Source organism: Hevea brasiliensis, chromosome 9, assembly GCF_030052815.1.
Source record: "Hevea brasiliensis isolate MT/VB/25A 57/8 chromosome 9, ASM3005281v1, whole genome shotgun sequence".
NCBI classification, from domain to species: Eukaryota; Viridiplantae; Streptophyta; class Magnoliopsida; order Malpighiales; family Euphorbiaceae; genus Hevea; species Hevea brasiliensis.
Window position 1 is genome coordinate 58128998 of NC_079501.1, and position 72089 is coordinate 58201086.

Below are 72089 nucleotides of genomic sequence, written 5' to 3' on the forward strand. Positions count from 1 at the left end.
AAACCCTTAATTCTTGTTATTTACTTTAGGTACCACCAAATTAATTTTTCATTTTATTTTCTAAGTGTAATATTATTTATTTTTAATGGACATTTAGGTCAAAAGACAATTCGGGATGTCAAATGACCATAATGCCCCCGTTCGGGTTACATTCTCGATTTTTCGATAACACCGGGTTTTGTCTGTTTTTCGATTTCTCACTTTTCTTTGTATTAATTATTTAATTTTTCTTTGATCTTTCTAATGAGATTTATTCTTCAATAAGGGTCTACTTAAGTCCTAAAAATGTTTTCCAGGGTTCCCCATGATCCAAGGCTAGTCAACGGTCAACGTGACTTCCGATCTGATCCCCATCGCTAGGGTTCTCGGCTCGCTTAACTTGGTTACATTTCTTTGCTATTATTTTTCCTTTGTTTTTCTTGTATTTTCTTTTCTTCCATTTCATTATTTTATGTCTTCTTACTCATATCGAAGTGTAGTTCTAGGCATCCTAGCTGTCCGGACAACACTGGTCACTGGGCAGCAAAACGCACTACCGAACTTATGGGTGTTACATGAACTTCCTCAAGAACATGATCTCGCTCGGCCAGAACATGAGCTCGCTCGGCCAGCTTGTCCTCGTAGAACTTCATCCACCCCTCAATTTTAGATATGTAGTTCTGAGCGAATGAGAGTTGGGATCGGAGGGAAGCCACTTCATGACCCATCTTCTCGACCTCCTTACCCAGGCGATGAGCCTTCTCCTGGACAATGTGCTGATTCACCAAGCACTCCACATTCAAGCTCATGGATCGGGTCAGGATGTCATCAAGATTGTCCGAGGACAGCCTGTCCCGATCCTTTCGAAGGCAGATAAAAGCCCCCAGAACCTTAGCCAAACCCGGATTCTCCCGAATAGTTCGGTTCTTCTCCAAGGAATGGATCAGCACCTGAGCACCGCGGGAGAGGGTCCTTGAGGTAGGTTGGGAAGGACCCCCTTCCGCACTCAAAGCGACTGGAGGAGGTGGAGGCGGCTCTTCTTGGCGAGGAGGAGATCGGATCACTTCTACCTTGGGGATCGGCTGCCTCGATGGTTGAGGTGAGCCCCCTTGCATTTCCTCAGCTTCATGCCTAGGTGTCTGGAGCAGCTCGGATCGCTTCATCTCCTGCACTTTCTGGGAGACCTCTCTCTTTCGCTTTCGTCTCTCCTTGGAAGCTTTGCGCGCTTGCCATACCTACATAAAGAAGAGGTCAGTGAGATCGCTAAGGTCCAAAGATCTGAGATATAGAAAAATACCGATGCCGAGGTCAGAGAGCTGAAGCCCGCGATCTTCGCCAGTGATCAACTCCATTGTCCAGTGATGCAGTTTGACAGTTACTGCATCCAAACAAGAGAACTTCTCTCTAGCCGCCTGATCTTTTAACTCCATCACCTTCAGGCCTTCTTCCCTATTTAGGGTGAGGTGCTTCGGAAGTGAGGGGCCCTGGTGCAGCCAACTGCGAGGGAAACCTTCAAAGCCGTTCGGAATTTTGCCCCTAAGGATAAAGAAGCAGTTCTTCCAATTCTTCAGGGAGGAAGGCAGATCGGTAAAAAGCCCACACTGTGGCTTCGCCTGGAAGAACCAATACTCGTCGTCCTTTCGACGAGTTAATCTACGTAGTTCGGCGAATACTTTAGCTGTAGGACGGAGTCCCTTAGCTCGGTAGAGGCCTCGGAAGGCTACTAGGATCCGCCACGAGTTAGGGTGAACTTGGGCGATGCACACTTGGTGAAATTTTAGGACTTCCTTGAAGAAGTCATCGAGAGGGAACAGCAGTCCGGCTTTTAATTGCTCCTTGTATACCATGATCATGTCATTCTCTTCGAAGAAGTGATTGTCTCGAAGATCGCCGTGACACTTAATGAGTTCGAATGAATCAGGATGAATGTTGTATTCTTGGCTGAACAATTGTAGGTTGGTTTCTTAAAGAATTAATGCCAGCTCATCCATGGGAAGATTTTCTCTCCCTGAAGAAGGTACATGCCTTGATGTGCTGCTTGCCCCTGAGCTGGAACGGAGACCCTAGGAGGTTCAGGTCGCATGCTTGGTCCGACCACCTCTACTTCATCAGACGACCAGGAGATCTGAGTGCAAGGGGGGCTCGCCGCTCTCTGACCCTCGGCGCCGCTCATTTTCAAAGGAAATAGAAAATTTAAACTAAAAGAAGGATCAAAACCCTTACCGGAGCTTGATCGGTGTCAAAAAAACTTGAAAATTTGAGAGGATTTTAGAACCGCTCGCGGGACTGAAAATGACATAAGAGAGCAACTAGCTGACCCGTCCCCTATTTATACCCGTCTGAGCATTTAATGCTCACAGTGTTCCAAGCGGTGCATCGGTTAGCGGGATACGCCAGCTTTTCTGACACGTATCACGAATATTCTAGAAATTCCATCGGCTAGTTATAGATCGGTGAATTAAGGCGGATCGGTTAAGGGTTGTTCAGTTAGGGACTGGATCGGAAAAACACATCAGAGATCGGAAAATGGTCAATGCAACAATTATAAAAATGATAGTTGTCAAAATAAGATTTTATTTTCGAAAAGCTCGGATTACATCATTTGGGCGATCTCTAGGGATCAGATTACATTAAAGGTCGGATTACATCATTTGGGCGATCTCTACAGATCGGATTACATTGAAAGTCAAATTACATTATTTGGGCGATCTCTAGAGATCGGCAGTACATCCTATCTACTAAAGACCTATGTCAAAGCCTAGTCTCGTGGCTGAATCAAAAGATTTGTTTGATCAAGAGATCAGCCATTGACATCGGATAGATGTACAGCTCGGAGGAGGTGATTATGACTCATGAGGATGAAGAGTCATCTCCACTGTCATCGACCAGAACTGAGCTATAGTCGGGACGCCCAATGTGGTGAGGAGCCAAATGAACTTCAAGGGGCAATCACCGATGTTAAGGGAAATATTAGCAATCTTCTCGCCTGAAATCGGTTCGCCGATTATATCGGTCGAACGACTCGAGATCGATATGATTGAGGTCCTCGATCCAGATTGGTTAATTAGTCCGGTTCTCTCACTGTCATCAGATAGGGTCATCATGATTCTTCTGTTAGTAGTATGCCCTAGAGCATATCATTTAGTATGTATCTTGTACATATTTTTATTAATAAAAGGCATTTCCACTTTTCCGTTTACATAATATATTTATGTGTAATAGAAAAGGTCCATTGATATTTTGTTAGAAATATTATTCTTAAGTTGTTAAGAATATGAGTGACAATATTTCTAGCACAAAGTATCATAAATTGGTTCACAATCGAGGATACTTCACAATAAGGATATGACTTATCCAGAAAGATTGTATTCATGTTTGTTCCCAAGTTATTTATATGAGATATAAATAAGATGGAATGGTGAGTCTCATGCCATATAACAAACATGATAGGCACTTATAAATGATAAGTAGGCCGAACCAGTGACACTTATGACAAGCACATGGAGTTTACTCTTGTCAATATTTTGTCATAAATCATATCAGTGCATATAATCTTTAGACCTGAGATAGCACAGTTATCTTGTATATAGGTAGTTTGAGTTTGATACTGCTTTTATACTTGTACTGTGTATGGGTATATGGGCATCTGTTGGCTCCTACTAGTTATATATGGAGGTAGGTGTTGATCAAGATGGAATCTGTTCCTCTAAGTAAATAGAGATAAAATCCTATGTTCATTTAATTGTTCTTGATGTTTCAAGTTCCTGGCCAGGACAGATAGCTTTATAGAAAGAGTTTCTGATGAGAAAATCTTTTTAATCAAGAATTGGAATTAAAAGAGAACATAATATTCATAGCAAATGGAGTTTGACATAAACCATGACTCTAGCTTGAGTTGGGATTTTGTAACAGAGAGATTCTAGTGCATGGTAACATATGATTATAGGTTCATTTAAGGTAAACCTTATTACTAATTGGGTGGCCATGGCATGCTATGCTAGGTGTTAACCATGGTCTATGAGGTTCATAAAATGATTTAGAGAAATCATTTATGGTAAGAAAGAGTTCTGATGATATTAAGAGTTGATATCATGTCTCATTGCCAATTAGTGATGAGCCTAGTAAGTCACACACATACACAAGTTATCACCTATTTAAATATGATTTAATTAATTAATTAAAGAGTTTAATTGATTAATTAAATTGGTTTGGTTTGCAATTAAATTGCAAAGTCCCTAGCATGACTTGAAACCAAATCAAGATTATTGGATGTGTAGTATAAATTAAATTTATATTTAAAGTGTTTAAATATGAATTTAATTAATGAGAAATTAATTAATAGAGATTAATTAATTAATTTATATTTGATATAAATTAATTAGAAGAAGAAAATAATTATTTTGGGTTAAGAACTCAAAATTAAGACACAGGGCCATTTTGGTCATTTTGCAGTGTGACACGTGGCACCATGAGATTGTGACACATGGCATAACACATAAGCTTGCCAAATGTTTTTTAATCATGTAAGATGATTAAAATCAAGATTAAATATAGGTTTGACACTTGGCACAATGTGATTGGGTCACTTAAACCTAGAGCTAATCAAAGGGTGACATGTGGCAAGGGTTTAATGTGTTAACCTAGCTATTTAAGTATTGTTATGAGAAAAAAAATACAACCAGCAGCCACACTCCTTTTTCACGCCATTTTGCAGCCCTCCCTCTATTCTTCTTCATCTCTTTTCAATTCAAAGAGATTAGCCATCAATCTCTTGAATTAAGAACACTAGAAATTGTTTCTAGTGTCCTGTTTACATCTTTAATCTCTTAAAAGGTAGAACTTGATTTTCTAATTAATAGAAAAAGCTTTAGAAGCTATTCAAGGGCTGCCATAGGTGTTCTTGGTGTGGACAAGCTAGAGGGACAACATCTGGTGTCCGAAGACAATTTCAAAGCGCGACACGCTGCGAAGGCATCAAGAGGTTAGTGTAATCGTTCTTGATTTAATCTAGGGTTCTAAAATTAATCTGATTAATTTTAAAATCTTAAATGGCAAATACAAATCCAAAAACATATTAAAAGAGTTTTAATATGTTGTTTATCATTGAAATCAAATAGATAAAAATAAATCTTGCATGATGCATGTGACCCTAGGTGAAAATTTTTGAATTCAATGGTATAAACTTGTGTTTTTCACGCTTCCGTTCCTTCAATAGGTGTTCTTGGTGTGGACAAGCTAGAGGGACAACATCTGGTGTCCTGAAGATGAATCTCAAAGGCGCAGACACGCTGCAGTGCATCAAGAGGTTAGTGTAATCGTTCTTGATTTAATATAGGGTTCTAAAATTAATCTGATTAATTTTAAAATCTTAAATGGCAAATACAGATCCAAAAACATATTAAAAGAGTTTTAATATGTTTTTTATCATTGAAATAAAATAGATAAAAATAAATCTTGCATGATGCATGTGACCCTAGGTGAAAATTTTTGAATTAAATGGTATAAAAATGTTTTATTCACGCCTGCCTTCAATTGGTATCAGAGCCACTATATTTGCCATTTAGATTGTTGATTATATGATTTAATTGTGTGTTTGATCATGAGATCAAAAGTTCATTGTTGGTTGCAAAGCAAGTTAGCGGCATACTTGAAAAAATACCATCAATGGTGCGCATGGTTTGGCTTCCATGGGTGGTTTAAGGTTTGGCTTTTAATTCTGCAATTGTTGTATGATCTAAGGCCTATTCTTTGACTAATTAAAGTGTTTAATTAGTAGTTTTTATCACACAATTAAATTATGATTCAAATCAGAATTTTAAAAATTGTTTGAATGTGATTCAAATCTGAATTTTAAAAGTTGTTTGAATGTGATTCAAATCTGAATTTTTAAAGTTGTTTGAATCATATTTAAATCTGATTTTTTAAAATTGATTGAATAAAATTCAGATCTGATTTTTTAAAAAATGTTTGAATGTGATTCAAATCTGATTTCTTAAAAAATGTTTGAATGTGATTCAAATCTGAATTTTTGAAGTTGTTTGAATGTGATTCAAATCTGAATTTTTAAATTTGTTTGAATGAGATTCAAATCTGAATTTTTAAATTTATTTGAATCATATTCAAATCTGGATTTTTAAGTTGAATATGAGATATTCAATTTAATTTAAGTATGTATGTTTTATTTAATTGTTAAATAGTGATATGCATGATGGATGATCATGGACTATAAAAGACCAATGTGATTGGATTTATTTCTTTTATGTTTCTTTGGGATTGTAAATTAATTAATTTTTTTTTTGGGCATGTATTATTAAGTTTGTAATAATTTTTGGGTTGTAATTTCATTTATTTAAGTTCTTGTAAATTCGCCTTGGTATGCCAAGGATTACTATGTAATATTGGATTGCAAGAAGTTCAAGGAGGTCATGAGCATTGGTGGGACCAGTGGGAGGAATTCAAGATCAAGTGTTGATTATGTACTCCTTCAGCAACTCTTGTAAAATGAATGAATGAAATGCACCTAGGAATGCCCTGATTCAATTCTTGGTGGCTCAGAATTGAATCCCTTAGAAAGTCCATGACCATACCATATTTACTGCTTATCCATGAATGCATGAGATGTATGGGAATGTATGCAATTATATGATATATGCATGCTAAATGGATAATGTGCAAAGTGAGACCTTAATAGTAAATAGAATGACCATAAAATCTTCCAAACAAATGATTAAGTTGGAAATGCTATAATTAAAGTAATTATAACATAGGCCCTCCATTGGGGCAATTATTTTAAGAAATTTTAAATAGTTGCATAAGATGCAATTTATTTAAGAGATTTTCTTAAGAATAATTGTTAAGCATGAGATGTTGTAAATATGTAAATGGTTTAGTGGCCAATATTGGATGTACCTGAGGACATTAAAATTATTTGCATAATTACTGGCTCAATGTGATCAACTTAACTAATGCAAGATAAGTCAATAATGGATGTACCTGAGATTTTGAGCATTAGGGGCTAGGTAAAGGATTGAACCTCACATGAGATGTGATGGGCAAAGAGTTGCTCACTTATAGTTTATTGTAATTCCAATAATGGATGTACCTGAGGATGATCAATAGAATTATAAGAATTCAATCACCCATTAGAAATCCATCCAAATAGGATTTCTGTTTTCTACTTTGGAAGTGTAGGATTCGCTAAGTTAGTGGGAGGACCAATTTGATTAAAAGACCATAATCATTTTGGTTAATTACATGATACATTTACTAATTAATCTGGTTATTTTCTGCAGTTAATTTTCTGATAAAAATGAGCACAAAACAACCACCACCATCCAATATCCTTGCAAGCATACTTGATCACAATAGGTTGACAGGACCTAATCTGTCTGATTGGCTAAGAAATTTAAAACTTGTCCTGAACCTTGAACATATAGGATATGTTCTAGATTCAAATGTTCCTGGTCCCTTACCTCCAAAGGCCACACAAGAGGAACATGAAACTTTGGACAAGTGGAAGGAGCATGATATGAGAGCTAAGTGTTACATGCTTGCTTCCATGAGTAATGAGTTCTGAAGCAACATGAGAACATGCAGAGTGCAGTGAGATCCTCCTTCACCTACAAGAGTTGTATGGTGAGCACAGCAAGAATGCTAGGTATGAGATATCTAGGCAGCTGTTCCGCATGAGGATGTCTGAGGGACAGAATGTTGGGGATCATGTCCACAAGATGATTCGGCTGATTGAGCAGTTGGAATATCTTGACTTCAACATGGATTTCCAACTACAGACGGATTTGATCCTTCAGTCCCTTCCTGAGTCTTTTGGGAATTTTGTGACAAATTTCCATATGACTAAACAGGAATGCACCTTAGCTGGTTTACTTAACATGCTGGTTATTGCCCAAAAGAATATGCCAGGCAATAAAGGAAAAGAGGTAGCTTTGGTTGCATCTTCTTCTACTGGAAAGTCCAACAAGAAGAAGGGCAATAGGAAAAGAAACCTCAGATTCCTGGTCCTTCCAAGAAAATAGCTAAACAGAAAAGGAAGACTAAAGCTGATGAAGGCAAAGGAAAGTGTTTCCACTGCCAACAGGAAAGTGTTTCCATTGCCAATAAGAAAGTGTTTCCATTGCCAATAAGAAAGTGTTTCCATTACCAGTAAGAAAGTGTTTCCACTGGCCAGAGTATAGCAATCTAAATGAAAGCAATGCCGTGGTGAAAAACAACTCAAGTTCAAAATATATTTGGCTCTTAAGGTTATGTCATGTTGCAGAAGATAGGATTACAAAATTGGAGAAAATGGGGATTCTATCCTTATTGGACTTTGAGCCTACTCCAACTTGTGAATCTTGCCTTCAGGGCAAAATGACTAGATCACCCTTTGTTGGACAGGGGCTAAGAGCTGAAAATATTTTGGAGCTAATACAAAGTGATGTATGTGGTCCATTTAAAGAAATGGCTAGAGGGGGCTTTCATTATTTTATTACCTTTACTGATGATAAATCAAGGTTTGGGTATTTGTATTTGATGAAATACAAACATGAATCTTTTGAAAAGTTCAAAGAATTTAAATCTGAAGTAGAAAATCAAACAGGAAAGAATATTAAAGCTCTTCGATCGGATCGTGGAGATGAATATTTGAGTCTTGAATTTGATGAATACTTGAGAGAGCATGGCATTGTTTCTCGGTGACTCCTCCAGAACGCCATACGGTGAATGGTGTATCTGAAAGGAGAAATCGTACCCTATTGGATATGGTACGTAGTATGATGAGCTATACTGATATGCCAATCTCCTTTTGGGGATTTGCATTAGAATCAGCTTTGTATATTCTGAATAGGATTCCATCAAAATCAGTTTCTTCCACACCTTATGAGATATGGCATGGAAGAAAACCAAGTCTTAAGCATGTTAAGATTTGGGGTTGTCCACTTATTTCAAAAAGTGAACACCGATAAATTGGAGACCGGATCGTAAAAGGTCGATTTGTTGGATATCCAAAAGATAGTTTTGGATATTATTTTATTTGCCTACTTCACAAAAGTTGTGATAAGTAGAGATGCCACATTTCTTGAACAACAATTTATCCAAGAAGGAGGCAAAGGAAGGCAAATAGAGTTAGAATTGGAGAATTATGACCAACCAACAGATCAGATGGATATAGATCCATCTAGTCAACCTATACCCGTTGATGAAACATCTACAGCTGTTCCTCGTAGAACAACCAGGGTATCTCACCCACCAGTGAGATATGGTTTTCTTCATGAAGAAGAACAAGAGTTGTCTACTCATGAAGAAGTAGATCATGGAGATGATCCACTTACCTATGAAGAAGCTATATCAGATATAGACTCTTCAAAATGGATTGATGCTATGAAATCCGAGATTGATTCCATGTATAAGAATCAAGTTTGGGATCTTATTGACCCACCTGAAGGTATTGTACCTATAGGGAACAAATGGGTTTTCAAGAAGAAAATTGGTTCTGATGGAAAGGTAGAGACCTATAAAGCAAGGCTAGTAGCGAAAGGGTTTCGCCAAAGGCAAGGAATCAACTATGAGGAGACTTTCTTGCCTGTTGCCATGCTTAAATCAATTAGGATTTTATTAGCAATAGCTGCGTACTATGATTATGAGATTTGGCAGATGGATGTCAAAACAGCTTTTCTTAATGGATACATTGAAGAAAAAATTTTCATGGAACAACCTAAGGGTTTTGAATCCCAAAATGGTTCCAAGGTATGCAAGCTAAAGCGATCCATTTATGGGTTGAAACAAGCTTCGAGGAGTTGGAACATCTGTTTTGATGAAGCCATTAAATCCTTTGGTTTTATCAAAAATGAGGATGAGCCATGTGTATATAAGAAGGTTAGTAACAGTGCTATCACTTTCCTTGTCTTATATGTGGATGACATACTGTTGATGGGTAATGACACAGGTATGTTGACGACTATAAAGGTATGGTTGTCAAATACATTCTCCATGAAAGACTTAGGGGAGGCAACCTATATTCTTGGGATTCACATATATAGAGATAGAGCGAAGAGAATAATTGGTTTATCCCAAAGTCTATACTTGGAAAAGGTGTTAAAGAGGTTTAACATGCTTGATTCCAAGAGAGGATTTTTACCAGTGAGACATGGTATCCATCTTCCTAAAGAGATGTCTCCAAAGACACCTGAAGAAAGAGATAAGATGGCCAGGATTCCATATGCTTCGGCTATTGGAAGTTTAATGTATACAATGTTGTGTACTAGGCCGGATATTGCATATCTTTGTTAGTTTGACTAGCGGTATCAATCCAATCAGTTTGGAACATCGATAGTCACAAGAATATCCTTAAGTACTTAAGAAGAACTAAGGATTTATTCTTGATTTATGGAGGTGGAGACTTGCAATTGGATAGTTATATTGATTCTGATTTCCAATCAGATATCGATGATAGAAAGTCTACCTCTGGATATGTGTTCATTTGTAATGGAGGTGCAGTCAGTTGGAAGAGTTCCAAACAGAGCACGACTGCAGATTCCACTACGAGGTCGAGTATATTCTTTGCATCGAATCGCAAAGGAAGATGTTTGGATAAAGAAGTTCGTGACAAAACTTACAGTAGTTCCTTCCATTGAGTCAGCAGTTCCACTACACTGTGACAACAATGGAGCAGTCATACAGGCTAAGGAACTAAGGTCTCACCCAAAATCCAAACACATAGAAAGGCACTACCACATTATCAGAGATATAGTTGGGCAAGGCGATATAGCCATGCAGAAAAAATAACATCAGCTAAAAAAATCCAGCTGATCCATTCACTAAGCCTATGTCACAGACTCAGTTAGACTGACATCTTGAGAAGATAGGTCTAAGAGATTGTAATGAATGGCTCCAGTGCTAGTGGGAGATTGTTAGTAGTATGCCCTAGAGCATATCATTTAGTATGTATCTTATACATATTTTCATTAATAAAAGGCATTTCCACTTTTCCGTTTAAATAATATATTTATGTGTAATAGAAAAGGTCCATTGATATTTTGTTAGAAATATTATTCTTAAGTTGTTAAGAATATGAGTGACAATATTTCTAGCACAAAGTATCATAAATAGGTTCACAATCGAGGATACTTCATAATAAGGACATGACTTATCCAGAAAGATTGTATTCACGTTTGTTCCCAAGTTATTTATATGAGATATAAATAAGATGGAATGGTGAGTCTCATGCCATATAACAAATATGATAGGCACTTATAAATGATAAGTAGGCCGAACCAGTGACACTTATGACAAGCATATGGAGTTTACTCTTGTCAATATTTTGTCATAAATCATATCAGTGCATATAATCTTTAGACCTGAGATAGCACAGTTATCTTGTATATATGTAGTTTGAGTTTGATACTGCTTTCATACTTGTATTGTGTATGGGTATATGGGCATCTGTTGTCTCCTACTAGTTATATATGGAGGTAGGTGTTGATCAAGATGGAATCTGTTCCTCTAAGTAAATAGAGATAAAATCCTATGTTCATTTAATTGTTCTTGATGAGCCTAGTAAGTCACACACATACACAAGTTATCACCTATTTAAATATGATTTAATTAATTAATTAAAGAGTTTAATTGATTAATTAAATAGATTTGGTTTGCAATTAAATTGCAAAGTCCCTAGCATGACTTGAAACCAAATCTAGATTATTGGATGTGTAGTATAAATTAAATTTATATTTAAAGTGTTTAAATATGAATTTAATTGATGAGAAATTAATTAATAGAGATTAATTAATTAATTTATATTTGATATAAATTAATTAGAAGAAGAAAATAATTATTTTGGGTTAAGAACTCAAAATTAAGACACAGGGGCATTTTGGTCATTTCACAGTGTGACACGTGGCACCATGAGATGGTGACACATGGCTTAACACATAAGCTTGCCAAATATTTTTTAATCATGTAAGATGATTAAAATCAAGATTAAATATAGGTTTGACACTTGGCACAATGTGATTGGGTCACTTAAACCTAGAGCTAATCAAAAGGTGACATGTGGCTAGGGTTTAATGTGTTAACCTAGCTATTTAAGTGTGGTTATGAATGGAAAACATAACCAGCAGCCTCTCCTCTCAATTGTCACGCCACTTTGAGCCTCTCCAGCCATTCTTCTTCATCTCTCATCAATTCAAAGAGATTAGCCATCAATCTCTTGAATTAAGAACACTATAAATTGTTTCTAGTGTCCTGTTTACATCTTTAATCTCTTAAAAGGCAGAACTTGATTTTCTAATTAATAGAAAAAGCTTTAGAAGCTATTCAAGGGCTGCCATAGGTGTTCTTGGTGTGGACAAGCTAGAGGGACAACATCTGGTGTCCTGAAGACGAATTTCAAAGGCGCAGACACTGCGAGACATCAAGAGGTTAGTGTAATCGTTCTTGATTTAATCTAAGGTTCTAAAATTAATCTGATTAATTTTAAAATCTTAAATGGCAAATACAGATCCAAAAACATATTAAAAGAGTTTTAATATGTTGTTTATTATTGAAATCAAATAGATAAAAATAAATCTTGCATGGTGCATGTGACCCTAGGTGAAAATTTTTGAATTCAATGGTATAATCTTGTGTTTTTCACGCTTCCGTTCCTTCAATTGGTATCAGAGCAACTATATTTGCCATTTAGATTGTTGATTATATAATTTAATTGTGTGTTTGATCATGAGATCAAGAGATTCATTGCTGGTTGGATCATGAGATGTGGCGTCACACATGGAGAAGCCACCATTGGTGGCGGCAACAATGGTTCCATGGGTGATTCAAGGTTTGGCTTTTAATTCTGCAATTGTTGTATGATCTAAGGCCTATTCCTTGACTAATTAAAGTGTTTAATTAGTTGTTTTAATCACACAATTAAATTATGATTCAAATCAGAATTTTAAAAAATGTTTGAATGTGATTCAAATCTGAATTTTAAAAGTTGTTTGAATGAGATTCAAATCTGAATTTTTAAAGTTGTTTGAATCATATTTAAATCTGATTTTTTAAAATTGATTCAATAAAATTCAGATCTGATTTTTTAAAAAATATTTGAATGTGATTCAAATCTGATTTTTTAAAAAATGTTTGAATGTGATTCAAATCTGAATTTTTGAAGTTGTTTGAATGTGATTCAAATCTGAATTTTTAAATTTGTTTGAATGAGATTCAAATCTGAATTTTTAAATTTATTTGAATCATATTCAAATCTGGATTTTTAAGTTGAATATGAGATATTCAATTTAATTTAAGAATATATGTTTTATTTAATTGTTAATTAGTGATATGCATGATGGATGATCATGGACTATAAAAGACCAATGTGATTGGATTTATTTCTTTTATGTTTCTTTGGGATTGTAAATTAATTAATTTATTTTAATTTATTTTGGGCATGTATTATTAAGTTTGTAATATTTTTGGGTTGTAATTTCATTTATTTAAGTTCTTGTAAATTCGCCTTGGTATGCCAAAGATTACTATGTAATATTGGATTGCAAGAAGTTCAAGGAGGTCAAGAGCATTGGTGGGACCAGTGGGAGGAATTCAATATCAAGTGTTGATTATGTACTCCTTCAGCAACTCTTGTAAAATGAATGAATGAAATGCACCTAGGAATGCCCTGATTCAATTCTTGGTGGCTCAGAATTGAATCCCTTAGAAAGTCCATGATCATACCATATTTACTGCTTATCCATGAATGCATGAGATGTATGGGAATGTATGCAATTATATGATATATGCATGCTAAATGGATAATGTGCAAAGTGAGACCTTAATAGTAATTAGGATGGCTATAAAATCTTCCAAACAAATGATTAAGTTGGAAATGCTATAATTAAAGTAATTATAACATAAGCCCTCCATTGGGGCAATTATTTTAAGAAATTTTAAATAGTTGCATGAGATGTAATTAATTTAAGAGATTTTCTTAAGAATAATTGTTAAGCATGAGATGTTGTAAATATGTAAATGGTTTGGTGGCCAATATTGGATGTACCTGAGGACATTAAAATTATTTGCATAATTACTGGTTCAATGGGATCAACTTAACTAATGCAAGATAAGTCAATATTGGATGTACGAGATTTTGAGCATTAGGGGCTAGCAAAAGGTTGAACCTCACATGAGATGTGATGGGCAAGGAGTTGCTCACTTATAGTTTATTGTAATTCCAATAATGGATGTACGAGGATGATCAATAGAATTATAAGAATTCAATCACCCACTAGAAATCCATCCAACTAGGATTTCCGTTTTCTACTTTGGAAGTGTAGGATTCGCTAAGTTAGTGGGAGGACCAATTTGATTAAAAGACCATAATCATATTTGGTTAATTACATGATACATTTACTAATTAATCTGGTTATTTCGCAATTAATTTTACGATAATAATGAGCACGTAACAACCACCACCATCCAATATCCTTGCAAGCATACTTGATCACAACAGTTGAGGACCTAATCATGCGATTGGCTAAGAAATTTGAAACTTGTCCTGAACCTTGAACATATAGGATATGTTCTAGATTCAAATGTTCCTGGTCCCTTACCTCCAGAGGCCACACAAGAGGAACATGAAACTTTGGACAAGTGGAAGGAGCATGATATGAGAGCTAAGTGTTACATGCTTGCTTCCATGAGTAATGAGTTACAGAAGCAACATGAGAACATGCAGAGTGCGAGTGAGATCCTCCTTCACCTACAAGAGTTGTATGGTGAGCACAGCAGGAATGCTAGGTATGAGATATCTAGACAGTTATTCCGTATGAGGATGTCTGAGGGACAGAATGTTGGGGATCATGTCCACAAGATGATTCGACTGATTGAGCAGTTGGAACATCTTGACTTCAACATGGATTTCCAACTACAAACGGATTTGATCCTTCAGTCCCTTCCTGAGTCTTTTGGGAATTTTGTGACAAATTTCCATATGACTAAACAGGAATGCACCTTAGCTGGTTTACTCAACATGCTGTTTATTGCCCAAAAGAATATGCCAGGCAATAAAGGAAAAGAGGTAACTTTGGTTGCATCTTCTTCTGCTGGTAAGTCTAACAAGAAGAAAGGCAATAAGAAAAAGAAACCTCAGATTCCTGGTCCTTCTAATAAAATAGCTAAACAGAAAAGGAAGACTAAAGCTGATGAAGGCAAAGGAAAGTGTTTCCATTGCTAACAGGAAAGTGTTTCCATTGCCAGTAAGAAAGTGTTTCCACTGGCCAGAGTATAGCAATCTAAATGAATGCAATGCCGTGGTGAAAACCAACTCAAGTTCAAAATATATTTGGCACTTAAGGTTATGTCATGTTGTAGAAGATAGGATTACAAAATTGGAGAAAATGGGGATTTTATCCTCATTGGGTTCTGAGCCTACTCCAACTTGTAAATCTTGCCTTCAAGGCAAAATGACTAAATCACCCTTTGTTGGACAAGGGCTAAGAGCTGAAAATATTTTGGAACTAATACATAGTGATGTATGTGGTCCGTTTAAAGAAATGGCTAGAGGGGGCTTTCATTATTTTATTACCTTTACTGATGATAAATCAAGGTTTGGGTATTTGTATTTGATGAAATACAAACATGAATCCTTTGAAAAGTTTAAGGAATTTAAATCTGAAGTAGAAAATCAAACAGGAAAAAGTATTAAAGCTCTTCGATCAGATCGTGGAGGTGAATATTTGAGTACTGAATTTGATGAATACTTGAGAGAGCATGGCATTGTTTCTCAGCTGACTCCTCCAGGAACACCACAGCTGAATGGTGTATCTGAAAGGAGAAATCGTACCCTATTGGATATGGTACGTAGTATGATGAGCTATACTGATATGCCAATCTCCTTTTGGGGATTTGCATTAGAATCAGCTTTGTATATTCTGAATAGGATTCCATCAGAATCAGTTTCTTCCACACCTTATGAGATATGGCATGGAAGAAAACCAAGTCTTAAGCATGTTAAGATTTGGGGTTGTCCAGCTTATTTCAAAAAGCTGAACACTGATAAATTGGAGACCAGATCAGAAAGAGGTCAATTTGTTGGATATCCAAAAGATAGTTCTGGATATTATTTTTATTTGCCTACTTCATAAAAGGTTGTGATAAGTAGAGATGCCACATTTCTTGAACAACAGTTTGTTCAATAAGGAGGCAAAGGAAGGCAAATAGAGTTAGAATTGGAGAATTATGACCAACCAACAGATCAGATGGATATAGATCCATCTAGTCAACCAATACCCATTGATGAAACATCTACAGCTGTTCCTCGTAGAACAACCAGGGTATCTCACCCACCAGTGAGATATGGTTTTCTTCATGAAGAAGAACAAGAGTTGTCTACTCATGAAGAAGTAGATCATGGAGATGATCCACTTATCTATGAAGAAGCTATATCAGATATAGACTCTTCAAAATGGATTGATGCTATGAAATCCGAGATTGATTCCATGTATAAGAATCAAGTTTGGGATCTTATTGACCCACCTGAAGGTATTGTACCTATAGGGAACAAATGGAGTTTCAAGAAGAAAATTGGTTCTGATGGAAAGGTAGAGACCTATAAGGCAAGGCTAGTAGCGAAAGGGTTTCGCCAAAGGCAAGGAATAGACTATGAGGAGACTTTCTTGCCTGTTGCCATGCTTAAATCAATTAGGATTTTATTAGCAATAGCTGCATACTATGATTATGAGATTTGGCAGATGGATGTCAAAACAACTTTTCTCAATGGATACATTGAAGAAAACATTTTCATGGAACAACCTAAGGGATTTGAATCCCAAAATGGTTCCAAGGTATGCAAGCTAAAGCGATCCATTTATGGGTTGAAACAAGCTTCGAGGAGTTGGAACATCCGTTTTGATGAAGCCATTAAATCTTTTGGTTTTATCAAAAATGAGGATGAGCCATGTGTATATAAGAAGGTTAGTGACAGTGCTATCACTTTCCTTGTCTTATATGTGGATGACATACTGTTGATGGGTAATGATACAGGTATGTTGACGACTATAAAGGTATGGTTGTCAAATACATTCTCCATGAAAGACTTAGGGGAGGCAACCTATATTCTTGGGATTCGCATCTATAGAGATAGAGCGAAAAGAATAATTGGTTTATCCCAAAGTCTATACTTGGAAAAGGTGTTAAAGAGGTTTAACATGCTTGATTCCAAGAGAGGATTGTTACCAGTGAGACATGGTATCGACCTTTCTAAAGAGATGTCTCCAAAGACACACGAAGAAAGAGATAAGATGGCCAGATTCCATATGCTTGGCTATTGGAAGTTTAATGTATGCAATGTTGTGTACTAGGCGGATATCGCATATCTTTATTAGTTTGACTAGCGGTATCAATCCAATCGAGTTTGGAACATCGATAGTCACAAGAATATCCTTAAGTACTTGAGAAGAACTAAGGATTTATTCTTGATTTATGGAGGTGGAGACTTGCAATTGGATGGTTATCGATTACGATTTCCAATCGGATATCGATGATAGAAAGTCTACCTCTGAATATGTGTTCATTTGTAATGGAGGTGCGATCGGTTGGAAGAGTTCCAAGCGAGCACATTGCAGATTCCACTATCGAGGTCGAGTATATTCTTTGCATCGAGATCTTGCAAAGGAAGTCGTTTGGATAAAGAAGTTCATGACAGAACTTACAGTAGTTCCTTCCATTGAGTCAGCAGTTCCACTAAACTGTGACAACAATGGAGCAGTCATACAGGCTAAGGAACTAAGGTCTCACCCAAAATCCAAACACATAGAAAGGCACTACCACATTATCAGAGATATAGTTGGGCGACGCGATATAGCCATGCAGAAAATAGCATCAGCTGAAAATCCAGCTGATCCATTCACTAAGCCTATGTCACAGACTCAGTTAGACCGACATCTTGAGAAGATAGGTCTAAGATATTGTAATGAATGGCTCTAGTGCTAGTGGGAGATTGTTAGTAGTATGCCCTAGAGCATATCATTTAGTATGTATCTTGTACATATTTTTATTAATAAAGGCATTTCCACTTTTCCGTTTACATAATATATTTATGTGTAATAGAAAAGGTCCATTGATATTTTGTTAGAAATATTATTCTTAAGTTGTTAAGAATATGAGTGACAATATTTCTAGCACGAAGTATCATAAATAGGTTCACAATCGAGGATACTTCATAATAAGGACATGACTTATCGTAAAGATTGTATTCATGTTTGTTCCCAAGTTATTTATATGAGATATAAATAAGATGGAATGGTGAGTCTCATGCCATATAACAAACATGATAGGCACTTATAAATGATAAGTAGGTCGAACCGGTGACACTTATGACAAGCACATGGAGTTTACTCTTGTCAATGTTTTGTCATAAATCATATCGATGCATATAATCTTTAGACCTGAGATAGCACGATTATCTTGTATATAGGTAGTTTGAGTTTGATCTTGCTTTCATACTTGTACTATGTATGGGTATATGGGCATGTGTTGGCTCCTGCTAGTTATATATGGAGGTAGGTGTTGATCAAGATGGAATCTGTTCCTCTAAGTAAATAGAGTTAAAATCCTATGTTCATTTAATTGTTCTTGATGTTTCAAGTTCTGGCCAGACAGATAGATTTATTCAAAAGAGTTTACGATGAGAAAAATCTTTTAATCAAGAACGGGAATTAAAAGAGAACATAATGTTCATAGCAAATGGAGTTTGACCTAAACCATGCCTCCCGCGTGAGGTGGGAGTTTGTACCAGAGAGATTCTAGTGCATGGTAACATATGCTTATAGGTTCATTTAATGTAAAACTTATTACTAATTGGGTGGCCATGGCATGCTATGCTAGGTGTTAACAATGTTCTATGAGGTTAATAAAATGTTTTAGAGAAATCATTTATGGTAAGAAAGAGTTCGATGATATTAAGAGTTGATATCATGTCTCATTGCCAATTAGTGATGAGCCTAGTAAGTCACACACATACACAAGTTATCACCTATTTAAATATGATTTAATTAATTAATTAAAGAGTTTAATTGATTAATTAAATAGATTTGGTTTGCAATTAAATTGCAAAGTCCCTAGCATGACTTGAAACCAAATCTAGATTATTGGATGTGTAGTATAAATTAAATTTATATTTAAAGTGTTTAAATATGAATTTAATTGATGAGAAATTAATTAATAGAGATTAATTAATTAATTTATATTTGATATAAATTAATTAGAAGAAGAAAATAATTATTTTGGGTTAAGAACTCAAAATTAAGACACAGGGGCATTTTGGTCATTTCACAGTGTGACACGTGGCACCATGAGATGGTGACACATGGCTTAACACATAAGCTTGCCAAATATTTTTAATCATGTAAGATGATTAAAATCAAGATTAAATATAGGTTTGACACTTGGCACAATGTGATTGGGTCACTTAAACCTAGAGCTAATCAAAAGGTGACATGTGGCTAGGGTTTAATGTGTTAACCTAGCTATTTAAGTGTGGTTATGAATGGAAAACATAACCAGCAGCCTCTCCTCTCAATTGTCACGCCACTTTGAGCCTCTCCAGCCATTCTTCTTCATCTCTCATCAATTCAAAGAGATTAGCCATCAATCTCTTGAATTAAGAACACTATAAATTGTTTCTAGTGTCCTGTTTACATCTTTAATCTCTTAAAAGGAAGAACTTGATTTTCTAATTAATAGAAAAAGCTTTAGAAGCTATTCAAGGGCTGCCATAGGTGTTCTTGGTGTGGACAAGCTAGAGGGACAACATCTGGTGTCCTGAAGACGAATTTCAAAGGCGCAGACACGCTGCAGCACATCAAGAGGTTAGTGTAATCGTTCTTGATTTAATCTAGGGTTCTAAAATTAATCTGATTAATTTTAAAATCTTAAATGGCAAATACAGATCCAAAAACATATTAAAAGAGTTTTAATATGTTGTTTATTATTGAAATCAAATAGATAAAAATAAATCTTGTATGGTGCTTGTGACCCTAGGTGAAAATTTTTGAATTCAATGGTATAATCTTGTGTTTTTTCACGCTTCCGTTCCTTCAAATCATTTATGGTAAGAAAGAGTTCTGATGATATTAAGAGTTGATATCATGTCTCATTGCCAATTAGTGATGAACCTAGTAAGTCACACACATACACAAGTTATCACCTATTTAAATATGATTTAATTAATTAATTAAAGAGTTTAATTAATTAATTAAATTGGTTTGGTTTGCAATTAAATTGCAAAGTCCCTAGCATGACTTGAAACCAAATCAAGATTATTGGATGTGTAGTATAAATTAAATTTATATTTAAAGTGTTTAAATATGAATTTAATTAATGAGAAATTAATTAATAGAGATTAATTAATTAATTTATATTTGATATAAATTAATTAGAAGAAGAAAATAATTATTTTGGGTTAAGAACTCAAAATTAAGACACATGGGTATTTTGGTCATTTTGCAGTGTGACACGTGGCACCATGAGATGGTGACACATGGCATAACACATAAGCTTGCCAAATGTTTTTTAATCATGTAAGATGATTAAAATCAAGATTAAATATAGGTTTGACACTTGGCACAATGTGATTGGGTCACTTAAACCTAGAGCTAATCAAAGGGTGACATGTGGCAAGGGTTTAATGTGTTAACCTAGCTATTTAAGTGTTGTTATGAGAAAACAAAATACAACCAGCAGCCACACTCCTTTGTCACGCCATTTTGCAGCCCTCCCTCTATTCTTCTTCATCTCTTATCAATTCAAAGAGATTAGCCATCAATCTCTTGAATTAAGAACACTAGAAATTGTTTCTAGTGTCCTGTTTACATCTTTAATCTCTTAAAAGGTAGAACTTGATTTTCTAATTAATAGAAAAAGCTTTAGAAGCTATTCAAGGGCTGCCATAGGTGTTCTTGGTGCGGACAAGCTAGAGGGACAACATCTGGTGTCCTGAAGATGAATCTCAAAGGCGCAGACACGCTGCAGTGCATCAAGAGGTTAGTGTAATCGTTCTTGATTTAATCTAGGGTTCTAAAATTAATCTGATTAATTTTAAAATCTTAAATGGCAAATACAGATCCAAAAACATATTAAAAGAGTTTTAATATGTTGTTTATCATTGAAATCAAATAGATAAAAATAAATCTTGCATGATGCATGTGACCCTAGGTGAAAATTTTTGAATTCAATGGTATAAACTTGTGTTTTTCACGCTTCCGTTCCTTCATTTTCGATCACCGGGATCGTAAACTTTCAGAAGAGGGTCAAAGAGGACAATCGGGAAAAGATCAAAAGTGGCCACCATGGCCGGAATTGTGGCCGGGGCAGCTAGAATAGGAAATGAGAGAAGGAAAGAGGAGAAAATCAAATGCGGAGGAGTTTCCCGTTGAAGGTATATATATAGGGTGAGTCTGAGAATTTATTGCTAGTAGAAAATGAAGCGAACGCCTCGGAAATCGAAGGAATAAATGCTTTGACCGGACTGGACCAGATAAGGGAGAAGACCGGAGTGATAGAGATCGGGAGAAGGGAGGTTGGCACGAAAGATCGGAAAAGCATCATGTTGGAAAAACCAAAAAGGAGGAGAGATCGGAAAACAAAAGAATAAGGCGCCTACCGCTATCGTCATAATCAGAGCCGAGGTAGTTAAAGCGTTGCAGATGAAATCTCTACCGCACGCCCCAGAATCACCCGTATTACTGACATGTGCCAGAATATGTCATGACAGTGCTATACATCCTAATCTCCACCATTGATCCGACTTGTAAGGATGAGCTCGGAGCCCTTGGATCAAAGAAGAAGACGACAAGACCAACGCCTTTCACTCCTAGCCCTCGGATCGCCCTTGACAAGAAAATTTTAGGCCGTTAGATTAGAAGAGAGAAAGGACAAATATTCTGAAAGGAATTTCAGCCGTTCATTCTGCTTCTCTTTAATTCCCGAGCCTCAGATCATGTCCTTTAAAATCCTGACCCTCCATCTCCTTCAAAACAAACCCTGACCCTTCATGGGGAGCACCCGGTTCCTATAAATACCTGCATGAAAACTGTTCAAGGCGACGAAATAGTGAATATAGCGGAAGGACTCTGAAACTTAATTCAGCTCGTTACTCTGCTATTTTTTAGCTTTCATAAGAAAAACTTTTGAAACCAGTTTTCTGAAGTATTTTGTTGCAAAGGGATTTTTGAATACTGAAACTCTCCATTTTCAGTTCGTTCATTATCCTGTGACACTCTCACATTCTGTCTTTGTTATCTTTATTTCCAATCCCATTGTCCAAGCTCAACTTCATTCAAACTCGGTTATAATTTTGATCGGACTGCATTTTAGTAAGGTATCCTTCATTTCAAGGCGAACCTTAGTCCACAGGTTATCAGCCCGCAGCCCCATTACGTTTCGTGATCCCGTAGTTAGTTCAATAGATTCGGCTCCCTACAGGTGAGTGCTTATATCGTTGTTTTATCAAGTGCTCGTTTTTATTTTACGTATTTCCTTTATTTTTGTGTTTGTAATTTTCACCAAGTTTATATTGCGTTAAAAAACGCGTAGAAGGTTATTCCCGAGTTTACTTCTTTGTTAATCAGTCCATTCTTTTTGTTAATCTTCATTACTTCTAAATGTAAGAGTTCTAGTTGGATAAAATGTAGGTAACTGTATCCAAACCGTTTCTTTAAAAATGAAAGGTCTGAATAATAAGTCAAGAAAATAGTAAAATTGAATCATTAGGCTAACACAGAAGACGATCGGGTAAGACGCCATAAGGCAGAATAAAAACCAAATCTCAGATAAATAAATGGAACAGATCAGGTACCGAAAGGTACTACCTAGGCGACCACATAGGAGGTTGGTACAATTCAGTTCGGTATACCCTATCCGGTCATGAGGTACCAAGGAGTTAAAAGAAGCCTTATTCCGATCCCCGGCATCTTTGGATGCCAGAACCCTTAGTCTTAGGCTCTTATGATGTGTAGCTGTAATCAAATTTCGATAGGTCGGAAAAGTCCTTATCCGACTCCCATTAAAATAAAAGAGATCGGAGGAGAGTTCTTATCCGATTCTCACCTAAAATTTTTAATGAATACCTAAAAGAGATCGGAGGAGAGTTTTTATCCGATTCTCACCTAAAATTTTTAATGAACACTTAAAAGAGACCGAAGGAGAGTTCTTATCCGATTTTCACCTAAAATTTTTAATGAATACTTAAAAGAGATCGGAGGAGAGTTTTTATCCGATTCTCACCTAAAAATTTTTAATGAATACTTGAAAGAGATCGGAGGAGAGTTCTTATCCGATTCTCACCTAAAAATTCTTAATGAAAACTTGAAAGAGATCGGAGGAGAATTCTTATCCGATTCTCACCTAAAAATTTTAATGAATATTTAAAAGAGATCGGAGGAGAGTTATTATCCGATTCTCACCTAAAAATTTCAACAAATATTTAAAAAGAGATCGGAGGAGAGTTCTTATCCGATTCTCAATCCAAAATTCTAATTTTAACCTAAAAGAGATCGGAGGAGAGTTCTTATCCGATTCTCAAATTGAATTCTAACGAATATGCAAAATGACCCCTTAAACAAAACTGATATGCAATAGTAACTCACTAAGGGTCGACTCATTTATTTATGTATATGGGTAACCCAAATTGGTGAAAAATCAAATATTCCCTTTTACCAAGAGGATTAACATCTCCGTTCGAACCTCCTAACTACCAATTCTAGTTTATAAAGAGTTTGAAGTTAAATCTGCTTACCCTCATTGAGGGACAAGGTGGGGTGCCTAACACCTTCCCCACCCGTTTACGGACCCCGAACCTAGAATCTCTGTTTTTGAAGTGGTTTCATTTTAATTTATTTTCGCAAATGGTTTTCTTTAATTTCTCTCAAAATTAAAGTGGCGACTCCTCACTCTTTCCCACTTCAGTGAGGGTTCGTCCAAGCGACCGTAAAACACCTTGCGACAGCCCTTCCACGAGTTTGACATGATTTTGGGAATGGACTGGTTGTCAAGTCATCAGGCAATAGTTGATTGCAAACTGAAGAGGATTTCTCTGAAAACTCCTGAGGGTAATGAGATTTCAGTTGTGGGGGAAAGGATGTATTTCTTTTCCAATGTTATCTGAGCCACAGTTGCGAGAAGATTGATAAGAAAAGGCTGTGAAGGTTACCTAGCACATGTGGTTGATACTAGGTAGGCTAAGCCGAACTTGTCTGATATACCCACAGTAAGAAACTTCCCAGACGTATTTCCTGAAGAATTGCCTGGTTTACCACTAGAAAGAGAAGTCGAATTTGCTATTGAGGTAATGCCAGGTACAATACCAATTTCTATTACTCCTTATATGATGGCACCCATTGAATTGAGAGAGTTAAAAATTCAATTGTCGGAGTTACTCGATAAGGGGTTCATACGCCCCAGTGTGTCACCATGGGGAGCTCCGATGCTGTTTGTGAAGAAAAAGGATGGAACCTTAAGATTATGCATTGATTACCGGCAGTTGAATAAAGTAACTATGAAGAATAAATATTCGTTGCCCAGAATTGATGATCTGTTTAATCAGTTAAAGGGAGCCGACGTATTTTCAAAAATTGATATCAGATTAGGGTATCATCAGTTAAGGGTAAAGGATGCAGATTTGTCAAAAACTATATTTAGAACCCGGTATGGACATTATGAATTCCTAGTGATACCGTTTGGGTGAACAAATGCACCAGTAGCATTTATGGACCTTATAAACCGTATCTTTCATTCATATTTAGATCTGTTTGTAGTGGTCTTTATTAATGATATTCTAATGTATTCCAAGACCAGGGAAGAACATGATGAACATTTGAGGATTGTTCTGCAAACCCTGCAAGAAAAGAAGCTGTATGCTGAGCTGTCCAAGTGTGACTTCTGGATGAGTGAAATCTCCTTTCTTAGACACATAGTATCAGCTGAGGGGATTAGAGTGGATCCCAAAAAGATAGAAGCAATGATGGAATGAAAGCCTCCCAGAAATATAACTGAGGTCAGAAGTTTCTTGGGACTAGCTGGGTATTACAAAAGATTTATGAAGGGGTTTTCTCTCATAGCTGCTCCAATGACTAAGTTGTTACACAAAAAAGCGAAATTTGGCTGGAATGATAAGTGCCAAGCCAGTTTTAAGAGGCTGAAGGTTATGTTGACAGAAGCACCAGTGTTAACACAGCCATTATCGGGAAAAGATTTTGTGGTCTACAGTGATGCCTCGTATAATGGGTTAGGGTGTGTATTGATGCAAGAGGGGAAAGTGGTCGCTTATGCTTTCAGGCAGTTAAGGCCACATGAACAGAACTACCCTACTCATGACCTGGAGTTAGCAGCAATTATCTTCACATTGAAGATATAGAGGCATTATTTGTATCGGAAAAAATGCTATATCTATACAGACCACAAAAGTCTTAAATATTTGCCAACCCAGAAGGTGTAACACCCTCCCCGTAGCAACTCCGTACAGTTTACTGTTCCAGTGACCGGTGTAGGTTCGGACAGCTAGAACGTCCGGAAAAATATTTAAACTAAAGCAAGGAACCATAATTAACTCAAATATTAATAAGAAAAATTTAGAAAAAATTTTAGAAATAAAATGCAACTAAGTCAAATGAGCCGGTGCCCAAGCGATGGGTAACGAGAGGTAAGTTGCGGTTCTCGCAACGAGGAGCCCTAGACCCGGGAAAAAATTCATAAAATAATTTTTGGGACTCCAGAGAAGGGTCATTGAGGTTCCTATGGCATTAGAATGCCAAGAAAATATTTAGAAAAATTTTTCAATCGGTACAGACAATTTTGACCCGTTAAGCCAAACGGAGGGCATTTTGGTCATTTCGCCTTCCGAGGTTATTTTTGGCCGACTTGTCCAGTTGAGTAAATAATTAATATGACATAAAATATGAATAAATATTACTAAAAATTAATGTGAAAATGAGTAGAGAAAAGAAGAAAAGAAAATGAAAGAAAAACCTAAATATGACATCACATGATGTCATTTGGAGGGCTTCCACCAATCACAACGTAATAAGCCAAATTAAAAAGAGAAAAAAATGACAAATGAAGACACAAAATTTCTGGTTCTTCTTCTTCATTTGGACGTGAATCTCTCCCTCTCCCTCCACCATTTTATCAAGCTTTGAACTTGATTTTCTCTTCATCCACTCAATAAAACCCATAAGTCTCTTCATCAAAAATTAATCCCACACCTAGACAAAGCTTTTGGCAGCCTAGAAAAGGAAGGAAAGTGAAGTTTTAGCTTGAAGAAATCTGCCCTACAAGAGGTTAAAGTGAGGTTAGTGCTATCCTTTCACTCTCACTCCTTTAATCCTTGTTAAAGCATCATTTTAAGTTAAGAAATTGTAAGAGTTTGAAGTAAGTTATATGTGTTAGGGCATCTTTAATTTTTGGCAGCCCTAAGGAAGGATGAGGTTGATTGTTTTAATGAATTTAGAATGGATAGAAATTATGTTTAAGGTATGAATATGCATGGATGTTGAATTAGTGTGCTAATTGAGGTTTATGGATAATTTAAATTGGACATTAGGGTTTTGAGAAGTGAAACTTGGATTTAGCTTATGGAATTGTGAAAGAACATTATAAGGGTGAATTAGTGACCATTTTAGGTATGTTGACCATGAATTGGACTGAAAAATAGTATAGCCAAGTGAATGTGTAGGCTGCCTTGTTAGTCTGTGAGAGGGATGAAAATTCAGTCCACTTGCACTGCCATAACTTTGGCTGTGTAGGTCCAATTGATGTTTGGCCAATTGGAAATGAAACTAAGCTTATAATGACACATTTTTTTCTGAAGAAACCATGCCCAAAAGACCAAAGCAAGAGGACCAAAACTTGGCCCCAATCCGGATCCCCTGCAACAGCCCCTGCAGAAATGACCAAATGAAAAGTAACTGTTCATTTGGCCATAACTCACTGTAGATTTGGTCAATTGACCTGAAATTTTTACAGCAACAAGTTAGGACATAGAAAAACAACTTTCATGAAGAAACCTACCCCAAATTATGACCAGAACCTAACCCAAATGGCAGTCACGATTCGCTCAAACCTGCAACTCTGCAGATTTTCATTTGAGCAGTAATGTTTGGATGGCTATAACTCTCTCTAGAAAACTCAGATTTAGGCGATTCTTGAACCGATGAAAACCTAAGTCATAGTAGAACATTTCATATGAAGAAAGTTAGACGAAATTATGAACTTAACTTGATCAAATTACTGACCAAAGTTGGACTAAAATCTGCCAAGACCCAAAATCTCAGCATGAATAGTGCACGTGAACAGTAAACTTATTTTGGCCATAACTTGAGCTACAAAACTCCAAATGGAGTGATTCAAAAAAGGAAATTCAACTAGACAAAATAAGGAACAACTTTCATGTTTACCATTTCCTCAAATTCCTACTGCAATAGTGCCCAATGGAATAGTAAAGTTGAGTTAGCAAAATTGAAAATTTTGCTTCTCTTGGTTTAAGCTTAGAAATGGTATTAATGCTTAATGCCAACAAGTTTTAAATGAAAAATGTGGTATGTTTGAAGTGCCAAAGTCAATGTACATATTTTCTATGCAAAAGTCAACATTTTTGTTGACCAATGAGGTGAATAGTGTCACCAAAACCAAAAATTGGCAATCTTGCCAAAATGACCTAAGCTTTGAGAAAGTGACCAAAACCAACAAGTTTTGAATACAAAATGTGATATGTTGGGAGTATTAAAACCAATGTACCTATTGTTTATGCAAAAGTCAACATTTTAGTTGACTAATGAAATGAATAGTGACACCAAAACTTGAAATTCAAAATTTGAAATTAGAAATGCATCTAGGGGACTTTAAATTGCAATTGGCAATTAATACTAGCAAATGTAAAACTCAAAATGTGGGATCTTGGTGTAATAAGAATTAATATATCCATTAAGTATAAAAAGGTCAACATTTTGGTTGACTAGTAAGGTGAATAGTAATCAAAATGATTAGTAAATTAAGATGAAGACCTAGAACCAATTCTAAGCTTAAATGCTTAGAATTGTATGACAAATATGGACTATGCATCCAAGTCAAAATTGTTAAAAAGAAATTTAGGCCATAAATTTGAAATCCATGAAATATTCATGGATTACTTGAAACATGAAAGATAAGTCACCTAATTGATGTGATGAATATGAATAACATAATGAATGGACAAATAAACCGTATTAACGTATGAATGAGACATTAGTTCTCATTATTGTAAAGAGGAGAAGTATTTTGAGTACAATGGTATAAAAGGATAATTGATGTGAATTGTGATCATATAAATGATCAAATAAATGTATGAATTATGATTGAAATTTATCATAAAATAATGAAGTCATAAAGCACAATATATTAATATTTTAAAATATTAAATGCCCTAGTATACCTAACAAGATTGGTTTGGATAGTTTGGCATGCCAATAGGGTATTGTTTTAGCGATCGCGAAAGGCTTTATGCCTGTATTCATGGCTTTATGCCCGTATTTATGGCTTTTATGCCCGTATGCATGGCTTTTATGCCCGATTATGTGATATCATAGCTTTTTAGCCATACTGACTGCATACATGGTTGACGTTCTGCGTCCCATGGTATGACGGCCCGAGGCACCGCGGTGTCAAGTGCCAACGACCCGTTATCCAGTCCAGTCGTCTAGTATAGGTTACTTGGGCAGTCAATTAAAGTATTATTCAATTCAGACAACTAAGTTAAGTTAAGTATAATGAAAATCCAGTACAATTAAATTAAGTATTGAATGAATAAGCAAAAGAGATTAGCAAAAGAAACATAACAAAAATATAAATTACAGAACCGTACAGACTTGGAATACAATACAGATAGAATAAATTATATACCTGCTAGTATTACTGAAAAGTTATAAACTAAGCACTTTCAAAGAGGAACAAACTAGTATATAAGATTGTTGATACTAGAAATACCATACCAAATTAAATTGATTCTTGAGTATCTGAATTATCATTTATTTCTTTCTTTACTTGTATATATTATTTCTGGTTATATTATTGCACCACTAAGCAGAAATGCTTAGCGCGATGGAATTGCTTCCTCGCAGTAATCAAGGTAAAACCAGTGAGATCATCGAGATTTTTGGAGTCCAGATCTGCAGAAGTGTCAGAAGAGTTCAAGATTGTCACCTCCTCAGCAATGCATGTAGATAGGGCTCTTTTTATACATGTTATGTATATTGTTCATTCCTAGCACATTGTAAATTATTTGTATATCTTGTACAAAATAAACTCATGTAATTAACCTATGAATTATGGAAGCTATTCAAAGTAAGTATTTAAGTATGTGAATTGAATTTGAGTTATAATGAGATTATACTTGTGAATATTGAGATATTGAAAATCTAATGAGATTTCTGATAAATCTGGATACTGCATTGAGATACATTATGTTTGAAAATTTTTGAGACTATTAAGTTTGAGAAATTGAGTATATATTGAAATTGTCTTTGGCAGGTTCAGAAGAACTGTTAGTTCAAATTACAACCGACACCTTGTCGGATTATCGTTAAAATTTTTGAAATTTTCAACTTAGTTAGATTTTGATAAAAGTAAAAATAGCCTAAATCTTCAATAAAGTTTTTGAATAAATAAATCAAGGACTGTAATGAAATCAGATAAAATAGAGTGCTCCGGCACACTGAGTGGCATAACTTGCTCGGCTACACTGTAGTCGGGTAAGGGGTGTCACATTTAGTGGTATCAGAGCGCGGTTTAGGCGTTCCTGGACCTAGATAGATTGCATATCATGCATTGCATTCATAAGAGTCGAGGTGACACTATTGCAGATCTGTATTTCCTGCTTATTTTAGGTTAAGGTATGGAATAAGAGAGTGAAGAGACAATGAGATAGCGAATGGAGATGAGAAGGAGGCTATATTTAAGATGAAAAAGGAAGAGTACATAACTGTTTGAGGATAGGATTGAGACTAAGGAGAAAGTGAAGTAGGATAACACGGAAAGGTGAAGAAATAAAGAGGTATTAGCTCCTTGGCTATTTACATTGGGTAAATTTCGAGGACGAAATTTAAATAAGAGGGGAAGAGTTGTAACACCCTTCCCATAGCAACTCCGTACAGTCTACTATTCCAGTGATCGGTGTCGATCCGGACAGCTAGAACGTCCGAAAAAATATTTAAACTAAAGCAAGGAACCATAATTAACTCAAATATTAATAAGAAAAATTTAGAAAAAATTTTAGAAATAAAATGCAACTAAGTCAAATGAGCCGGTGCCCAAGCGATGGGTAACCAGAGGTAAGTTGCGGTTCTCGCAACGAGGAGCCCTAGACCCGGGAAAAAATTCATAAAATAATTTTTGGGACTCCAGAGAAGGGTCATTGAGGTTCCTATGGCATTAGAATGCCAAGAAAATATTTAGAAAAATTTTTCAATCGATACAGACAATTTTGACCCGTTAAGCCAAACGGAGGGCATTTTGGTCATTCCGCCTTCCGAGGTGATTTTTAGCCGACTTGTCCAGTTGAGTAAATAATTAATATGACATAAAATATGAATAAATATTACTAAAAATTAATGTGAAAATGAGTAGAGAAAATAAGAAAAGAAAATGAAAGAAAAACCTAAATATGACTTCACATGATGTCATTTGGAGGGCTTCCACCAATCACAACGTAATAAGCCAAATTAAAAAGAGAAAAAAATGACAAATGAAGACACAAAATTTCTGGTTCTTCTTCTTCATTTGGACGTGAATCTCTCCCTCTCCCTCCACCATTTTATCAAGCTTTGAACTTGATTTTCTCTTCATCCACTCACTAAAACCCATAAGTCTCTTCATCAAAAATTATTCCCACACCTAGACAAAGCTTTTGGCAGCCTAGAAAAGGAAGGAAAGTGAAGTTTTAGCTTGAAGAAATCTGCCCTACAAGAGGTTAAAGTGAGGTTAGTGCTATCCTTTCACTCTCACTCCTTTAATCCTTGTTAAAGCATCATTTTAAGTTAAGAAATTGTAAGAGTTTGAAGTAAGTTATATGTGTTAGGGCATCTTTAATTTTTGGCAGCCCTAAGGAAGGATGAGGTTGATTGTTTTAATGAATTTAGAATGGATAGAAATGATGTTTAAGGTATGAATATGCATGGATGTTGAATTAGTGTGCTAATTGAGGTTTATGGATAATTTAAATTGGACATTAGGGTTTTGAGAAGTGAAACTTGGATTTAGCTTATGGAATTGTGAAAGAACATTATAAGGGTGAATTAGTGACCATTTTAGGTATGTTGACCATGAATTGGACTGAAAAATAGTATAGCCAAGTGAATGTGTAGGCTGCCTTGTTAGTGCAGCAGAGGGACTGAAAATTCAGTCCACTTGCACTGCCATAACTTTGGCTGTGTAGGTCCAATTGATGTTTGGCCAATTGGACATGAAACTAAGCTTATAATGACACATTTTTGCTGAAGAAACCATGCCCAAAAGACCAAAGCAAGAGGACCAAAACTTGGCCCCAATCCGGATCCCCTGCAACAACCCCTGGAGAAATGACCAAATGAACAGTAACTGTTCATTTGGCCATAACTCACTATAGATTCGGTCAATTGACCTGAAATTTTTACAGCAACAAGTTAAGACATAGACAAACAACTTTCATGAAGAAACCTACCCCAAATTATGACCAGAACCTAACCCAAATGGCAGTCACAGTTACTGTTCAAACCTGCAACTCTGCAGATTTTCATTTGAGCAGTAATGTTTGGATGGCTATAACTTTCTCTAGAAAACTCGGATTTAGGCGATTCTTGAACCGATGAAAACCTAAGGCATAGTAGAACATTTTATATGAAGAAAGTTAGACCAAATTATGAAATTAACTTGATCAAATTACTGACCAAACTTGGACCAAAATCTGCCAAGACCCAAAATCTCAGCATGAACAGTGCACGTAAACAGTAAACTTATTTTGGCCATAGCTTGAGCTACAAAACTCCAAATATAGTGATTCAAAAAAGGAAATTCAACTAGACAAAATAAGGAACAACTTTCATGTTTACCATTTCCTCAAATTCCTACTGCAATAGTGCCCAATGGAATAGTAAAGTTGAGTTAGCAAAATTGAAAATTTTGCTTCTCTTGGTTTAAGCTTAGAAATGGTATTAATGCTTAATGCCAATAAGTTTTAAATGAAAAATGTGGTATGTTTGAAATTCCAAAGTCAATGTACATATTTTCTATGCAAAAGTCAACATTTTTGTTGACCAATGAGGTGAATAGTGTCACCAAAACCAAAAATTGGCAATTTTACCAAAATGACCTAAGCTTTGAGAAAGTGACCAAAACCAACAAGTTTTGAATACAAAATGTGATATGTTGGGAGTATTAAAACCAATGTACCTATTGTTTATGCAAAAGTCAACATTTTAGTTGACTAATGAAATGAATAGTGACACCAAAACTTGAAATTCAAAATTTGAAATTAGAAATGCATCTAGGGGACTTTAAATTGCAATTGGCAATTAATACTAGCAAATGTAAAACTCAAAATGTGGGATCTTGGTGTAATAAGAATTAATATATCCATTAAGTATAAAAAGGTCAACATTTTGGTTGACTAGTAAGGTGAATAGTAATCAAAATGATTAGTAAATTAAGATGAAGACCTAGAACCAATTCTAAGCTTAAATGCTTAGAATTGTATGACAAATATGGACTATGCATCCTAGTCAAAATTGTTAAAAAGAAATTTAGGCCATAAATTTGAAATCCATGAAATATTCATGGATTACTTGAAACATGAAAGATAAGTCACCTAATTGATGTGATGAATATGAATAACGCAATGAATGGACAAATAAACCGTATTAATATATGAATGAGACATTAGTTCTCATTATTGTAAAGAGAAGAAGTATTTTGAGTACAATGGTATAAAAGGATAATTGATGTGAATTGTGATCATATAAATGATCAAATGAATGTATGAATTATGATTGAAATTTATCATGAAATAATGAAGTCATAAAGCACAATATATTAATATTTTAAAATATTAAATGCCCTAGTATACCTAACAAGATTGGTTTGGATAGTTTGGCATGCCAATAGGGTATTGTTTTAGCAGTACTGCGAAAGGCTTTATGCCTGTATTCATGGCTTTATGCCCGTATTCATGGCTTTTATGCCCGTATGCATGGCTTTTATGCCCGATTATGTGATATCATGGCTTTTTAGCCATACTGACTGCATACATGGTTGACGTTCTGCGTCCCATGGTATGACGGCCCGAGGCACCGCGGTGTCCAGTGCCAACGACCCGTTATCCAGTCCAGTCGTCTAGTATAGGTTACTTGGGCAGTCAATTAAAGTATTATTCAATTCAGGCAGCTAAGTTAAGTATAATGAAAATCCAGTACAATTAAATTAAGTATTGAATGAATAAGCAAAAGAGATTAGCAAAAGAAACATAACAAAAATATAAATTGCAGAATGCATGCACTTGGAATACAATACAGATAGAATAAATTATATACCTGCTAGTATTACTGAAAAGTTATAAACTAAGCACTTCCAAAGAGGAACAAACTAGTATATAAAATCGTTGATACTAGAAATACCATACCAAATTAAATTGATTCTTGAGTATCTGAATTATCATTTATTTCTTTCTTTACTTGTATATATTATTTCTGGTTATATTATTGCACCACTAAGCAGAAATGCTTAGCTCGATGTATTTGCTTCCTCGCGCAGTCTGAAAGGTAAAACCAGATGGTGTCATCGAGATTTTTGGAGTCGGATCTGCAGAAGTGTCAGAAGAGTTCAAGATTGTCACCTCCTCAGCAATGCATGTAGATAGGGCTCTTTTTATACATGTTATGTATATTGTTCATTCCTAGCACATTGTAAATTATTTGTATATCTTGTACAAAATAAACTCATGTAATTAACCTATGAATTATGGAAGCTATTCAAAGTAAGTATTTAAGTATGTGAATTGAATTTGAGTTATAATGAGATTATACTTGTGAATATTGAGATATTGAAAATCTAATGAGATTTCTGAGAAATCTGGATACTGTATTGAGATACATTATGTTTGAAAATTTTTGAGACTATTAAGTTTGAGAAATTGAGTATATATTGAAATTGTCTTTGGCAGGTTCAGAAGAACTATTAGTCCAAATTACAGCCAACACTTTATCGGATTATCGTTAAAATTTTTGAAATTTCCAACTTAGTTAGATTTTTTTAAAAGTAAAAATAGCCTAAATCTTCAATAAAGTTTTTGAATAAATAAATCAAGGACTGTAATGAAATCAGATAAAATAGAGTGCTCCGGCACACTGAGTGGCATAACTTGCTCGGCTGCACTGTAGTCAGGTAAGGGGTGTCACAGAAGGAGCTCAATCTTAGACAGAGGTGATGCATTGAATTCCTAAAGGACTATGATTGTGTGGTAGGTTACCATCCTGGGAAGGCAAATGTAGTTGCTGATGCCTTAAGTAGGAAGTCCATCACAGCTTTAAGATCACTAAATGCCCGTCTGTCCTTAGCTCAAGATGGAGCTATTTTGGCTGAGTTACAAGTGAGGCCCAATCTGCTACAGCAGATACAAGATGGGCAGAAGGTAGATGAAAAATTAATAGCTATTGTGGGTAAAATTTCAGAGGGGAAGGAAACTGATTATGAGGTGAAACAGATGGGTGTCTATACTGCAAAGGAAGAGTGTGTGTTCCAGATGATGGGGAACTGAAGACTAGTATTCTGAAAGAAGCACACACTAGTGTTTATGCTATGCATCCGAGAAGCACAAAAATATATAATGATTTGAAGCCTCATTATTGGTGGCCTGGTATAAAGAAGGATATAGCTAACTATGTTACTAAGTGCTTGACATGTCAGCAAGTTAAAGTAGAACATCAAGTTCCATTAGGATTACTATGGACTTTGTTAGTGGTGTACCTCTCACCCAGAAGAAGCATGATGCAGTATGGGTGATAGTGGATAGATTGATGAAGTCAGCACATTTCCTGCTAGTTAGGATTAACTACTCACTGGAAAAGCTAGCAGAATTGTATATTAGTGAGATAGTTAGACTGCATGGAATCCCACTTTCCATCATATCTGACCGAGACCCAAGATTTACCTCGAGATTTTGGAAAAAAATGCAAAAAGCCTTGGGCACACAACTCCACTTTAGCACGGCTTTTCATTCTCAGACGGATGGATAGTCGGAACGAGTAATCCAGGTAAATCTAAAAACTAATTGAATTTTTATAACTAATAAATTGAAATGATAGTAACAATGTGAATTATGTGATAGATCCTAGAGGATATGCTGAGGAGTTGTGTCATTAAGCTTGAGGGGAGTTGGGATAGATATCTTCCACTGGTAGAATTTGCAGATAACAATAGCTATCAAGCTAGCATTCAAATGGCCCCGTATGAAGCACTGTATGGGAGGAAGTGTAGAACCCTAGTATGTTGGACTGAATTGGGCGAAGATAAGTTAGTAGAATAAAACCTTGTGAAACAGACTGAGGAGAAAGTAAAAATAATCAAAGCAAATTTGAAGGTTGCCTCAGATAGACATAAATCTTATGCTGATTTAAAGAGAAAAGAGATAGAGTATGCAGTTGGCGACAAAGTGTTTCTCAAAGTCTTACCGTGGAAGAAGGTACTAAGGTTTGGAAGAAAGGGTAAGTTAAGCCCTAGGTTCATTGGCCCATATGAAGTTATTGAACGTGTGGGACCAGTGGCCTATCGGCTAGCTTTATCACCAGAACTGGATAAAATCCATAATGTATTCCATGTGTCTATGCTAAGAAGATATCGCTCAGACCCTTCACATGTCATCTCTATGGAAGAGATTGAAATCCAACCGGACTTGACATATGCAGAAGAACCTATACGGATACTGGCTCGGGAAGTGAAGGAACTGAGAAATAAATAAATTCAACAGGTGAAAGTACTTTGGAGGCACCATAACACTAAAGAGGCAACTTGGGAAAGTGAAGATATGATGAGGAAACAGTTCCCTCAACTATTTGCATTAGGTAAATTTCGAGGAAGAAAATTTTATTAGAGGGGAAGAGTTGTAACATCCTCACTTTAGTTAGTCCATACAATCTACTGTTTCGGTGACGAATGTCGATCCAGGCAGCTATAATATTCTAAATTATAAATAGACTAGAGTGAGGAGTTATAAATAAACCAAATAATGCTCATAAAAATCAAGGAAAATTTTTAGGAATGAAATGCACTAAGGTTAAATGAGCCGAAACCCCAGTGATCAGTAACTCCAAGCGCAAGTGACGATGAAGGCCATTAGCAACCCTAGAATTGGGGAAAACTTCATGAAATAATTTTTAGGACCTCAGGGAAGGATTATTTGTAACACCCTCCCGGTAGCAATTCCGTACATTCTACTGTTTCGGTGACCGGTGTCGGTCCAGACAGCTAGAACGTCCGGAAAAATATTTAAACTAAAGTCAGGAACCATAATTAACTCAAATATTAATAAGAAAAATTTAGTAAAAAATTTTAGAAATAAAATACAACCAAGTTAAACGAGCCGGTGCCCTAGCGAGGGGTAACCCAGAGGGAAGTTGCGGTTCTCGCAACTAGGAGCCCTAGACCCGGGGGAAAAATCATAAAATAATTTTTGAGACTCCAGAGAAGGGTCATTGAGGTCCCTATGGCATTAGAATGCCAAGAAAATACCTAGAAAAATTTTTCAATCGGTACAGACAATTTTGACCCGTTAAGCCAAACGGAGGGTATTTTGGTCATTTCGCCTTTAGAGGTGATTTTTGGCCTAAATGTCAATTAAAATAAGAGAGATTAAGACACAAAATAAATTTAAAATCATGAAAATTGTAATGGAAATTGGAAAAAGAAAAGAAGAGAAAAAGGAAAAATAAAATAGGATTAATGACATCACTCATGATGTCATTAAAAATTTTATTAATTAAACTTAAATTTCCATTAGATAAATGAGTAGAATGGGACAAATTTGACTAAAATTCAGTTTCATCTTCTTCCTATTTCTCTTCCTTTTTGCCGTCCACCATTGCTCCCTTCTTTCACCATTTTTATCAAGCTTTGAACTTGATTTTCTCTTCATCCACTCACTAAAACCCATAAGTCCCTTCATCAAAAATTAATCCCACACCTAGACAAAGCAATTGGCAGCCAAGAAAAAGAAAGAAAGTGAAGTTTGGGGCTTGGAAAAATCTGCTTACAAGAGGTTAGTGCATTAGATATCTAAAACTCTTTAATTTCATGATTAGGGACTTGAACTTAGTAAGAATTGTAATTTAAATGAACAAAAACTCATGTGTATGTGTACATGAATTTTGGCTGCCCTAGTAAAGGAATAGGAATGAGTGTTTTTGATGAGCTTGAAGTGAACTAGAAATCATGTTTGAAGTTTATAAACATAAGAATAATGAATTAGTAGCTAACTAAGGTAAATTGTATAAATCATGAATTTGAATTAGGGTTTTGGGAGCAAAATATGAACTTGGCTTATGAAATTGTTAAAGAACATCCTAATGGTCAATTAGTGACCATTTGAGAAAATTTGACCATAATTAGCATGGCAAGTGAATGAGTATGCTGCCTTGTGAGTGCAGCAGGGTGACTGAAATTTCAGTCCACTTGGACTGCCATATCTTTGGCTGTGTTGATCCAATTGGTGTTTGGCCAATTGGACATGAAACTAGGATTATAATGGCACATTTTTTCTGAAGAAACCATGCCCAAAAGACCAAAGCAAGAGGACCAAAAGTTGGCCCCAATCCGGATCCCCTGCAACAGCACCTGCAGAAATGACCAAATGAACAGTAACTGTTCATTTGGCCATAACTCACTGTAGATATGGTCAATTGACCTGAAATTTTTACAGAAAAAGGTTAAGACATAGACAAACAACTTTCATGAAGAAACCTACCCAAAATTTTGGCCATAACCTATTCAAATATTCAATCACAGTCACTGTTCATGGTACTGTAGATTTGGTAATTCTGCAGTTTTGGAAATCCGGCCAGCTGTGGTTTTTGGGCCATATCTGGAGCTACAAAACTCTAAATGGAGTGATTCAAAAAAGGAAATTCAACTAGACAAAATAAGGAACAACTTTCATGTTTGTCATTTCTTCAAATTCCCACTGCAACAGTGCTTAATGGAACAGTAAACTTATGCTTCAAAAACTGAAATTTTCTGCCCTCTTGGTTTTAAGTTAGAAATGGTAATGGTGACCAATTCTAACAAGTTTTAAATGTAAAATGTGGTATATTGGGAGTGCCAAAGTCAATGTACATATTGTCTATCCAAAAGTCAACATTTTTGTTGACCAATGAGGTGAATAGTAACACCAAAACTTGAAATTCACAAATTGAAGAATTTAAAAGTTTCAAATGCCCTAGTATACCTAACAAGATTGGTTTGGATAGTTTGGCATGCCAATAGGGTTCAGTTAGCGATCGCACATGGCAATTTGCCATTCTGTGATTTTATGGCTTTTAGCCATTCTGACCTTGTATTGAGCTTTGGCCTTGTGCCTGATGTTATCACAGCTTGTTAGCTGTTCTGTTGCACACCGGGAGATGCATGTGTGACCGATGGTGTGACGGCCCGAGGTACTTGATACCCAGTGCCAGTTTACCCATTATCCAGTCCAGTCATCTAATGTAGGTTACTTGGGCAACCAAATGAATGAAAATGGACAAAGATAACGAAATAATGGATACACCAATACCAAACAAAGAAATCATACACATTCTATACATACTTATTTTTTTGCTATTTTCTTTTATTATACTATTGCACCACTAAGCATTATTGCTTAGCGCGTTGATTTTGCCACGCAGCGTGATGCGGAGATACAGATCATGAGCCCAGTAGACCACAGACTGGGTGAGTCTGTCTGGCAGTTCTGCACAGTGTCCGTGTCACCTCAACTTCTGCAGTGCATTGGTAGGACACTAGGTGTCATTTTGATATTTTGTATCAAATTTTTACTTTCTCATATGTATTTGAACTTATGTAATGTATTCTGATGTTCATGTAAATAATGAAAGTTATGGCTATGAATGCAAAATTTGAGTATTTAATTGTTGTTTATATATGAGAACCCTGAGAAATGATGATTGAGAACTGAAACTGAAAAAAATGTTGAGATTTTGATATTGAGACTCTGTTGATGAATTGAAGTTGGGATTGTTTGGAAATTATTTGGAAGTGTTTTTAACAGGTTCCGAAGAACTGTTTTCTCCATTTTTAGCCGGTACTCCGCCGGATTTTCTTTAAAATTTTCTGAACCTCAAATAAATAATACTTTTGATAAATGGCTAAAATAAATTATATTTCATAAATTATATTCACAAGCATGATATAAATTAATTAAGGTATATTAGAGTGTGCCGGTACATCGTGTGGCATTACTTACTCGGGTATACTGTACACGGGTAAGGGGTGTCACATTATTGGGGTTCCGATGACAATAAAATGTTGAGGAAACACAAGGAAAATTTAATCAATCGGTACACGCAATTTTAGCTCGTTGAAACGGAGGGCATTTTGATCATTTCGTCTGCAGAGATGATTTTTGACCAACTTGTCCATTTATGTAAGTGAATTATATGACATAAAATATGAACAAATATTGATGAAAAATTATTTAAAAATGAATAGGAAAGAAAAGAAAAGAAAATGAAAATAAATTGGATTTATTACCTAATGCTCATGTAAGCATGAGGTAATTAAAATTCTTTGGCCAATCAAAAATCACTAAATACATTTAAAATAAATTAAAAAGAGGAAGAAGAAGTCAAAATTGCAAAAAGATATCTCCCCTCATCTCTTCTTCCTAGCCGAACCAGCTCCCATATCCCTTCCACCATTTTTGCTCACCCAAAAGCTCCATCTCCCCTTTAACTCCACCATAAAAACCCCTTAGTGATTTCATTAAAAACTGGTTTTATGCCTTGGGCAAGCTAAAGATAACAAAAAGAAGTAGAAAGGAGGAGCTTTTAAAAGCTTAAAATTTACTCCATTAAAGGTATGTGACCAAACATGTTCTTTTTCTTTAAATTCATGTGGAAGGAGTATAATTTAGTGGATGTTTACAAGAAATTTAAATAAAATCATGAGCATACCTTCCCTAATATTTTTAGTAGCCTTGAACTTGGTAGGGTTTGAAGATCTCTTAGAGTTAAAATGGTATTGTGGCTGCCCTTAATACTAATCTATTGTTTAGGATAGTGAAAGGTAAGTGAATGCATGATTTGAGATGGTTGAGTTAGGGTTTGGGTATGAAGTTGAGACATTGATCAAGTAATGGTGAAAGTAAGTTTTAATGGTCAAGTAGTAACCATTTGGTTATGTGTGAATAATAAATGAAGTGGTTTGTTTAGTGGGAATTCAAGTTAGTGTTGCTGCCCTTGGTGACCTGCAGGATTGGGTGTGAGTCCAGCAGGTTTGGGCAGCTATAACTGGTGTTGTGTAGGTTCAATTGGTTCAAAGCCAATTTCACATGAAACTAGACACATAATGGCACAATGTTGATGAAGAAACTTTTCCCAGAAAACCAAACTAAGTTAACCTAAAGATTGCCCTAATCAGGGTAACCTACATTCTGCCTGGGCAAAATGACCAAATGAACAGTGTTTATTCATTTAGTCATAACTTAGCTTATAAAGGTCCAATTGACCTGAAAGTTTACCAGCAAATAGCTGAGACATAGACGTACAACTTTCATGAAGAAACCAAGCCCAAATTTTAACCATAACATGTTCAAAAAGTGACCTATAGTCACTGTACAAAACACTGTAGATTTGGTCAGTCCAGAAAATCTGGAATGTTTGCAATCCGGCCAGTTATGGTGTTTAGGCCATAACTTGAGCTACAAAACTCCAAATGGTGACAACTTTGTCAAATTCCCACTGTAAAAATGACTAATGGAACAGAAAACACAAGGTTTGAAATCTGAAAATTTTGAACAACTAACCCTAAGCTTAGAAATGGTATTGGCAACTAATACCAACAACTTTAGAATGCAAAACGTGGTATGTTGAGAGTATTAAAACTAATGTACCTATTGCCTATGCAAAAGTCAATATTTTAGTTGATTAATGAAATGAATAGTAACACCTAAACTTAAATTTTAAGAATTACACAATTTAAGAGTGTAACATGCCCTAGTACACCTAGTAAGATTGGTTTAGATAGTTTGGCATGCCAATAGGGTTTTGTTAGCAGTACTGCATATGGCTCCATGCTGTTTTGTGTTTTATGGCCTCCCATGCCATTCTGTGGTAAAAATAGCCTTTGGCTCTATTGATTGAATTCTTTTACTTGGGATTTTTCCCTAATAATTATTACAGCTTATTAGTTGTTCTGTTGCACACCGAGAGACACAATGTGACCGATGGTGTGATGGCCCGAGGTACTTGGTACCCAATGCTAGTTTACTTGTTTATCCAGTCCAGTTGACTAGTATAGGTTACTCAGGCAATTAAAATAAATATTACTAAATTTTAATCGAATAATACTGCAATAAATGCCAGAAATTAAGTCTATATAAAATGTAAACATACATTCTGCATATTTATTTTATTTTAGTTATTTTATTTTATATTGTCACCACTAAGTAGAATTGCTTAGCGCGTCGCTTTTGTCACGTACAGTTACTAGAGACATAGCTGGGGAGTCCAACAGACCTCAGACCTGGTGAATTGTCAGATCTGCACACAGAGTCCAGAGTCACCTCACATTTGCAGTGCATTGGTAAGACATTAGGCTACTTTTGGCATTTTGTATTTTGTAAACTTTTGTAATTAGACTTTTATTTTGCCATGTATATTTTAAACGCATGTAATTATGTTTTGGTGTAATTATCTATACATCATGTTCATTAATAAATTTGAGTATTTCTTATTGAGTTGAGTATGATATGAAACGAATGAAATTTTGAAATATTGAAGACATTTGAGAAATTGTGGAAATATGTTGGTGGTTGACTGAGATTGATAATATGATTATATTGGAAGTGTTTTTAACGGATTTAGAAGAACAGTTTTTTCAATTTACAGCCGGCACTGTCGAATTTTCTATAAAATTTGTGAAAAATTCAGATTAATCAAAATTATAAATAAATGAATTAAAAAGGGTAAATAGTAATGGAAATATGATTTGGTGCTCCGGCACACTGTGTGGCATATCTTGCTCGGCTACACTGTAGACGGGTAAGGGGTGTCATAGAAATGCACTGCAGAAGATGGTGACACTGAACGCAAATGCAGATCTGGACTCCCAAAAATCCCAGTCTAAGGTCTACTGGACTCTCTCTCCTGGTCTCCAGTATCTACACGTGGCAAAAAGCGATGCGCTAAGCATATTGCTTAGTGGTGTAAATATAATATAAAAATAAACTAAATAATTAAAAATAAGAAAATTATACTATTTTTCCTCACAGAATGTATTTTTGATAACTATTTGTAATATATTTAATTTGATGGTTTTTATATTCATTATTCATTAGTAAATTTTTAGGACTTACTTTAATGCCCAAGTAACCTTTACAAGTTGACTAAACTGGATAAATTGGTAAACTAGTACTGGATATCAAGTACCACTGGCCGTCACACCATCAGTCACATAGTATCTACTAGGTTTGCAACGGAATGGCTAAAGGGCCATAATATCAATCGGGCATAAAGCCTCATGTATCAAAGAGTAATGAAATAGCTAGAAGCCATAAATCACAAAATGGCAATAAAAGGCATAAATCACAAAATGGAACAGAGTCATAAGTAGTACTGCAAGTTAGAACCCTAGTGGCATGCCAACCTATCCTAATCAATCATAAAACTAGGCATACATGGGCACATTAACATTTTTGGCATTGGTTCTTTACATTTTGTGTCATTGTGGTTACTATTCACAATACTATTTATACTAAATTTTGATTATTCCATAAATAATAGGAACACAAGTTCCAAATTCATGTTTATACCACATTTTGGTTTATAAAGTTGTTGGCATTAATTGCCAACCACAATTTAAATCCTTCCAAGTGTATTTCAAAAATTTCAGATTTTGTAACCTAAGTTTACTGTTCCATTAGGCTAATCTACAGTAGAAATTTAGCTAACTTTTCTTCATCAAAGTTATTCTTTAATGTCTTAACTTTAATTCCCTTTTTGAATCACTCCATTTGAAATTTTGTAGCCCAAGTTATGGAATTTTTAACTGGTCGGATTGGTCAATGTCCAAGATTTTCTAGGCAATTTTGGTTCTGGCAGTTTTGTTGAGCTAAATTTGGTTAGCAATTTGATTAGGTTATGGTCAAAATTAGGGTTTTTGTTCTCCATGAAAAATATTCTACTATGTCTAAGCTTTCCATGGGTTTAAGAATCAGGTCAATTAGACCTCTCTACAATAAGTTATGCCCATTTCCACAATCACTATTCATATGATCATTTTTCCAGGTCCAGCATATGGTTATCCGGATTCAAGAAAATTTTAGGTCACTTTGTGTTGGGTTTCTGGGCATAGTCTCTTCATGAAAAATGTGGCATTGTATCCCTAGTTTCACCTCAAATTGGCCTTATACTAATTGAAGCTGCACAACTCTACTTATGGCTGCCCAAACCTACTAGACTCCAAGTCTAGATTTCTAGTACAAAGGAGCACTTCTCCTTTGAGCATTTCAATTCCACAACCAACTCCATTTTAAGGTCAAACCATATCAATTGGTCATTAATTGACCTTAATAACACCAATTCCATAACAATTTAACAAACCCCCAATTTTGATTCAAAACCCTAACTTCCAATTTCTCAATTTCATTATGCACATAGAAATTGAACTTCTAATTCACACATACTTATCAAAGACCATTTCTAGGCAAATTTTAATCAATCAAAATCATCACAACCATTATTCCTTTAGGGCTATCAAAATTCATGCATGATTCTACATACATGTTTCTCCCATTTCTCAACAATTTCTAACTCAATTCAACTTCCTATCAAAGAGTAAAGAAAAGAGTAAGTATTTGCACTAACCTTTGTTGTCACTCTTCCAAAACCTTCCTAACTTCACTTTCCTTCTAATTCTTGGCTGCCAAACACTTCTCCAAGGTAAAAATTCAAGTTTTAGTGAAGTGACCTGGGGGTTTTGTGGTGGGATTAGCTAGGAAATTAAACTAGCATGAAGAAGAATGGAGGAGCTCTCCTCTAATGTTGTTTCGGCCAAGATTAATGGGAGGTAGAAGATGACTAAATTTGTCTCTTCTAATTCCTTTTTATTTCTTTTAATTGTGTTTGTCAAGTTTTAATTGGGTAGAGATATTAATTGCTTCAGTATGGTATCATACACATGTCATAATTATAATTTAATTTCATTTGTTTTTATTTTCTTTTCTTCTTTCTTTTGTTCGTTTCTAATTAAATTTTTTTATCAATATTTCTTTATATTTTATTACATAATTCTCACTTAATTAAATTGACATGTTGGTAAAAAAATCAACTCTGAGGGTGAAATGACCAAAATGCCCTTCTAAGTGCTCATTACACCTTAATTGTCTTTACCGAATGACATAATTTTTCTTGCATTTCCTTGACATTTTATTGTCATATAAACCTCATAAATTCCTTCATTTACATCCTAAATAATTATTTCACTGGGTTTCCCACGGGTCTAGGATTGACAACTATCTTCACAGTTGCTTCCCGTTAGGGTTACCCATCGCCAGAGCTTCATCTCATTTTACCTCTTTGTATTTCATTTTTTTAATTTCTCCTTAATTTTTCTTAGTCATTATTTAGGTTATTTATGACTCCTCACTCTAGTTTAAATATAGTTCCAGACATTCTGGCTATCCGAACAAACATTGGTCACTGGAATAGTAGAATGTATGAACTATTTAAAGTGAAGGCGTTACAGCTCTTCCCCTCTAACAAAAATTTCGTCCTCAAAATTTACATGAAGCAAATAGCTGAGGGAGCTATTGCCTCATCTTCTCTTCACTTTCTCTTCAGTATTGTGGTGTCTCCAAAGCACTTTCACCAATCGAATGTACTTTTTCTATAGTTATTTCACTTCCCAAGCCAGGATCCTTATTGGTTCCTCTTTATATGTCAATTCTCGTTGTATTTTAATTTCTTCCATTGATATGACATGTGAAGGGTCTGATCGGTATCTTCTCAACATAGATACATAAAGAACATTATGGATCTTATCTAGCTCTGATGGTAAAGCTAGCCTGTAAGCTACTAGACCCACACGTTCAATGACTTCATATGGGCCAATAAACCAAGGGCTTAACTTACCCTTTCTCCCAAACCTCAATACTTTCTTCCATTGTGATACTTTGAGAAACACTGTATCGCCAACTTCATATTCTATATCTTTTCTCTTTAAGTTAGCATACGACTTCTATTTATCGGAGGCAGCTTTCAAATTAGCTTTTATCAATTTAACGTTTTCCTCAATCTATTTTATCAAGTCTGGTCCCACATATTGTCCTCACCAAGTTCTATCCAACATAGTGGTGTTCTACCCTTCCTTCCATATGAGGCTTCATAAGGAGCCATCTTAATACTAGCTTGGTAGCTATTATTGTAAGCAAATTTTGCCAGTGGGAGGTATCTGCCCCAACTTCCCTCAAACTCTATGACACAACTCCTTAGCATATGCTCAAGCACCTATCACATACTTCATGTTATTACTATAATTTCAGTTTAATATTTATCATAATTCAATGGGTTTTAAGGTTTGCCTGAATCACTTGTTTTGACTATTCATCCGTTTGAGGATGAGAAGCTGTGCTATAGTGGAGTTATGCACCTAAGGCTTCTTGCAACTTCTTCCAAAATCTAGATGTGAACCTCGAGTCTCTATGAGATACAATGGAAATTGGGATTCTATGTAGTCTAATTATTTCACTGATGTACAACTCTGCTAGCTTCTCCAATGAATAGTCAGTCCTGACTAGCAGAAAATGTGCTGATTTGGTTAATCTATCCACTATCACCCATACCGCATCATGTTTCTTCTAGGTGAGAGGTAGACTACTAACAAAATCCATGATGACCCAAACCCATTTTCATTCAGGTATGTTTATAGGCTATAACAAACCTGATGGAACTTGCTGCTCTGCCTTGTCCTGCTGACATGTCAAGCATCTAGTCACATAGTTAGCTATATCCTTCTTCATACTAGGCCACCAGTAATGAGGCTTCAAATCATGGTACATTTTATTACTTCCTAGGTGCATAGCATAAACACTATTGTGTGCCTCTTTTAGAATAATTATCTTCAGTTCCCCATCATCTTGTACATACATTCTTCCTTGGTAGTACAAACATGTAACACCCCTCACTCGTCTACAGAATAGCCGAGCAAGAGGTGCTACACGACGTGCCGGAACACCTAGTCTGTGATTATTTCATTTCTTGAACTCAATTTGATTTTAAGAAGTCTTTTATATAATATTCATATCATGCTGATACTATTTTCGTACTTTAATAAAATCAGCGTTTCAAGACTGGTAATAAAAATTTGGCAAGGTGCCGTCTGTATTTTGAGCAAACTATCCTTCCAAACTTGTTGAAAACAGTTCAATATGACAATGTCAAAATCTCAAACATTTCAAAGTCTCTATTTCTCAGTAAAGTCAATAGACTTTTACAGTCATTAAATAGTTCCATAATACAATTCATAATAATTTAAATATATACAGAAAATCTCTATGTTATTTAATATGTACAAAATATTACAAACTTTAGAGCTTTCATAACATTACAAAATACAGGGCTGAATTTCAAATATACAACAAAAGTACAAAATACAAGATATCCTAAGTCCTACCATGTATGCAATGCAGTGCAGATGACTCTGGACTCCTGTGCAAATCTGATGTCTCACCCGGTCGTAGGTCTTCTGGGCTCCCCAGCTGTATCTCCAATACCTACGCGTTACAAAAGCAACGCGCTAAGCAATTTTGCTTAGTGGTGCCAAATATGAAGAAATATACATTAAAATAAAGTAAATAAAGTGTTTACAAATTTTTGGTGGTGCTGTATGTCAGTAGACTGGATTTAGGTATTTGAATTTAATAGTACTTGAATTACTGCCCGTGTAGCCTATATACTGACCAGACTAGATAAACAGATATACTAGCACTGGGTACCTAGTATCTCGGGCCGTCACACCATCGATCACAAAGTGTCTCCCGGTGTGTAAATAGCGTGGCTAAAAAGCCATATAGTCAATTTGGCGATAAGCCAAAAATAAATACACAATATGTATAACCGTAGGCTATTAAAGTCACAGTGCGGCATAATAAACCGTAAAAACACAGTATGGCATGAAGCCATTTACATAACAGCTGTCAGAATCCTATTGGCATGCCAACCTATCCATACTAGTCAACTAGGCAAACTAGGGCACATTATAAATTAATTGTTTAATTCTTCAATCTTTGGAGTTTACTAACTATTATATAATTCACAAGTCAATGCATATGTTGACCTTTTTTTAGGTAATATGGATAAGTTGTTTCTAGCATCAATATGTCAAAATTTATATCTCAATATGCTGCCAATATAGTGCAATTTACCATTTTTACAAGTTGGCATTCATTGCCAAAATGCTTCAAACATCACTGTATGCAAAATGTCAAATTCTCAATTTTTGTGTGCTAGATTGGTCTAGCTTAAAGTCCTATTTCCCTTGGTTTTTAGCTTTTGGTCAAAGAAGAAAAATTGTAGCTCTATGTCTTATTGCACGCGGGGCAAAATTTCAGGTCATTCCGAGTTGTGTAGACCAAGATATGGTCAATTTGCTAAAGCTGGATAGATTGCACTTTTAGTGCACAATTTGGTCAATTTTTAGGTCACATTTGGTTCGGCAGTTTTTGTGCCCGAACTTGTTCAAGCCATTTGGCTTGGTTCTGGTCATTTCTGGGTTTTGGTGTCTTCATAACACTTGTAGATATGGGTCTTAACTACTCATGGTCAGAATTTCAGGTCAATTGGACCTGTTTTGAGTGAGTTATGGCCTAAACACTAACTGCTGCTTAAATGGTCAGTTTTCAGGCCTCAAATATGCACTAATCCGGATTTGGTCACTTTTTAAGGTCAGTTTCTAGGCAGAATTTTGGCAACATTTCTACATGAAAGTTGGCCTATTTGGTGTCTAGTTTCACCCCATATTGGCCTCATACCAATTGGGTTCACAGTTTGGCACTTATGGCCTAATTTATGTGCTTCCTCCAATACACAACCTGCACAAAGCACATACACTCCCAATTTGATGTTCCTTCTCCTCCTCATTACTACAATATTCAATCAACAACACTTCCATACATATATTGTGCACAATTCCAGCAAAATTCTGGGCATAATACTCAAGTGCACAGGGCACACAATACACCAATAAACTTCAATATTTACATCCACCCAAATTCAACAAACTTCAATGTTAATATTACACATATACTTCAACATATTCATACTTCAATATCACTTACACTTGCTGCCCACAATTTAACATTAACATATATCATTAATAACCACATGTTCACACACAAATTCATGCTATTGGGGGCTGCCAAACATGGCAGTTTGCTCAAGGCATCAAGGTTCCATTTCACACCTTTAATCTAAACACTACATGCACATACTTATGCACAAACTTACCACAACTTTCATTTGAATTAATCAACCTTCATTTTCATTCATTAGAAGTAAAAATAACTCAAGCTCAACAAGGGTTCATGGCTGCCGAAAATGGACAAGTCCATTTCTCACTATTTCTTTCATTTCTCTTCACCAAAACACTCACCTCAACCTAAACACAAGCTTTACTAAAGCAAGGGAGAGGTTTTGGACACTTACCACTTGAAAGCTTCCTTCAAACTTCACCAAATCTTGTTTTTCTTGCTGCCAATGTCTTCCCCAAGGTGAGTGTGCAAGCTTTAATGAAGGAAGGAAGTGGAAAGGATGGCTAGAACATGCTTGCATGGAGGTAGAGCAAGGTGCGGCAATGGAGTCCTCCCATGGTGGAAATTCGGCTGGTTTGTGGAATGTTGAAGAAGAAGTGGTTTCTGCCCACTAATGGCTTAGATAATGTCCCAAGGATTGATTTAGTGGAGCACTAACTCTAAACTAATTGTTTAATTAGTTAAACTTTCATTATTTGCACCTTTAGCTCAATTATTTCACTATTTACATAATGTATCACCATTTAATTTTTCATGACATTTATAAAGTGTAATATCATTTATTTTTAATGGAGATTGAGGTCAAAAGGTAACACTAGGTGTCAAATGACCAAAATACCCTACTTCGGGTTATATTCCCGATTTTTTCGGTAACACCGATTTTTGTTTGTTTCTCGATTTTTTTCATTTTTCTTTGTACTAATCTATTAATTTTTTTTTTTTGATATTTCTAGTATCAATTACATTTCAATAAACCTTTATTAATGTCTCAAAATTAAATTTAGAGGGTTCCCCGCGGTATTGGGGTTGGCAACGGCCTTCCCGGTGCGGTTACCCATCGCTGCGGTGCCGGCTCGTTTAACTTAGCTTCGTTTTCTCTCTTTCTTTTTTGTTTGATTTTTCTTGTATTTTCTTTTTATTTATTTCATCATTATATGTCTATTCACCATCACCGAAGTGTAGTTCCAGACATCCTGACTTGCCTGGACTGTTATTTGACTACTGGAGCAACAGAACATACAGAACACGTGCAATGGGGATGTTACAACTCTTCCCCTCTAAATAATAATTTCGTCCTCTAAATTTACCTGATGTGAAGAGTTGAGGGAACTGTTGTCTTATTGTCTCCTCGCTCTCCCATGTTGCCTCTTCCATGTTGTGGTGTTTCAATAAGATTTTCACTAGTGGAATTGTCTTATTTCTGAGCTCTTTTACCTCTCGTGCCAAGATTTTAATTGGTTCTTCTTCATATGTCAGGTCAGGTTGTACCACAATTTCTTCTGCTGAGATGACATGTGAAGGATCTGATCTGTATCTTCTGAGCATCGAGACATGGAACACATTATGTATCTTGTCCAGCTCAGGTGGTAAGGCTAATCGGTAGGCTACTGGTCCCACACGTTCAATAACTTCATATGGGCCAATACACCTAGGGCTTAATTTTCCCTTTTTCCCGAATCTCAACACTTTCTTCCACAGTGATACTTTGAGAAATACCTTCTCGCCAACTTCATACTCAATGTCTTTTCTCCTCAAGTCAGCATAAGATTTCTGTCAGTCTGAGGCAACTTTCAAATTGGCCTTTATCAGTTTCACCTTTTCCTCTGTCTGTTTTATCAAGTCTGGCCCCACTAGCTTATCTTCACCAAATTCAGTCCAATATACAGGTGTTCTGCATTTTCTCCCATACAGTGCTTCATAGGGTGCCATCTGTATGCTAGCTTGGTAGCTATTGTTATATGCAAATTCTGCTAGTGGAAGGTATCTGTCCCAACTTCCCTCAAACTCAATAACACAACTTCTCAGCATATCCTCGAGGACCTATCACATATATTAGGTTATTATTATCATTATCAGTTCAATTATTGTTTACAATAACTCAATGAGTTTCAAAATTTACCTGGATTATTCTTTCTGACTGTCCATCCGTCTGAGGATGAAAAGCCGTACTAAAATGGAGTTGTGTGCCCAAGGATTCTTGTAATTTCTTCCAAAATCTAGATGTAAACCTTGGGTCTCTATCAGATATAATGGAAAGTGGAATTCCATGTAGTTTAACTATCTCACTAATGTACAATTCTACTAGCTTTTCCAGTGAGTAGTCAGTTCTGACTGGTAGAAAATGTGCTGATTTGGTTAACCTATCCACAATCACCCATACTGCATCATGCTTCTTCTGAGTGAGAGGTAGACCACTAACAAAGTCCATAGTGACTCGGTCCCATTTCCATTCAGGTATGTTTATGGGCTGTAACAAACCTGATGGGACTTGATGTTCTGCTTTGACTTGCTGACAGGTCAAGCATCTAGTTACATGGTCAACTATGTCCTTCTTCATACCTGGCCACCAGTATCAGAGTTTTAGGTCATGGTACATTTTTGTGCTTCCTAGGTGCATAGCGTACACACTGTTATGTGTTTCTCTCAGAATACTGGTTTTCAATTCTTTATCATCTGGAACACACACTCTTTCTTTATAGTACAGGCACCCATTTTCTTTCACTTCATATTCAGTTTCCTTCCCCTCAGTGATTTTGCCCATAACAGCCATTAATTTCTCATCTGTCTTCTGCCCATCCTATATCTGTTGTAACAGATTCGGCTTCACTTGTAACTCAGCCAAAATAACTCCATCATGAGTTAAGGATAGTTGGGCATTCAGAGATGTTAATGCTACAATAGATTTTCTACTTAAAGCATCAGCGACTACATTTGCCTTCCTAGGGTGATAGTCAATCACACAATCATAATCTTTTAGGAATTCAATCCATTGCCTCTGTCTCAAGTTAAGTTCCTTCTGGGTTGGCAGATACTTCAGACTCTTATGGTCTGTGTATATGTAGCATTTTTCTCCATACAAGTAATGCCTCCATATCTTCAATGCAAAGATAATTGCTGCTAACTCTAAATCATGAGTAGGGTAATTCTTTTCATGCGGCCTTAACTGCCTGGAAGCATATGCGACCACTTTCCCTTCTTGCATGAGTACACACCCTAACCCATTATGTGAGGCATCACTGTAGACTACAAAGTCTTTTCCAGACATTGGCTGTGTTAACACTGGTGCCTCTGTCAACAAAGCCTTCAGCCTCTCAAAACTGGCTTGACACTTGTCATTCCAGTCAAATTTCATATTCTTGTACAGTAATTTGGTCATTGGAGCAGCTATCAGGGAAAATCCCTTTACAAATCTTCTATAATATCCAGCTAACCCCAAGAAACTTCTGATCTCAGTTGTATTTCTGGGAGGCTTCCATTCCATCACTGCTTTAATCTTCTTGGGATCCACTCTAATCCCTTTAGCTGATACTACATGTCTAAGGAATGCAATCTCATTCAACCAGAACTCACACTTGGACAATTTAGCATACAATTTATTCTCTTTTAAAGTCTGCAGAACAATCCTCAAATGCTCATCATGTTCTGCTTTATCCTTGGAATACACCAGGATGTCATCAATGAAGACCACTACGAACCGATCTAAGTATGGATGGAAGATACGGTTCATAAGGTCCATGGATGCTGCTGGAGCATTTGTTAACCCAAATGGCATCACCAGGAATTCATAATGCCCATACTGGGTTCTAAATGCAGTCTTAGGCACATCTGCATCCTTAACCCTTAGCTGATGATACCCTGATCTGAGATCAATCTTAGAAAACACACCGGCTCCCTTCAACTAATCAAACAGATCATCAATTCTAGGCAATGGATACTTGTTCTTCACTGTTACTTTGTTTAACTGCCGGTAGTCAACACATAACCTCAGTGTCCCATCTTTTTTCTTTACAAATAGTACTGGAGCTCCCCACGGTGACACACTAGGGCGTATGAACCCCTTGTCTAGTAATTCTTATAGCTGGATTTTTAACTCTTTCAATTCAGCAGGTGCCATCCTATATGGAGCAATTGAAATTGGAGCTGTACCCGGCATAATCTCAATAACAAATTCAACTTCCCTTTCTGGTGGCAAACTAGGCAATTCCTCAGGAAATACCTCAGAGAAATCCCTTACTATGGGTATGTCAGACAAGTCAAGTTTACCCTGCCTAGTGTCAACCACGTCTGCTAGATAGGCTTCACACCCTTTTCTTAGCCATCTCCTTGCAACTGTAGCTGAGATGACATTGGACAAGAAATCTATCCTTTCACCCACTACTATTATTTCTTCGTTCTCAGCAGTTTTAGAGAGATTCTGTTCAATTTACAATCTACTATTGCCTGATGATGGGATAACCAGTCCATTCCCAAAATCACATCAAACTCATGGAAAGGCAATTTGATTAAGTCTGCTGAGAACTCTTTCCCTTGAATCTTCAATGGACAGCCCTTATACACCTTGTTTACTATCACACTGTGGCCTAGCGGATTTGTGACCAGGATGTCTTGGTCACTTTCCTCCACCGGTATTCCCTTTTCTACGGGCAGCTTGATACAAATATATGAATGAGTAGATCCAGGATCCACTAATGCATGCACAGAAGTATTATAAAGGAGGAACGTACCCTTGATAACATCTGGAGCATCCTATTCCTCCTATGCCCTTATAGCATAGGCTTTGGCTAGTTTTCTGCCTTCTGCTCTCTCCACAGACTCTGACACAGGTTTTTGTGAAGTACCGGCTGCCTTAGCCTTACCCGGCCTTCTACCCTTTGGAGCTGGAGGGGCAGGCCTATTAGTTGATACCGGAGTGGATGTAGCAGTTCTGCGTGGACAATCTCGGACTAAGTGGTCTGTAGATCCACACCGTAAACAAGCACCTGTCATCCTCCAACATTCACCCTTATGCCATTTTTGGTAATGTGGGCAAGCAACAAATACCGTTGGGGCTGGTCCTCTGTACCCTGTCCCTGGAAAGCTAGCCATTGAAGGGGTGGACTGGCCTCTCCTTGGTGCAAACTGAGATTTGGGCCTCTGTGACTGACCCTGACTTGGTGCTCTACTAAAACTCTGAGTAGGCAAACCTCTGAATTTCTCACTAGGGGCAGAAGATGTACCGGTCTGACCCTGACCTCTTTTCTGCTATCTATCCCTTCTATTTTGCTCATTCATTCTAACTTTTTCAACCTTCAGTGCAGCTTCTACTAACTTAGCATATTCTGTAATCCCCAAGGCTATAATCATTACTTTAATGTTATCATTGAGTCCTTCCTCAAATCTCTTGCATCTCTCTGCCTCATTAGGGACTATTTCCCGCCCATAGCGACTCAGTCTGACAAATTTTCTTTCATATTCAGCCACTGTCAGCTGTCTCTAGCGTAGGCTAATAAACTCCCTTCTCTTCTCTTCCAGGTATACACTACCCACATACTTTTTTCTGAACTCATTGAGAAAGAAATCCCAAGTTATTTGTTCTGGTGGCATCTCACTAGTTACTGTATCCCACCACTGGTATGCATCATTTTACTGATGGTAATCAGCCTTCCAAGTCGCTCTGAGTACAATCAAGTTGTTTCAAGACTCTTCCAGTTCTATCCAACCAGTTTTCAGCTGTGACAGAATCATCTTCCCTTTTGCCCAGAAATTCCACTGCTCCAAACTTCCTGAGTCTCTCCATATGAGATTTTTGATGTGGAGGTGGTGGTGGTGGCATAACTCCTGCCATCTGTCTAAAGAACTCAGCCATTTGCTGAAATGTGGCTGATGCATTTGGTACTGGTGGAACAGGTTCCCTCCTGTCTCCTGGTTCAGTCATAGATGGAGCATGACTTTCCACTTCCTCATCGACCGCTCTCTGCGATGTGGAGTCCATATTCTGATTAAAATAACAAAACAAATCAAAAGATCTGCATTAGAGTCATCTTAACACTTACAATGCAATGCATGATGTGCAATCTATCTAGGTCCAGAAACGCCTAAACCGTGCTCTGATACCACTAAATGTGACACCCCTCACTCGTCTACAGAATAGCCAAGCAAGACGTGCTACACGGCATGCCAGAACACCTAGTTTGTGATTATTTCATTTCTTGAACTCAATTTAATTTTAAGAAGACTTTTATATAATATTCATATCATGCTGATACTATTTTCGTACTTTAATAAAATTAGTGTTTCAAGACTGGTTGTCACACCCTACCCCTCTGTAAGGCATAACATGATCCCGTAGTATACCTAATGAATTACCAACTCCGTCTACTGATAATCCATTAAATACACTACAAGGGATTTTAAAAACTTTTCTTACTTCTTTTACAGTGGTGTGCACTATTTACAGGTGTGAAAGACTTTGGTGAACTGAAGTGAAACAACTAACTCATTTGATTTATTTGGAGTATCTGTAAAAATTTTGGCAAGGTGCCATTTGTATTTTGGACAAAACAGTTCTTGAAACTCAAAAAGCACTTCAATATATTTTCAAATCTCAACTCCAACATTTTTATCAACACAACACATTTCTCAAGTCAAATCCACAGTGATTTTCAAAGACTAAGATACAAAAATATAACACAATTTTTACAAGCCAAATAACTCATAATTATTTTACAACTTTACTGTACAACTTAAATTTACAACTGCTCAAAACCAAGAACAAAATATACATACAGTGAATATACATTACAGTACAAAATGCCACATGTGGTATACTCACTATACCCAAAATCTCTCGCTGGCGGTACTAGCAGCCTAGTCTGCTGCCCTGTCTATCTCTCTACCTGCGACAGCAAAAAAAAGCTAAAGCAGAGACAATGTCTCAGAGGTGCACAACATTAACCAAATACAATTTTAAATCACAATTCATAAATCATATCATTAGTGGATACTTAAAACCATAGTTAAATTCAAGACAATGAATGTCATAAGGAATTTAAACTCCAATTCACAAATTATCAAAATTCATAATAACACAATTTAGTCAAATAGTTTAAGAATACCGTATTGCCAATTCATGCACAATTTGATCAAATAATGAATAAAACCTTTTTGCAAATCAATAACACAATTGATCAAATAACAGAATAATATCGTTTTGCAAATCAATAACACAATTCGATCAAATAATTGAATAATATCGTTTTGCAAATCAATAACACAATTCGATCAAATAATTGAATAATATCGTTTTGCAAATCAATAACACAATTCGATCAAATAATTGAATAATATCGTTTTGCAAATCAATAACACAATTCGATCAAATAATTGAACAATACAATGTTGCCAATCAACAACACAATTTAGGTCATGACACAAATTTTTCCATATATGCCGTGTTGTACACCACGACAAGACATACTCACCCCAATAATCGAAATCAATGAGGGAGGAAGCTAGCTATCTAATGAGTACTCATCCACACTCACCTCAGACTGATAAGTCAAAGAGGGAGGAACATAATCATACTCACCCCAGACTGATAAGTCAAAGAGGGAGGAATAATCACACTCACCCCATTAATGGAGGAGGAACATAGTATCAGTGTCATGCCAATTGTGAGTCAAAACAATTCCAAACATTTTATTCAAATGATCCGTAAGAATCCAATAAATTTCCAAACTTATAAATTCATTCACAAAATGGCAACACAATTCGTAATTCACTTCAATTTCCACAAAAACCATTTACAGTGCTTTTCAATCAATAAGTATCCATCAATATCATTCAAACAATTTTTCACAGTTTCAAACCATTCACAATGTTTTTCAATCAATAAGTGTCCATCAAACACATTTCCACAATTTAAAACAATAATATACAAATAGTCAATATTTATTTCAATTGAAAAATTCAAGAGAAATAGTTGTTGTGCACAAACCTCTGATATTTGTCTCCTGGTCCGACTCGAGATTTCTTTCCCTTTTGCTGAGTCCTTGTTAACTGAGAAACACAATCCGAAGTGTTTCAGTACCAAATTAAATTGTCTCTATCGATGGTGTTTGGTAAATAATGCACTGAACTCAATTATTTACTTAATCACCTAATATACCGACCCTCGTTGCGTTTTAGGTAAATTAGGTCTTAGTGTCATTAATATGTCATATTCGATAGGGTTTTAGGTTCGGTTTGTTTTACTAAAGTCATTTCCTTGTTTAGTGCATTTTAATGCAAATTGCTGGATTCCGGGACACTGGTTTGACCTAACCGGACGATCTAGTTCCCTCGGTTTTTGAGTCTCAGTCGAAACTACAAACTTGTAGATCTAGGTCTTATTGCACGCGGGGCAAAATTTCAGGTCAATCCGAGTTAAGTAGACCAAGTTATGGTCATTATACTATTGCTGGTCAAATGGCATCAATTAGGTCATTTTTTTGGTCAATTTGGTCAACTTTGGTTCGGCCAGTTTTTGGACCCGAACTTGTGCAAGCTTTTTGACTTGCTTCTGGTCATTTCTGGGTTTTGGTGTCCTCATAAGACTTGTAGGTATGGGTCTTAAATATTCATGGTTAAAATTTCAGGTCAATTGGACCTGTTTTGAGTGAGTTATGGCCTAAATACTCACTGCTGCCCAAATGGTCAGTTTTTAGGTCTCAAGTGTACCTAATCCGAATTGGTCATTTTTCACATCAACTTGCAAGCATAATTTTGGTATGGTTTCTCAATGAAAGTTGGCACATTTTGTGCCTAGTTTCACCTCAAATTGGTCTCATACCAATTGAGGTTACACATTTCAGGTTATGGGCTAAAATGTACACTGCCCTCAATATGCATTTCACACCCCACTTCAAACACACATATACCTTGCAATTTGGTTCACTTCCCTACCAATCTGTTTTGGTACATTAACCACAGTATAATCTACTTTACATTAACATTATTTTGGGCAGATTATCATTACCCTCAACACACCAAATATAATTCACATTTACAATATCTCAATACCATTACATACACACCTAAACACCACTAATTCTCACATACACTTTACACAATAATTTCATACACATATCCTTCATTCCTTAATGCCACAATTCTGCCAACACTCCCATGAACATACACATTTATTCAAGTGTCCCCAAGGCTGCCCAAATTTGTCCTTCAACATCAAAGTGCTATCCAAGTTACCAATTCCCATCCAAGTGCATAAATCACCATATAAACATGAAATAATTCACTAGGTTATTAATTTACCATGATCAACATTATTTCTCATCAATTATATGCATAATAAATCATCAAATGTGTGACCCCATGGCTGTCCAAAAATGGCTATCTCAATAACTATTTAACTTCAAAATTTCCTTCACAAAACCAACACCCATAACATGCACACAAAACTTAACAAAGCTATCTTCAAAATTATGAACTTACCTTATGCTTGGAGTTTGTTAAACCTTGCTTAAACTTCTCAAATTTAGTATCAAACTCTTCCTTGTGATGAGTAGACAAAGTTTCATGAAGGAACTTAAGAGATTGGAGTTGAAAATGGAGAGTTAAGAGAGCTTGCATGAGAAATGGCCATGGTTTTTCCTCTCACCTTCATTCACGGCAATGTTGAGATCACTTTGAGGAAGATGAAGTTCAGCTGATTTAGTGGAGTTACAGCTGCCCTATTATATTTTTATTTTATGCATTAGTGGTCCACTCACAATTTTAATCATATTTTAAGCTAAACTTTCATTTAATCCCACATTAAACCCTTGATTTTAGCTATTTACTTTAGGTACCACCAAATTAATTTTTTATTTTATTTTCTAAGTGTAATATTATTTATTTTTAATGGACATTTAGGTCAAAAGACACTTCGGGACGTCAAATGACCATAATGCCCCTGTTCGGGTTACGTTCCCGATTTTTCGGTATTACCGGGTTTTGTCTGTTTTTCGATTTCTAACTTTTCTTTGTACTAATTATTTAATTTTTCTTTGATCTTTCTAATGATATTTATTCTTCAACAAGGGTATATTTAAGTACTAAAATGTTTTCCGGGGTTCCCGCGATCCGAGGCTAGTCAACGGTCCACGACGTGACTTCCAGGTGTTGTCACCCATCGCTAGGTTTCCTACGCTTAACTTGATCACATTTCTTTGCTATTATTTTTCCTTTGTTTTTCTTGTATTTTCTTTTCTTGTATTTCATTATTTTATGTCTCCTCCCTCATGTCAAAGTGTAGTTCTAGGCATCCTAGCTGTCCGGACAACACTGGTCACCGGAGCAGTAGAACGCACTACCGAACTTTGGGGTGTTACAATTCTCCCCCCCTTAAATAAATTTCGTCCACGAAATTTTACCCAATAGCTATCTTACAATAGTCATACGTTTATTTTCTCCTGTCTATATGATCGTATAATCTTCTTTTCCTCAAATTTGTATAAGACTTTTAACAATCTAATACCACGTTTAATTTGTTTGTATAATACTAATCTCCTCTTACTATTGTGTTGTCCAATATTTCGGTTCACGTTCCTTCTTGAATGACCCTTGAGGTCATGTTAGAATCATTCATCAGTCATTGGTCCTCTGACCATTCTAGTCCATAGTCTTCCTCACATTTGCAATATTTCTTTGTTACACATGAATCAACTGTTCAATTCTCTACTTTCATAACTCTTTTTATCTGTCAATATTCTATAACTTACTTCCTTTTATCAACTATAACCTTTCGATATTTTAACTTTTGAGTTTTAGATCCTCAGTAGGATTTTCAAACTTATTTTTAACAATTAAATTCTGTCATGGCATAACTATACCAAAACAGATGCCGTTGGCAACTATTCTTATCTAGGTGTACTATTGGGTAGTACGTAGCTCTACACAATAATCTCAAGTCAGTATTGTAATCTGCAGCTTACAGTATAAACATCAAGAACATTGCATAGTTACTACGATACATCCCAATAGATCAAACTTTGTTATCTTTTATTCTTTTTGAATTCACTGATATTCGAATCTTATTCTGATTACAATATCCATTAGCAATTTCTAACAGTAACCTCCTTACCCTCATCTAGAGCAATTCCATTACTGCATCTTACTTTTACGTCCTCTTGCCTTACATTAAGTAGGCTCGCCAATTAGCTTTATAATTTATGGTGTGTTAGAAAATACTTTTCGCCGATAAACTCTTTCAAAACTAATTTCACTTATTATCACAATCCTTATCTTAAGGGCTAATCACTAATGTGTCAAAATTTATTCCTCAGAAGGAATAACAACAGAACATATAGTTCTAACACTAACATAAAAATATGCAAATTCGTGTCAAACAATACATATATATATCTTAGTTGCTAATTGAGAAAGTACGAGCAATGATGTCAAAAGTCTCAGTCTCTTTTCTGTCGTATAGCGTATACTCTAGTTGAAGCATCACCCTGTTTTGGCTGATTCACAGTAGTCTGACTTCTAGGTGTACTACCCCTACCTCTACCTTTGCCTCTACTAACTGATGGTGAACTATTTGGGGTAGAAACTTGGGTTGATCCCTTTGGTGTAGTAAATGATCCAGAACGACCTGGATTTACACAATCCCTAGCAAAATGACCAGTCTCTCCACAGTTAAAGCATGCTCTTATGGCTTTATAACATAGCCCACTATGTGGTTTACCACAAGTTTCACAAAATCGATCTGACAGTGCATTTCTGGGTTTCTGTTGAGTTTGCTGATCGGATCGAGGTGGTTTCTGTCCAAAAAATCTATTTCTACCGGACTTCTTACTATCTCTATCATATCCCCCAAAGTTTTTCTCTTTCCAGTAGGACCACTAGAACTCTGTTCTACTGACTTTCCCTCTTTTTCTGTCTTCTCTGATTTCTTTTTCTCAGGGGCCACTTCAGATTCAATTCTTTCTAATTCTAGTGCTTGAGAAATAAGTTCAGAGAAGTTGTTATGTTTGAATCCGACCACTTGTAATCTGATACTAGGCTTCAAGCCGGTTTCAAACCTCTTACATCTCTCCCTGCTGGTAGAAAGTAGACTTACTGCATAATGGCTTAGGCGGGAGAATTCCCTTTCATACTCAGCCACTGATCTGCCCCCCTGTTTCAGACTTAGGAATTCTTGCAGCTTCTGGTCTACATAAGCATCAGGGACATATTTTTGCCTGAATTCCCTGAGGAAGTCATTCCATGTTAGCAATCAGAGGTTCTACTGCATCGTGGGGAATGGTTTTCCACCAATCATAAGCATCCTCAGAGCAAAGATACTGAGTATTCAAATCTGAGCTCCTCTGTGCAGTGCAGTTTCTTGAATACCCTATCCATCCTTTCTAACCACTGTTCTGCCTCTAGAGGATCTACTGTCCCCTTGAACTCTGTAGCCCCATACTTCATCAATTTATCATACTGCCTGGTAGGAGACTGTGGTTGTACCACTGGTGTCTGTATTGGGACTTGAGTAGGCGCATTACCAGCCATTTGTTGGAACTTTGCAGCCGTCTGCTGAGCGAACTGAGCAGAGAACTGCGGTACTGCAGGGGCTGGTGCTGCTGAACCACTAACATTTTGTAGGCCTGGGGCATCCCCTTGCACCTCAGCCTCAATAGATTGATCGACTGAACGATCACCCTCTTCCATAGTCAATTCGAGGATTTTAGACCTCCTGTACAATAATACAAGGAGATTTCCTCCCGTTAGTGCATATTTATAATGTAATGTACTGTATGTATCAAACATTTGAGCAGTTGTAGTTACCGACAAAAAGATTTCAAATTCACAGTTCGAAATTCACTTTAAAACCATTGCTCTGATACCACTAAAACATGTCACACCCTACCCCTCTGTAAGGCATAACATGATCCCGTAGTATACCTAATGAATTACCAACTCCGCTTCATCGATAATCCATTAAATACACTACAAGGGATTTTAAAAACTTTTCTTACTTCTTTTACAGTGGTGAGCACTATTTACAGTGTGAAAGACTTTGGTGAATCAAGTGAAACAACTAACTCATTTGATTTATTTGGAGTATCTCAGAAAATTTTGGCAAGGTGCCATTTGTATTTTGGACAAAACAGCTTCTTCGTAAAACTCGTAAAAGCACTTCAATATATTTTCAAATCTCAACTCCAACATTTTTATCAACACAACACATTTCTCAAGTCAAATCCACGTGATTTTCAAAGACTAAGATACAAAAATATAACACAATTTTTACAAGCCAAATAACTCATAATTATTTTACAACTTTATCAGTACAACTTAAATTTACAACCGCTCAAAACCAAGAACAAAATATACATACAGTGAATATACATTACAAGACAAAATGCCACATGTGGTATACTCACTATACCCAAAATCTCTCATTGGCGGTACTAGCGACCTAGTCTGCCACTGCCTATCTCTCTACCGCGACAAAGAATAAAGCTATCACGAGACAATGTCTCAGTGGTGCACAACATTAACCAAATACAATTTTAAATCACAATTCATAAATCATATCATTAGTGGATACTTAAAACCATAGTTAAATTCAAGACAATGAATGTCATAAGGAATTTAAACTCCAATTCACAAATTATCAAAATTCATAATAACACAATTTAGTCAAATAGTTTAAGAATATCGTATTGACAATTCATGAACAATTTGATCAAATAATGAATAATACCTTTTGCAAATCAATAACACAATTGATCAAATAACTGAATAATATCGCTTTGCAAATCAATAACACAATTCGATCAAATAATTGAATAATATCGTTTTGCAAATCAATAACACAATTCGATCAAATAATTGAATAATATCGTTTTGCAAATCAATAACACAATTCGATCAAATAATTGAATAATATCGATTTGCAAATCAATAACACAATTCGATCAAATAATTGAATAATATCGTTTTGCAAATCAATAACACAATTCGATCAAATAATTGAACAATACAATGTTGCCAATCAATAACACAATTTAGGTCATGACACAAATTTTTCCATATATGCCGTGTTGTACACCACGACAAGACATACTCACCCCAATAATCGAAATCAATGAGGGAGGACGCTAGCTATCTAATGAGTACTCATCCACACTCACCTCAGACTGATAAGTCAAAGAGGGAGGAACATAATCATACTCACCCCAGACTGATAAGTCAAAGAGGGAGGAATAATCACACTCACCCCATTAATGGAGGAGGAACATAGTATCAGTGTCATGCCAATTGTGAGTCAAAACAATTCCAAACATTTTATTCAAATGATTCGTAAGAATCCAATAAATTTCCAAACTTATAAATTCATTCACAAAATGGCAACACAATTCGTAATTCACTTCAATTTCCACAAAAACCATTTACAGTGCTTTTCAATCAATAAGTATCCATCAATATCATTCAAACAATTTTTCACAGTTTCAAACCATTCACAATGTTTTTCAATCAATAAGTGTCCATCAAACACATTTCCACAATTTAAAACAATAATATACAAATAGTCAATATTTATTTCAATTGAAAAATTCAAGAGAAATAGTTGTTGTGCACAAACCTCTAATATTTGTCTCCTGGTCCTGACTCAGTATTTATTTCCTTTGTCTTTGAGTCCTTGTTAATCGAGAAACACAATCCAAGTGTTTCATGACCAAATTAAATTGTCTCTATCGATGGTGTTTGGTAAATAATGCAATCAACTCAATTATTTACTTAATCACCTAATATACCGACCCTCGCTATGCTTTTAGGTAAATTAGGTCTTAGTGTCATTAATATGTCATATTCGATAGGGTTTTAGGTTCGGTATGTTTTACCAAAGTCATTTCCTTGTTTAGTGCATTTTAATGCAAATTGCTGGATTCCGGGACACTGGTTTGACCTAACCGGACGATCTAGTTCCCTCAGTTTTCGAGTCTCAGTCGAAACTACAAACTTGTAGATCTAGGTCTTATTGCACGCGGGGCAAAATTTCAGGTCAATCCGAGTTAAGTAGACCAAGTTATGGTCATTATACTATTGCTGGTCAAATGGCATCAATTAGGTCATTTTTTTGGTCAATTTGGTCAACTTTGGTTCGGCCAGTTTTGGACCCGAACTTGTGCAAGCTTTTGACTTGCTTCTGGTCATTTCTGGGTTTTGGTGTCTTCATAAGACTTGTAGGTATGGGTCTTAACTATTCATGGTTAAAATTTCAGGTCAATTGGACCTGTTTTGAGTGAGGTATGGCCTAAATACTCACTGCTGCCCAAATGGTCAGTTTTTAGGTCTCAAGTGTACCTAATCCGAATTGGTCATTTTTCACATCAACTTGCAAGCATAATTTTGGTATGGTTTCTCAATGAAAGTTGGCACATTTTGTGCCTAGTTTCACCTCAAATTGGTCTCATACCAATTGAGGTTACACATTTCAGGTTATGGGCTAAAATGTACACTGCCCTCAATATGCATTTCACACCCCACTTCAAACACACATATACCTTGCAATTTGGTTCACTTCCCTACCAATCTGTTTTGGTACATTAACCACAGTATAATCTACTTTACATTAACATTATTTTGGGCAGATTAACATTACCCTCAACACACCAAATATAATTCACATTTACAATATCTCAATACCATTACATACACACCTAAACACCACTAATTCTCACATACACTTTACACAATAATTTCATACACATATCCTTCATTCCTTAATGCCACAATTCTGCCAACACTCCCATGAATATACACATTTATTCAAGTGTCCCCAAGGCTGCCCAAATTTGTCCTTCAACATCAAAGTGCTGTCCAAGTTACCAATTCCCATCCAAGTGCATAAATCACCATATAAACATGAAATAATTCACTAGGTTATTAATTTACCATGATCAACATTATTTCTCATCAATTATATGCATAATAAATCATCAAATGTGTGACCCCATGGCTGTCCAAAAATGGCTATCTCAATAACTATTTAACTTCAAAATTTCCTTCACAAAACCAACACCCATATCATGCACACAAAACTTAACAAAGCTATTTTCAAAATTATGAACTTACCTTATGCTTGGAGTTTGTTAAACCTTGCTTAAACTTCTCAAATTTAGTATCAAACTCTTCCTTGTGATGAGTAGACAAAGTTTCATGAAGGAACTTAAGAGATTGGAGTTGAAAATGGAGAGTTAAGAGAGCTTGCATGAGAAATGGCCATGGTTTTTCCTCTCACCTTCATTCACGGCAATGTTGAGATCACTTTGAGGAAGATGAAGTTCAGCTGATTTAGTGGAGTTACAGCTGCCCTATTATATTTTTATTTTATGCATTAGTGGTCCACTCACAATTTTAATCATATTTTAAGCTAAACTTTCATTTAATCCCACATTAAACCCTTGATTTTAGCTATTTACTTTAGGTACCACCAAATTAATTTTTTATTTTATTTTCTAAGTGTAATATTATTTATTTTTAATGGAAATTTAGGTCAAAAGACACTTCGGGATGTCAAATGACCATAATGCCCCTGTTCGGGTTACGTTCCCGATTTTTCGGTATTACCGGGTTTTGTCTGTTTTTCGATTTCTAACTTTTCTTTGTACTAATTATTTAATTTTTCTTTGATCTTTCTAATGATATTTATTCTTCAACAAGGGTCTATTTAAGTCCTAAAAATGTTTTCCGTGGTTCCCGCATCCAGTATTAGTCAACGGTCCACGCCGTGACTTCCCTAAGGCCACCCATCGCTAGGTTTCCTAAGCTTAACTTGATCACATTTCTTTGCTATTATTTTTCCTTTGTTTTTCTTGTATTTTCTTTTCTTGTATTTCATTATTTTATGTCTCCTCCCTCATGTCAAAGTGTAGTTCTAGGCATCCTAGCTGTCCGGACAACACTGGTCACCGGAGCAGTATAACGCACTACCGAACTTTGGGGTGTTACACTGGTAATAAAAATTTGGCAAGGTGCCGTCTGTATTTTGAACAAACTGTCCTTCCAAACCTATTGAAAACAGTTCAATATGATAATGTCAAAATCTCAAACATTTCAAAGTCTCTATTTCTCAATAAAGTCAATAGACTTTTACAGTCATTAAACAGTTCCATAATACAGTTCATAATAATTTAAATATATACAGAAAATCTCCATGTTATTTAATATGTACAAAATATTACAAACTTTAGAGCTTTCATAACATTACAAAATACAGGGCCGAATTTCAAATATACAACAAAAGTATAAAATACACGATATCTTAAGTCCTACCATGTATGCAATGCAGTGCAGATGACTCTGGACTCCTGTGCAGATCTAATGTCTCACCCGGTCGTAGGTCTGCTGGGCTCCCCAACTGTATCTCTAATACCTATGCGTTACAAAAGCAACGCGCTAAGCAATTTTGCTTAGTGGTGCCAAATATGAAGAAATATGCACTAAAATAAACTAAATAAAGTGTTTACAAATTTTTGGTGGTGCTGTATGTCAGTAGACTAGATTTAGGTATTTGAATTTAATAGTACTTGAATTACTGCCTATGTAGCCTATATACTGACCAGACTGGATAAACGGATATACTAGCACTGGGTACCAAGTACCTTGGGCCGTCACACCATCGGTCACAAAGTGTCTCTCAGTGTGCAAATAGCGTGGCTAAAAAGCCATATAGTCAATTTAGTGATAAGCCAAAAATAAATACACAATATGTATAGCCGTAGGCTATTAAAGTCATAGTGCGGCATAATAAACTATAAAAACACAGTATGGCATGAAGCCATTTACATAACAGCTGTCAGAATCCTATTGGCATGCCAACCTATCCATACTAGTCAACTAGGCAAACTAGGGCACATTATAAATCAATTGTTTAATTCTTCAATCTTTGGAGTTTACTAACTATTATATAATTCACAAGTCAATGCATATGTTGACCTTTTTTTAGGTAATATGGATAAGTTGTTTGTAGCATCAATATGTCAAAATTTATATCTCAATATGCTGCCAATATAGTGCAATTTACCATTTTTACAACTTGGCATTCATTGCCAATGCTTCAAGCATCATTGTATGCAAAATGTCAAATTCATAATTTTTGTGTGCTAGATTGGTCTAGCTTAAAGTCCTATTTCCCTTGGTTTTTAGCTTCTGGTCAAAGAAGCAAAATTGTAGCTCTATGTATTATTGCACGCGGGGCAAAATTTCAGGTCATTCCAAGTTGTGTAGACCAAGATATGGTCAATTTGCTAAAGCTGGACATATTGCACTTTTAGTGCACAATTTGGTAAATTTTTAGGTCACTTTTGGTTCGGCAGTTTTTGTGCCCGAACTTGTGTAAGCCATTTGGCTTGGTTCTGGTCATTTCTGGGCTTTGGTGTCTTCATAAGACTTGTAGATATAGGTCTTAACTATACATGGTCAAAATTTCAGGTCAATGGGACCTTTTTTGAGTGAGTTATGGCCTAAACACTAACTCCTGCCCAAATGGTCAGTTTTCTGGCCTCAAATATGCACTAATCCGGATTTGGTCACTTTTTAAGGTCAGTTTCTAGGCAGAATTTTGGCAACATTTCTACATGAAAGTTGGCCTATTTGGTGTCTAGTTTCACCCCATATTGGCCTCATACCAATTGGGTTCACAGTTTGGCACTTATGGCCTAATTTATGTGCTGCCTCCAATACACGACCTGCACAAAGCACATACACTCCCAATTTGATGTTCCCTCTCCTCCTCATTACTACAATATTCAATCAACAACACTTCCATACATATATTGTACACAATTCCAGCAAAATTCTGGGCAGAATACTCAAGTGCACAAGGCACACAATACACCAATAAACTTCAATATTTACATCCACCCAAATTCAACATACTTCAATGTTAATATTACACATATACTTCAACATATTCATACTTCAATATCACTTACACTTGCTGCCCACAATTTAACATTAACATATATCATTAATAACCACATGTTCACACACAAATTCATGCTATTGGGGGCTGCCAAACATGGCAGTTTGCTCAAGGCATCAAGGTTCTATTTCACACCTTTAATCTAAACACTACATGCACATACTTATGCACAAACTTACCACAACTTTCATTTGAATTAATCAACCTTCATTTTCATTCATTAGAAGTAAAAATAACTCAAGCTCAACAAGGGTTCATGGCTGCCGAAAATGGACAAGTCCATTTCTCACTATTTCTTTCATTTCTCTTCACCAAAACACTCACCTCAACCTAAACACAAGCTTTACTAAAGCAAGGGAGAGGTTTTGGACACTTACCACTTGAAAGCTTCCTTCAAACTTCACCAAATCTTATTTTTCTTGCTGCCAATGTCTTCCCCATGGTGAGTATGCAAGCTTTAATGAAGGAAGGAAGTGGAAAGGATGGCTAGAACATGCTTGCATGGAGGTAGAGCAAGGTGCGGCAATGGAGTCCTCCCATGGTGGAAATTCGGCTGGTTTGTGGAATGTTGAAGAAGAAGTGGTTTCTGCCCACTAATGGCTTAGATAATGTCCTAAGGATTGAGTTAGTGGAGCACCAACTCTAAACTAATTGTTTAATTAGTTAAACTTTCATTATTTGCACCTTTAGCTCAATTATTTCACTATTTACATAATGTATAACCATTTAATTTTTCATGACATTTATAAAGTGTAATATCATTTATTTTTAATGGAGATTGAGGTCAAAAGGTAACACTAGGTGTCAAATGACCAAAATACTCCACTTCGGGTTATATTCCCGATTTTTCGGTAACACCGATTTTTGTCTGTTTCTTGATTTTTTTTCATTTTTCTTTGTACTAATCTATTAATTTTTCTTTGATATTTCTAGTGTCAATTACATTTCAATAAACCTTTATTTATGTCTCAAAATTAAATTCAAAGGGTTCCCCATGGTCCTGGGGTCGACAATGGCCTTCCCGGTGCGGTCACCCATCGCTGCGGTGCCAACTCATTTAACTTAGCTTCGTTTTCTCTCGTTCATTTTTGTTTGATTTTTCTTGTATTTTCTTTTTATTTATTTCATCATTATATGTATGTTCACCATCACCGAAGTGTAGTTCCAGACATCCTGACTTGCCTGGACTGTTATTTGACTACTGGAGCAACAGAACGTACAGAACACGTGCAATGGGGATGTTACAAAACACCTATCATCTTTCACCTCATATTTAGTCTCCTTCCCCTTTGTGATTTTGTCCATGATGTTCAACAATTTCTCATCTTGTTTCTGTGCCTCCTGCATCTGCTGTAGCAAGTTTAGCTTTACTTACAACTCAGCCAAAATAGCTCCATCCTAAGGTAAAGATAAGCGAGCATTCAAGGATCTCAATGCTGCAATAGACTTTCTACTCAAATCATTAGCAACTACATTTGCCTTCCCAGGATGATAATCTATCACACAATCATAATCCTTGAGGAACTCAATCCATCACCTCTATCTAAGGTTAGGCTCCTTCTGGGTTGGCAAGTATTTTAGACTTTTGTGGTCCATGTATATATAGCACTTTTCACCATACAAATAGTGCCTCCATATTTTTTAAGCAAATATAATTGCTGCTAACTCTAGATCATGTGTAGGGTAGTTCTTTTCATGTGGCCTTAGCTATCTGAAAGCATAGGCGGCCACTTTTCCTTCTTGCATCAGAACACACCATAGCCCATTGTGAGAAGCATCACTTTAAGCCACAAAATCTTTTCCAGATAGTAGTTGTGTTAACACTAGTGCTTCTGTCAACATAGCTTTCAATTTCTCAAAACTAGCTTGACATTTGTCATTCCAATAAAATTTTGCATTCTTATGCAATAACTTGGTCAGTGGAGCAGCTATTAGAGAAAATCTCTTCACAAACCTTCTATAATACCCAGCTAGTCCTAAGAAACTTTTGACTTCAGTTGCATTTCTGAGAGGCTTCCATTCTATTACAGCTTCAATCTTCTTGGGATCCACTCTAATCTCATAAGCTGATACTATGTGTCTAAGGAAGGCAATCTCATTCAACCAAAATTCACACTTGGACAGCTTAGCATACAGTTTCTTCTCTCTTAGGGTCTACAAAACAATCCTCAAATGCTCATCATGCTCTTCTCTGTTCTTAGAATATACCAGGATATCATCAATAAAGACCACTACAAACCGATCTAAGTATGGATGGAAGATATGATTCATAAGGTCCATAAAGCCGCTGGTGCATTTGTCAACCCAAACGGCATCACCAGAAATTCATAATGTCCATTATGGGTCCTGAATGCCGTCTTAGGCACATCTGCATCCTTTACTCTTAGCTGATGATACCCTGATCTGAGATCAATCTTAGAAAATACACCTGCTCCCTTTAATTTATCAAATAGATCATCAATTCTGGGCAATGGATACTTTTTCTTCATAGTCACTTTATTTAACGGTCAGTAATCAATGCATAACCTCAAAGTCCCATCCTTCTTTTTCACAAATAACACCGGAGCTCCCCATGGTGACAGACTGGGGCATATAAACCCTTTATCCAGTAACTCCTGTAACTGGATTTTTAGCTCTTTCAATTCAGTAGGTGCCATCCTATACGAAGCAATCAAGATTGGTGTTGTACCCAGTATCACCTCTATGACAAATTCCACTTTCCTTTCTGGTGGCAAACTAGGCAATTCCTTAGGGAAGACATCGGCAAAGTCACATATAGTGGGAATGTCACGAAGACTAGACCTAGCCTTTCTGGTATCAATAACATGCGCCAGATAGGCTTCACAACCCTTCCTAATTAATCTCCTTACAGCCGCAGTTGAAAATAACATTGGACAGGAAATATGCCCTTTCACTCACAACTGTGATCTCTTCAAAGTGATTCTCTTCAATTTACAATCAACTATTGCCTGATGACGTGATAGCCAATCCATGCCAAGGATGACATCAAACTCGTGGAAGGGTAATTCAATTAGGTCTGTTAAGAACTCACACCCCTGAAGTGGTATACTTTATTTACCACTACAATGCGGCCTAGTGGGTTAGTGACTAGGATATCTTGGCCACTTTCCTCTACTTGAATTCCCCTTGCCATGGGCAACTTAATTGAAATGTAAGAATGGGTGAATCCTGGATCCACCAATGCATGCACAAGCATGTTATAGAGTAAAAACGTACCCTTGATCACATCCGAAGCATCCTGCTCCTCCTGAGCCCTCATAGCATATGCTCTGGCTGGTGCCCTTGCCTCTGGCCTCTCAACTGAATCTGATGCAGGCCTCTGTGAACTCCTCGCTGCCTCTGCCTTACCATGCTTCCTTGTAATGCCCTCACCGCAGGTAGTCCGTACATTCTACTGTTCCAACGACTAATGTCTGTTCGGATAACCAGAATGTTTGGAATTATACTTAAACTATAGTGAGGAGACATAAATTGATGTAATAAATGTTAAGAAAATATAAAAAAAAAATTTAGAGAAAATAAAATAAAATTAAGAGATTTTTTTTTAATTGGTACAAAAATAATAATAATAATAATCCGATGAGCACCACGAAGGGCATTTTGGTCATTTCACCCCCAGAGGTGAATTTTGACCTAAATGTCAAAATAAAATTTGAGAGAATGAAATAATTAACATAAGTTAAAAATTATGAATTTAATTAGGAAAATGAGAAGAGAAAGAAGAAAAGAAAAGAAAATAAAAGAAAGTAAAAAGACTTATGGCATTTTAAAAAAATTAAAGTACACAAATATATATATATATATATATATATATATATATATATATATATATATATATAGACATAAGAAGACAAAGCCACCAACCCAAGCTTTCTTCTTCCTCTTCCCTCTCTCATTGCAAGCTCGATGAGTTCTCCCCCTTCCACCATTTTTGTCATGCTTAAAGCTTGATTTTCTTCTCACTCACTCACTCACCAAAACCCATAGTCCTCTTCACAAAAAATCCTCCCCACTCCATAAGGATGCTTTAGATACCCATAAGAAGCAAGAAAGTTGAAGTTTGAAGTTGGGTCGCAAGAGGTAAGTGTAAGATACCACTCCCTATCTTCTTTAAATCTTGTAAGAATGATGAGATGAGTGAGTATCACATGAAAATGAAAACAAATGATAAGAAAATTAAATACCCTAATTTCGGCAGCCATGGAACCCTTGGGGTTTGATGCTTTTAAATGATGAAAATGGGTTCCATGAGGATTGTTTGATCAGTTGATATGATTAGGAGTTGAATGTGTTGTGTTTGTATAAAATGGATAATTGAAAATAGGGTTTGTGTACATGATTTGAGAATTTTGTGTAATTATTGAGATTGACCTAATTGAGATGAGATTGTTGCTTATAGAAGTGCTATGTATGGAAATTGAAGTAAGGAAGTTAGAGGAGATTGAATATTTGGGAGTGCCATTTTTTGCAGGTTGGGACTCAATGAGTTCAGTGTGTTTGATGAACCATAACTTGAATTTTGTGATTCCAATTGGTATGAGGCCAATTGGAGGTGACACTAGACCCAAAACAGCCCATTTTTCATGAAGACACCGTGCCCAAATTTCATCA